General features: G+C 43.6%; 1 protein-coding gene across 2 annotated transcripts; it reads right to left on the bottom strand.

The window, feature by feature from the left end:
* Positions 1-16,111: 16,111 nt before the first annotated feature.
* Positions 16,112-63,860, bottom strand: FECH (ferrochelatase). 2 transcript variants are annotated; one of them, XM_077462956.1, is made up of 11 exons: positions 63,707-63,860; positions 59,107-59,221; positions 52,301-52,420; positions 51,185-51,333; positions 45,570-45,704; positions 43,609-43,715; positions 42,857-42,955; positions 39,105-39,212; positions 28,396-28,560; positions 25,263-25,322; positions 16,112-24,814 (listed from the first exon to the last, which is right to left on the bottom strand). In XM_077462956.1, the coding sequence occupies exons 1-11, from the start codon at positions 63,768-63,770 to the stop codon at positions 24,680-24,682; spliced, it is 1,257 nt and encodes a 418-aa protein (XP_077319082.1). In that variant the 5' UTR covers positions 63,771-63,860; the 3' UTR covers positions 16,112-24,679. The 2 variants fall into 2 exon arrangements, with proteins under 2 accessions (XP_077319082.1, XP_077319083.1); XM_077462957.1 differs by lacking the exon at positions 63,707-63,860 and adding an exon at positions 60,624-60,772.
* Between the last annotated feature and the right edge of the window lie 8,229 nt (positions 63,861-72,089).

The raw sequence follows: 72,089 nt of genomic DNA, 5'->3' as shown, positions 1-72,089 counted from the left end.
GCTGGCCTATATATGAGAAACTCCTGATCAATGCATATTTATGATATGTTTTACATTACATATTTCTGACCAAACTGTTTATTGTCTCAAAATTGATGGTTGCTATGTAGTCACTGACTATTTTATGAAGTTTTTCTTTAAGGTAGGTTGAGAAGCGTATATAATGGTAGAGATTCAGTGCTGTCCTCTTGCTTGTGGCACAGTAATTAAAACATATGGCGTGGGAACTATTAATGTGGCCACAGTCAGCACTGCTGGCTATAGCCTGTGGACACTGATGAAGCGGGGAAAATCTGACAGAGTGGTTGTAGATAAGTCAATTACTAGATCGAGTTCTGCACAACCACCCATGCATGGATCGAAATTTGACCAGTCACTGCTAAACCAGACAAATTTCAATCCATGGCTGGCTTTACAGTAGGGTACTGAAGAATATAGAGGTTGGTAAGGCTGATAAAGTGTTCCAAGTAGGATGACCACTTTCCAAACTGCCATTCAGGGACAGCCCCCCTTCCCAAAAAAAGATGATTTCAAAACCCTCGGCAAGGATGGAATCTGTCACTCCTTTCCCTCCTGCGTGGCTATCTCTATCATAGAGCGCTAAGAGGAAATGATGTAACGTTAGAGCAGCGGCCCCCAACCTTTTTGGCATGGAGAACCGGTTTTGTGGACAAAAATTTTGCGTGAAGTGTTGGGGTCGGGGTTGATGGGGAATTCGGTGGTGGGTGTTTTATCACTCCTTTCCCTCCTGCACAACTATCTCTATCATAGAGTGCTAGGAGGAAATTATGTCACTTTAGAGCAGCAGCCCCAAACCTTTTTGGCATGAGGAACTGGTTTCGTGGAAGAAACTTTTGCATGTAGTGTCGGGGTTGATGGGGAATTCGGCGGTGGGTACTTGCCACCGTCGCCTGCCACCAGATGCATCGTGTCACCCGAAACCGTCGCCTGCCACAAGATGCAGTGTCATTTGCCACGGACGCCTTCCACCAGATGCAGTGTCAATTGCCACCGACGCCTGCCACCAGATGCAGTGTGTCACTTGCCACCGTTGCCTGCCACCAGATGCAGTATGTCACTTGCCACCATTGCCTGCCACCAGATGCAGTGTGTCACTTGCTACCCTCAGCCTGCCACCACTACCACTGCCAGATGCAGTGTCACTTGCCACCCGCAGCCTACCACCACCACTAGATGCAGTGTCACTTGCCACCCGCAGCCTGCCACCACCACATGCATTGTCACTTGCCACTCGCAGCCTGTCACCACGCACCACCACCAGATGCAGGGTCACTTGCTGCCCGTAGCCTGCCACCACCACCAGATGCAGTGTCACTTGCCACCTGCAGCCTGCCACCACCACTAGATGCAGTGTGACTTGCCACCCGCAGCCTGCCACCACCACATACAGTGTCACTTGCCACCCGCAGCCTGCCACCATGCACCACCACCACATACAGTGTCACTTGCCATGGTCGCCTGCCACCAAATGCAGCTTGTCACTTGCCATCATCGCCTGCCACCAGATGCTGTGTCTCGCTTGCCATCAGATACAGCACGTCACTTGCCATCGTTGCCCACAGCCAGATGCAGTGTGTCACTTGCTACCCGAAGCCTGCCACCACCACATTCAGTGTCACTCCCCCCCCCCCCCCGCAGCCTGCCGCCACCACCACCACCAAATGCAGTGTCACGTGCCACTCGCAACCTGCTACCACCACCAGATGCAGTGTCACTTGCCACTTGCAGCCTGCAACCACCACCAGATGCAGTATCACTTGCCACCCGCAGCCTGCCACCACCACCAGATACAGTGTCACTTGCCATCTGCAGCCTGCCACCACACACCGCATGCAGTGTCACTTGCCGCCACCACCAGATGCAGTGTCACTTGCCACCGTCACCTCCTGCCAGATGCAGTGTCTCGCTTGCCATCATCTGCCGCCGCCAGATGCAGTGTGTTACTTGCCACCAGATGCAGCGTGTCACTTGCCATTGTTGCCTGCCGCCAGATGCAGTGTGTCACTTGCCTGCCACCACCACTAGATGCAGTGTCACTTGCCACCTGACTAGCTGCAGCCTGCTACCACCACTAGATGCAGTGTCACTTGCCATCTAACCCGCTGCAGCCCGCCAACACCACCAGATGCAGTGTCACTTTCCACTCACAACCTGCCACCACCACCAGATGCAGTGGCAGAAAAAAATGCCCGACACTTGTAAAACACGTTTAGGCGCGTTTACAGACGTCCAGCGCTTGGGCATTCATTTAATTGGCCAGAATAATAATTTATTCTGGCCATTGAACTAAATTAACACTTAAGCACTAGATGGCAATTTAGATGCGTTTACACACATTTAGCAATGTCAAGCACATAGGCTAACATGCACGGGCATTTAGAAGCAGGAAGAAAAAACTCCAGGTGCCTCTAGGAGCAGCTGAAAAAAACGCCCAGTGTGCGTGAGGCCTAAGGATTTGAGTGACTATGGCAAGGGCCACATTTTAATGGCTACACAACTGGGTTAGAACAACTCCAAAAATTCAGCTCTTGAAGGATGTTCCTGGCCTGCAGTGGTCAGGACCAACCAAATGTGTTCCAAGGAAGGAATGGTCATGGGTCGCTTATGCACATTGATGCATGTGGGGAGTGAAGGCTGACCCATGTGGTCTGATCCAATAGAAGAGCTACTCTATCTCGAATTGTTGAAAAGGTTAATGTTGGCTGCGGTAGAAAGGTGGCAGAACACAGTGCATCACAATTTGTTGCGTATGGGGTGTAGCTGCAGACTGGTCAGGGTGTCCATACTGACCTGTGTCCACAGCCAAAAGTGCCTACAATGGCCATGTGAGTATCAGAACTGCACCACAGAGCAATGGAAGAAGGTGGCCTGAGCTAATGAATTCAAGAATTGTCTGAGGAACACAATGAGTTTGAGGTGATGCCTTCGCCTCCAAATTCTCCAGATCTCAATCCAATGGAACATCTGTGGGATGTGCTGGAAAAACAAGTCCGGTTCATGGAGGCCCCACCTCACTACTTACAGGACTTAAAGATCTTCTACTGGCAGATTGGTGCCAGGTACCACAGTATACCTTCAGAGACTTATGCCGTGTACACACGATCGGAATTCCGGACAGAAAAAAGAAGCTATTTGCTGCTGGCTATTGAACTTCCTTTTTCTAGTCACGTCATACGTGTTGCACGTCACCGCGTTATAAATGATCGGAATTTGATGTGACCGTGTGTAGGCAAGACAGCTTGAGCCGAATTCCGTTGGAATTCCGACGGGAAAACCATCAGAGCTTTTTCCGACGAGAATTCCGATCATGTGTACGCGGCATTAGTGGAGTCTATGCCTCAGCTGGATATGTTTGGTGGTTATAATGGTATGGTTGATTGGTGTGTTAATATGCAAAATGTTTGCTTTAAAAGGTTTAAGGCCTCTGTTCAGATCCTTTGAAACTGCAGCCATATCTAGAGATCTCCATGTGTTGTCATTAATTTACTTTCAAATCTTTACTTTTATTTTGTAACTCTACTCTTCTCAATAAACTCAAAACATTTACCACGAGTAGTGGTTATCTTTATAAATGTGCCTAGCAAAACTATTCACCCCCTTGGCTTTTTACCTATTTTGTTACATTACAGCCTTTAGTTCAATGTTTCTTTAATCTGAATTATATGTGATGGATCATAACACAAATAGTCTAAGTTAGTGAAGTAAAATTAGAAAAATATACACATAAAACTATTTTTCAGAAATAAAAACATGATAATTGGCATGTGCGTATGTATTCACCCCCTTTCTTATGAAGATATTCACTGGATCAAGAATCTCTGGTATATTACCTATAAGTGTTAGTATCCAGTTATATTTTGTGCATTTAGGAATGCATCCAGCTCTTTTTTTTAACAATCTACTGAGCTGGCCAAAACTAGTTCTTGAGTAAGTCTATTCCACATTTTCACTGCTCTTACTGTAAAGAAACCCTTCCATTCTTAAAATGTAAACCTTTTCCTACATATTTAAAAAGTGCTCCCTTGTCCTCCATGATGACCTTAAAAGATGGAACATGGAAGATGGAACATGTTCCCACTGCTGCAGCTTCTCCTCAACCCGCCTCCTCTAGTGACAGTGAGCATGGAATCTTCTCCCTAACTCACTGTCACAATTTTTTTTAAAACGAGGCTGTGGGGTGCTCTACCCACCTGGCCACATCATTCATTCTGTGAACAGGAAAACTAAAAGCAAACTGCCTTTGCAGTTGTTGGCTTGTGGTTCTCAGAATTAACCATCAGGGCACTGTTGAGGGCTGTTGAGGGCTGTGTGTAGTTCACTGTAGGTAGTTCATCATTTGAGGTACGAGAAAACAGCTTACACTGACAGTCTGAAGGAGTCCTGCACCCACGATCTGCTGATTGCGGGTGCAGTGCTTTGCAGGCTCTTGTAAAAAAACAAATAAATGCACTTTTATTTTACCCCGAAAAATATTTGCATTTATTATTATTTTTTTTACAAAGGTGAACTTATCCTTAAGGCTGGCTTCACACTATCACAAATTGGATGTGTGTTTCCCCACATTCAATTCGCATAGCAGGAGATTGTGACCAGCTCTCTAGGGAGCCGGATCACACATCTCCAGAGCGGCTTCAGTGAAAATTGCGTCATGTGCGACCTGCGCGTCTGCTGGTCCATTTCAGGTCAGAATTCAGGCAAAAACTCAGGCTGAAATTGGGACCTGAACCGATGAATGGAGATGCACCGGACCCCCTGCTGTGAGTCCCTCCATGTTCTAGTGTGAACCCAACTTAAAAGTGAATAACTGTACAGCGAGTTCACTATATGGACCACTTATGTATTTGTACATGTTGATCATCATATCCCCCCCCCCCCCATAATCTCCTCTTCTCTAGAGAGAATAAATTCAGTTCCTCTAATCTTTCCTCATAGCTGAGCTCCTCCATGCCTCTTATTATTTTGTTTGCTCTTCACTCTCTCCAGTTCCCCGATATCCTTTTTGTGAACTGGAGCGCAAAACTGAACTGCAATTCCAGATGAGGTCTTACTATTGATTTTTACAGAGGCAAAATGATATCTCTCTCTGCTGTATATACCTCTTTTAATACAAGAAGGGATTTTGCTCGCTTTAGAAACCACATCTTGGCCTTTCATGCCATTATTAAGTCTATGATCAACCAGATCTTTCTCCACCATTGACCTCCTAGTATGTATAATGCATGCATGTTTTTAACATAACTTTACATTTATCAACATTAAACCTCATCTGCCACATCATTGCCCAATTAAACAGTGCATTGAGGTCACCTTGTAAGTTGGAAACATCTTCTAAGGACATATTTCCACTGCATAGTTTGGTCATCTGAAAACATTGAATTGGTATCAATAATACGAAACTCTATATCATTTATAAATATATCATAAAGTAAGGGTCCCAGTACCGACCCTTGGGGTAAACCACTTATAACCTTAGACCATTCAGAGTAAGAATCATTAACCACTACTCTCTGAATTCTGTCTTTTAGACAGTTTTCTGTCCATTTCCAAACTGATTTTTCAAAGCCAATAGATATTTAATTAAGTCCAAATATGCTATATCCACAGCCAGTACTTTGTCTAAGCCTTTATCACACAGCGGGACCACCAAGTAATTATTTTAATGAAACTGCAGATTCAAAATATTGTAAATGACTTATGAAAGGACAATAACAGTGTAGTAAAAATCTTAATGTGTGTTTTCATGGTTCCTTTAAGACTGGGAACAGGTCAGAACCCATCATTGTCTGCTCAAAGCCAACAAATGGATTTTGGGTGGACTTCAATCATAGCAGCTTCTGCTGCAACCTTATCGCAGGCCGGGCAATGACAGACACTCATCAAGCCATTAAAACAGAGTGGGACAAAGAGTTTTGCTAATGGATTGACCAGAGTAACATTTCAGGGCAGGCCTAGAAAGTAATCAATCACGGACTCTGTTTCAAACATAAAAAGTAATTTGCTGAGCCGCAGTTAATAGATAATCAAGTTAATGAAAAGCGGTAGCTTGGATATAAAAGTCAGCTTGTCGGCCAGCTTTCGACGGATAGAGCATTTGGAAAACCCAGGCGTCCTTCTACCAAGACACGAGCACTCCACAGCTCCCCCGGACCACAGTTATTTATTTTCTGGAGTAGATAATCTTTTGTAATTCATAATTGATCACCTGGAAAACAACTTCATAGATATGTCAATACCCAGCACTATTCTCCAATGCGTATAATTGTTTAGCACAATAGATAATCCATGCAATTCATAACTTAGCTAATTAAATACAGCTGTGTGCTCAATGAACGCTGCTTAGCAATTCAAACGGTAAGTCGAGTCTCCTCCAGGCCTCTAATTCTTCTAATGCACTGCTGCCGCCCAGATGCCGACTAATTCACTGCTGGACTGGAGAAGCCACAGAGCTTGTGGCCAGTAACATTAGCCCCGGTGGGAAGTTGTCATAACTCTCAAATCACAATGCCTTTCAGCAAACTGGTGTCAACTGTGTATACTTTTTACAAGCTATTTTTAACCACTTGCTTACTGGGCACTTAAACACCCTTCCTGCCCAGACCAATTTTCAGCTTTCGGTGCCCTCACACTTTGAATGACAATTACTCAGTCATGCAACACTGTACCCAAATTAATTTTTTGTCCTTTTTTTCCCCACAAATAGAGCTTTCTTTTGGTGGTATTTGATCACCTCTGGGGTTTTTATTTTTTGCGCTATAAATGAAATTCTGTGACAGAATTATGCAAATTATTAATTTTTCTTCATAAATTTTGGCCACAATTTATACTGCTACATATCTTTGGTAAAAATAACCCAAATTAGTGGATATTATTTGGTCTTTGTGAAAGTTAGAGAGTCTACAAGCTGTGGTGCGAATCGCACAAAATTGATCACATCTGATGTACTGGTGGCCTATCTCACTTCTTGTGACCCGAACAAGTCAGGAAAGTACAAATACCCCCCAAATGACCCCTTTTTGGAAAGTGGACATTCCAAGGTATTTAGTAAGAGGCATGGTGAGCTTTTTGATGTTGTCATTTTTTTCCCACAATTCTTTGCAAAATTAAGATTTTTCATTTTTTTTTCTCCACAAAATTGTCATTGTAATAGGTTATTTCTCTCACATGGCATGTGTATACCACAAATGACACCCCCCAAAAAATTCTGCTACTCCTCCTGAGTATTACAATACCACATGTGTGGGACTTTTTCACAGCCTGGCCACATAGAGAGGCCCAACATGCAGGTAGCGCCATCATGTGTTCTAGGAACATAAATTACACATCTAACTTGTTGACAATTTATTACACTTTTGAAGCACCAGGACAATGACACATGACACTTGACACTGATGACAGATGGCACTGATACGTGGCAATAATGACACTTATACATGGCACTGATGACACGTGGCACTGATGACAGATGGCACTAATATGTGGCACTGATGACAGATGGCACTTATACGTGGCACTGATGACACGTGGCACTTATACGTGGCACTGATGACACGTGGCACTAATACGTGGCACTGAAGACACATGGCACTAATACGTGGCACTGATGACAGATGGCACTAATACGTGGCACTAATACGTGCCACCGATGACAGATGGCACTAATACATGGCACCGATGACGCATGACACTGATGACAGATGGCACTGATAAGTGGCATTGATGACACATGACACTGACAACAGATGGCACGTGACACTGACAGGTGGCACTGATGACAAATGGCACTGATACGTGGCACTGATGACAGATGGCACTAATACGTGGCACTGATGACAGATGGCACTATGTGGCACTGATGACACGTGGCACTGATGACAGATGGCACTTATACGTGGCACTGATGACAGATGGCACTGGGGACAAATGGCACTGACAACAGGTGGCACTGGAGGCAGGTGGCACTGGGGGCAGGTAGAACTGGGGTGGATGGCACTGGGGCGGATGGCACTGGGGCAGGATGGCACTGCTGGGGGAGGATGGCACTTTTTTTTTAACTTTTACAAAGGAAAGCAGAACGGCTGCCGCTGCAGCCGTTCATCTCTCCCCTCTCACACACTGTCTGTGTAAGGAGGGAGAGCGGCGCTGAGAGATGATCTCATATGTTTACATATGAGATCATCTCCCATTGGACACGCCGATCGCGCTGTAAACGGCCGCTGTGATTGGCCGTTTACAGCGATCTGTGTTTGCCTGTCCCCGGGGGACACGGCGAACACAGAACTTCCGCGATGAGCGCCCGCGGCGGCGCGCATTGCGGAAGTAAACATTAGGACGTCCAGGGACGGCCTCCTGGACGAACGTGTCTGCCCTACGGCCGTCATTCGGCTATAGGGCGGGCGCGAGGTGGTTAAAAGGGGCGTATCTTTTGATAATAAAATGTTTTCTATATATTATATTCACCGTTTAAAAAAAAAAGATATGTTTTTGTTTTTTTAACACATATTTAATCATTTAAGCCCAGGACCATTTTGCTGGCCAAAGACCAGAGCACTTTTTGCAATTCCGCACTGCGTCGTTTTAACTGACAATTGCACGGTCATGCGATGTGGCTCCCAAACAAAATTGACGTCTTTTTTTCCCACAAATAGAGCTTTCTTTTGGTGGTATTTGATCACCCCTGTGGTTTTTATCTTTTGCGCTATAAACAAAAAAAAAGCGTATATTTTGAAAAAAAAACGCATTATTTTTTACATTTTGCTATAATAAATATCCCCCAAAAATATAAAAAAAAAACATTTTTTTTCATCAGTTTAGGCCGATACATATTGTTCTACATATTTTTGCTAAAATAAAAAATAAAATCACAATAAGCGTTTATTGATTGGTTTGCGCAAAAGTTATAGCATTTACAAAATAGGGGATAGCTTTATGGCATTTTTATTAATCTTTTTTTTTTACGGCGGACACATCGGACATTTTTGACACATTTTTGGGACCATTGTCATTTATACAACAAATCAGAGCTATACAAATGCACGGATTCCTGTGTAAATGACACCGGCAGTGAAGGGGTTAACCAATAGGGAGCAGGGTAAGGGTTAAGTGTGTCCTGGGGAGTGATTCTAACTGTGGGGGGGGGCGTGGTTACGTGTGACACATCACTGATCTCTGCTCCGATCACACGGGAGCAGAGATCAGTGACACTATCATTATGCAGAACGGGGAGATGCTTGTTTACATTAGCATCTCTATGTTCTTCCTCTCTGTGAGGCGATCGTGGGTATCCCTGCGGCGATCGAGTCCGTGGGACCTGCGACCCGACTCACGGAGGTCCCTGGCAGCGCGTGGGCGATGGCACGGCGGCAAATTTAAAGGGACGTACAGGTACGCCCAATTGCCCAGCCGTGCCATTCTGGCGGCGTACATCGGCGTGCAGCCTTCAAGTCATTCCACTGATTTTTCAATGGTGTTTAACCACCTCCCGCCCGCCCTATAGCCGAATGACGGCCGTAGAGCAGGCGGGTTCCTTCGCCTGGCCGTCCCTGGACGGCCTTGTGTTTACTTCTGCAATGCGCGCCGCCGGGGGCGCGCATCACGGAAGTTTTGTATTCGCCGTGTCTCCCGGAGACAGGCAAATGCAGATCGCCGTGAACGGGCAATCAAAGCGGCCGTTCACAGCGCGATCGCAGCTGCCAATGGGAGATGATCTCATATGTAATCATCTCCCATTGCCGTGTCTCTCCCTCCTCACACAGAGACAGCGTGTGAGGAGGGAGAGCGATCTGTAAGTCAGCCCCAGTGCCATCTGTCAGCCCCAGTGCCAGTGCCATCTCTCAGCCCAGTGCCATCTGTCAGCCCAGTGCCATCTGCCAGTAGTGCCAGTGCCGCCAGTGCCACCTGCCAGCGCCACCTGCCAGCGCCAGTGCCTGCCGTCAGCCCCAGTGCCGTCAGCCCCAGTGCCGCCAGCGCCAGTGCCACCTGCCAGTGCCACCTGCCAGCGCCAGTGCCACCTGCCAGCGCCGTCAGCCCCAGTGCCGTCAGCCCCAGTGCCGCCAGTGCCAGTGCCGCCAGTGCCACCTGCCAGCACCAGTGCCACCTGCCAGTGCCAGTGCCACCTGCCAGCGCCATCCGTCAGCCCCAGTGCCGTCAGTGCCAGTGCCACCTGCCAGCGCCAGTGCCATCCGTCAGCCCCAGTGCCACCTGCCAGCACCAGTGCCACCTGCCAGCACCAGTGCCACCTGCCAGTGCCAGTGCCATCCGTCAGCCCCAGTGCCACCTGCCAGTGCCACCTGCCAGCGCCAGTGCCAGCCCCAGTGCCATCCGTCAGCCCCAGTGCCGTCAGCGCCAGTGCCACCTGCCAGCGCCAGTGCCACCTGCCAGCGACATCTGCCAGCCCCATTTGCCAGAGCAATTAGCCAGAGCAAATAGCCAGCACCATCTGCCAGTGCCATCTGCCAGTGCCAGCCCCAGTGCCATCTGTCAGCGACATCTGCCAGCGACATCTGTCAGCCCCATCTGCCTCCAGTGCCATCTGTCAGTGCCACGTGGGGTCACTTTGTGGGCATTTCCATTGTCCTGGTGCTCCAGGGCCTTCAAAACTGTAATAGGTGGTTGAGAAATAAGATGTGTAATTTATGCTCCTAGAACGCCTGATGGTGCTATTTCAATATTGGGCCTCTGTATGTGGCCAGGCTGTGTAAAAGTCTCACACATTTGGTATCGTTATACTCAGGAGGAGTAGTAGAATATATTTTGGGGTGTCATTTTTGCTATGTACATGCTATGTGTTGGAAATATCTTATAAATGGACAACTTTGCGTAAAAAAAATGCGTTTTCATTTTTTTTCCACATTTTCCCAAAACTTCTGGAAAAAAAATGAACCATTCAAATGACTCATTATGCCTCATAGATTATACGTTGGGGTGTTAGCTTTCCAAAATGGGGTCACTTTGTGGGCATTTCCATTGTTCTGGTGCTCCAGGGCCTTCAAAAATGTAATAGGTGGTTGAGAAATGAAATGTGTAATTTATGCTCCTAGAACGCCTGATGGTGCTATTTCAATATTGGGCCTCTGTATGTGGCCAGGCTGTGTAAAAGTCTCACACATTTGGTATCGTAATACTCAGAAGGAGTAGCAGAACGTATTTTGGGGTGTCATTTGTGGTATACACATGCCATGTGAGAGAAATAACCTATTACATTGAAAATTTTGTGAGAAAAAAAAAAAAAAATCTTCATTTTGCAAAGAATTGTGGGAAAAAGATGACAACATCAAAAACCTCACCATGCATCTTAGTAAATACCTTGGAATGTCTACTTTCAAAAAAGGGGTCATTTGGGGGGGGGGGGGGGGGATTTGTGCTTTCCTGACTTGTTCGGGTCGCAAGAAATGAGATAGGCCACCAGTACATCAGGTGTGATCAATTTTGTGCGATTCGCACCACAGCTTTTAGACTCTCTAACTTTCACAAAGACCAAATAATATTCACTAATTTGGGTTATTTTTACCAAAGATATATAACAGTATAAATTGTGGCCAAAATTTATGAAAATTTTTTTATAATTTGCAAAATTTTATCACAGAAACAAAGAAATATGCGTTTTTTTAAAAATTTTCGGTCTTTTTTCATTTATAGTGCAAAAAATAAAAACCCCAGAGGTGATCAAATACCACCAAAAGAAAGCTCTATTTGTGGGAAAAAAAGGACACAAAATTCATTTGGGTACAGTGTTGCATGACTGAGTAATTGTCATTCAAAGTGTGAGAGCACCAAAAGCTGAAAATTGGTCTGGTCAGGAAGGGTGTTTAAGTGCCCAGTAAGCAAGTGGTTAAAGGGGAGTCCCACCCAAAAATTGAACTTTAAAGGAGGGTTCCAGCTCCCTCTTCCTCCCATGGCACCGCACTGCTGGTAGTATGTTCCCCTCTCCCCCCTCCCTCTCGGCAATCATCTGAGACGCGTCACAGGTCCCAGATGATTGCCTGACCAGTCACAGTGCACAGCGCAAATCACGCATGCACAGTGCATGCCCCGCTGTGAAGCCACAGCAGGGCGCCCACAGTGACAATGCCGGTGCTGCAGCGAGGAGGGGGAAGACGAGCGGGGCTTCATTCCCCCACATCGCTGGATCCTGGGACAGGTAAGTGTCCGATTATTAAAAGTCAGCAGCTGCAGTATTTTTTTTCAGTTGGAACTCCGCTTTAAGTCTATTATGCTCTGACTAGGTCATGCAAGGACATTCACCTTTTTCTCCTTCAACCACGGTGTGGTCATTTTTGCTGGGTGCTTTGATTCATTGTCAAGGTGGAAGATAAACCTTCTTTCCATTGACAACTTTCTGGCGGGTGGCAGCAGATTTTTCTCAAGAATTTGATGGTATTTTGCCCCATCCATTTTTCCTTCTATTATGACAAGTGCTCCAGTCTCTGTTGCAGAAAAACACCCCATAACAGGATATTACCACCTTAATGTTTTACCGTAGGCAGGGTGTTATATAGTGAGCTGTATTGGATTTCCGCAAGACATATAATTTGGTGTTGAGGCCAAATAATTCAATTTGAGTCTCATCTGACCCCCTTAAACTAACCTTGACGATTCTGAGGCCACATGGAAAAGGTGTTATGGTCAGATGAGTCTAAAATGTTATTATTTGGTTTGGCATCCTGGTATCAGCCTCTTGCAATGCCTTGTACAACAAAGCTCAGATAGGAGATGGAGAAGTTAAAGGCTTGCAACAGAATGGCCAAGGCCAAAATGTGCCCTTTCAAAGTACTCAAGTCCAAGTTCTGATTGAGGCCTCATTGTAGGAAAGTCAGGATGGGAAGCACAAAATAATTTCTAGGATTGAGGTGCCTGTGTTCATACCAGGAAAAGGATTTCCAGGTATGAGAATATGCTGTTTCTATCTGGAAGTAGCTTTTCTTGCTTTTAGCAAAGTGGAAATGACAGACTTTGGGACCTAGTTTCCTGAGTTTTAACATATACAGTTAGGTCCAGTGGCGGTGCATCCATTAAGGGCTAATAGGCTTCAAAAAAGGTGAACTGCGAGCACAGAGCATTTAGCTCATAGTTCACCCAGGTGTGTTAGTAAAGCAAATGAATATTTGCTTTGCTAACACTGAACCACCTCTCAGCCAATCAGGAGGTGCAGATCTAACAGCGCTACCCAATTGGCTGAAGGCACAGGCGCCCTGGTTGGACACCTAATGGAACAGGACGACAGAGAGCCATGGAGGACGCAGGAGCTTGTTGCCGTCACCCGCCACCAGAATAGGGTAAGTGTGTGCCGGTCAAACGGCGAGCAAAGGGTCACAGAGGCTGCACATGATGGTCACAGAGGCTGCATATGAGGGGCTCAGTGGCTTCATTTGATGAGCACAGTGGCTGTATTTCATGGGGCACCATGGCTGCATTTTATGGGCACAGTGGCTACAATTGATGGCACAGTGAGGCTGCAATTCATGTTTTTTTCCAGTATTATTCCATTTGTTTGCACCCCCCCAAAAAATTTCTATTCTTCAGGCAATTGAATGGTTTGCACCTTGTGGTAAACCCTCTGTATTTGCTCTTGTGAAGTGTTCTTTGACAATGATACACCCACCTCCCAGAGAGTGTCCTTCACTTGTCTGGATGTTGTGCATGGGTTTTTCTTTACCATAGAGAGGATAATGTGATCATCCACCACTGTTGTCTTCTGTGGACGTCCAGGCTTTATGTTGCTGAGCTCACAAGTGCGTTCTTCTTTCCTCAGAATGTGCCAAACTGTTCATTTGGTTATTCCTAATGTTGCTGCTACCTCTATAATGGATTTGTTTAGTTTTTGAAGCCTTACAATGGCCTGTATCACTTGTATGGACAGCTCCTTTGAACGCATCATGTAGGCTCACAGCAGTAGCTTCCAAATACAAATACCACACTTAGAATCATTTCCAGACCTTTTGCCTGCTTAATTGATGAAGAAATAACGAAGGCATAGCCCTCACATGGCCATGAAACAGCTTTTGATTCAATTGGCCAATTACTTTTGGTCCCTTGAAAAAGGGGGTTGGCTATTCTTAAGAGCTGTAATTCCTAAATTCTTCCTCGAATTTGGATGTACATACCCTCAAATTAAACCCACGTGTGCACTTTTATCCCATATCCATTATATAACTTTAAATATGAATTGGTAAATACCTGAAAAAAAACAAAAATTGTGCCTGTGTCCAAACTTATATGGACCCAACTGTAAATGCCTACTATATAGGATACACAAAGAGCATAAAGTAAGTAATGGAGGTATTATAACTGATACTTGCTATGGGACTACAGTAGTGAGCTATATAGCACCCTGTGGCATTGCACCCCATGCCAAGGTGAGAGTCCATGCAGGATCCAGTGCCCAAAGCAACATTACAGGATATCCTCATGACTTGGGGTCCATGTATGGCTGCCAAAGTTACACCAAGTCTGCACAGATCCGGATATACTGCTTCTATTGTAGTATTGGCGAGAATTTGATAGAAGAATCCAAAGTAAAATAATAAACTAGTTAAAGTAGAACTATAGGCAAAGCTTTTTTTTTCCATTATGGATAGCGTAAGGGAGGGTTGTAACCCCTGTAATTCCCCCCCCCCCCCCACAATGTGTCTGGAGATTTCTCTTCACTTCCTGTCCAATAGTTAAACAGGAAGCGAGAGGAAAATCCCTACGAAGGGAATTCCTTGGGGACTCCCAGATAATCAGAACTAGTGTCCCAACTGAAAAAAGTTTTCCCTCCATTACGTTTCTGGGGACAACTCAAAATTCTGGATTTTCTTTTACTTTCAATAATAATTGTCAACAGGACAAATAGAGAATGAATCTCCTTAACAGGGGCACAGACAGCAAAAAAACAAAAAAAACTGACAAGTGTTTCTATCCATAACAAAAAACTATTATTTTTTTGCCTTTAGTTATACTTTAAGCCAGGAGTCTCCAAACTTTCCAAACAAAGGGCCAGGTTGCTGTGCTTTAAGCTTTAGGGGGGCGAGACTGCAGTCAGTGGGAGAAGAAAATGTCTTGGCGTCAAACGGAGTAAATGTCCCACGATTGGTATTAGAGGGAGGATTAGTACCCCACTGTTAGTGTTAGTGACAGGAACTATGCCCCACTTTTGCTGACAGTGGGGGGTGGGGGGGGGGGGGAATAATGCAAGTAAAGGGCTCTTGGGCAGCAGTTTGGAGACCACTGCTTTAAGCGAACAGTGATTTTTTTTCATAAGGAAGACCTCTATCACTTTAGAACACTAGCAGAAAACTGAAGATACACATTCCAGAATCAAGCCTCTGTTGCCGGCTTTGGAAGAGCGCCCCCTAGGCTTCTGCTCATACCAAGGTCCTTGCTGTAGCACTCTGAAGTCTAATGACCCTTGTTTTTGTTGGGCCTAGTTTCAGTTTGCCTGGTTGTTGCCCATCTTTTTTTATTTATTGCATTGAGCCATCCTAGGGGTTAGGAGCATCAAAGCCGTGTCCTGTACTGATTGGCCAATCAGCACATGCCCCGCCCTACCACAGTATATCTGCGGTAGGCAGTCAGGAAGGGATTAAATAAAAGATTTAGAACAAATATTTTCATAGTTTATACCCAGCTTAAAAGAGAAGGTCCTGCCTCCTTCAGAAAAAAATAAAGGTCTGCAGCTGCTGACTTTTAATAGTAGAACACTTACCTGTCCAGGGATTTCATGATGTCGGCACCCCAGCTGATGTTTCCATCAGCTCTCGGGTGCTGCCGCTGCTGTTCCCATTGCTCCTGAATGGCCCGGCAGTGGGGGGCAAACTTCCGGGTGATTGCGCCATTTTTTTACTGCAAAAACAGGCACCTGCGTTCCTCCAAAAGGTGTCAAATGTGGCACCGGAGGGGGAGAGGAGTCAGATAAGCATTCCACTTTTGAGCGGAAATCCGCTTTAACTTCCCATTCAGTGGGGGACAATGGATGGTACTACCCGCAACTACCAAAACATCACCATTCTAAATGAGTCATGTGATCTTACCTAAACATAAAATTACCACAACTGAACAGGTAGAATAAAAGAACTTCATCAAGAAAAAAAAAAGGCTTCAAGACACAATGAAGTGTTAGTGCAAATTATTTTTATAGTCTTGTTCCCTGATATGGCACATTCTTAAACAGATACAGATAAATAAGAGAAACCAGAATTCTTGCATTGTAAATCATTACAACAAAATGATGTGAGCTCCTCCTGGGGCAGAGGGGATGCTATATTTGGAGTCTCCCTGTTGGGCAGTGCCAACAGTAATAGCACAATATGAAAGAGCAGTTTCAGGCATGAAGTCAAACGCTTATGCTATAACTGTGGTGTATTAAATGAGATATGTCAAACAAATTACTGTATACTGAATGGTCCAAAAGGCCAGAGTTCACACAGCTCCACGCATGCTCAGCCCATTATGAAGTCTGTGCTGTGTGAACTGATCTCTCTGAACTTACTGTATCACCCTTCAGACTCAAACATCCAAAGGCAAGTTTGAATGTGATGGAACTGGTGATTGTAGGAAGCTAACTCTGATACATCAGGTTCTCTGTACGTTAGAAGCAACCAGTATGTGTGTCACTATCCTTTCTGCATTACAAACAGGTAGGCTGATGGAGTTCCTTCCAAATCAATAAATTACTGACAAATCATGCTGAAGAGAACTGGCTGCACTACAACTATGGAGTGTACTAGCAGACACAGCTCATCTACCCTTTTATTTTCATTCCTACTGGGTACAATCTTCCTTTCATTCTGGGAACATTTCATTCCAGAGGAGACGATTCTGCAATTCAGGTGTTCCCAGCTCAATTCATGTATATCTCTACTTCATACCCACTGCAACCTACAGGAATACTGATGAGACTCCACTCTGTCTCAAAGTGGCCACATACACAGCTCTAATTTTGGAGGGATTCTGGTGAAGTGGGCAACACACTCCAAAATCTTGAGGAAAGCCTTCCCGGCCATTAAGATGGAGTTGGTTTCTATTTTGAAGCTTTAACAGCCAACTCCATACTAATGGCTGTCCAACAACCCTATATTGGTAGGATGGTAATGTGTCAACAAAGCTTTGTCTATACAGCGTAGCAGAAGCTGCATGCCACTTGCCCATCTCCTCACACCTTGTGTGAAGCAGAACACAGCAATGGAAAGCCCTTTTGCCCTTACTTTTGTAAATGCCAGGATCTCTGACCCAGGTCTTTAATATAGAATATATTACTGTATTTATTGGTGTATAGCGCTCACTTCTTCACCCTGAAAATTGGGTGCAAATGGTGTGTGCCTGTTATACACCGATACTGCAATTTTGGCTGTCTAGGAGGGAACGGGGAGGTGATGGGACGAGCGCTGTCAGATTACATACCGCAAGAATCTCCTGTTTACTCAGCGGCCTCTGTAATAGGAAGTCCCGTCTCCTGGGCTGGCCTTGGACCAGTGTTCTGTCTATCATAGAACTTTGTATTAAAGATGCTGCTGACTAGACAGATTTGTGCTGTATGTAATCGGATGGCGCTCATCCCGCCCCCATCTCTGTCCCCTCCGAGGCAGCAGTAGTCTGAGGTGAGGCTGCACATGGGCACTGATCAGGCTGCATTTATGGCAAAGGTGTGGCTGCATATGGGCATTGATCAAGCTGCAATAATGGGTAATTGTGAGGCAGCAGATGGGCATTGATGGACAATTGTGAGGCTGTAGATGGGCATTGATCAGGCTGCATTGATGGCAAAGGTGAGGCTGCATAGGGGCGTTTATCAGGCTACACCTGGTGAGGCTGCATTGATGGGCCCCGACCCTTATTTTGCTTCAAAGTTCTTAATTTAATAATTACATTTTTTTTTGCCCCTGAAACTTCCCTCCTAAAAATGACGGTGCGTGTTATAAGCCTGTGCGCGTTATATGCCGATAAATACGGTAATTCCTGCACTCGAGCTGCTGAAATTTTTTAAATCCTTTAATTAAAATGAAAAAAAAAACCTTGTTTTAAACCTTACTCCATACCCATTCTATGTACCTAGAAATGATACTTAACTGTCCTGAACAAGCTGCTGCTCTGATCGACTGGCTCCACCTGAACACCTTCAGAGGAGAAGATGTGACCCACCTCTGGAGGAAGACAGAAGCTGCATGTTTTTTTTCTCAAAGAAGAGATAAACAAGCAAGTTCTGTAGATGCATAAATTTATAGGCATGCAAAGACAGTAAAATAGTAAAAGCTAATTTTTAAATGACAGCTTCACTGCAATATGCTAGCGCCACTAAGCACTGCAATCGCTAAGCCTCAGAAGTGGGAGTAATTGGTACCCACTAGTCAGCACTTTCCCTAGATCTGGTCTTCAGCCTAGGAGATATTGTACTTGCTGCAAGCAAAATATTTTAGATTTCTTTGTGCACCATGATCAGCTTTAATAGACGTCCCTGTTTTGCTTAATGCTTGCTCATCACCTGCTTAGTAAGTAGGGCAAGTCTTTGAAAAGGCAGCTTGTTATAGAAAACAACACACTTTCTTTCAGTGCTTGCGGACACATTGGGGGTTATATAAAAAAAACATTGGAGAGTGCAAAATCTGGTGTCGCTCAGCATAGAAACCAATCAGCTTCCATGTTTTATTGTTAAAGCTTTAGGTAGGTGGAGAGTTCACATCTCTGCAGAGCGGCTCACAGCGGGGGTCCGGTGCATAACTGTTCACCGTTTCGGGTCCGATTTCTGCCCACATTTTTGGCTGAATTCGGACCTGAAATGGACCAGAAGACACACAGGACTCCTGTGCATTTCGCTCCGCAGCCGTCCCAGAGCTGTGTGCAAAACCTGCATCCAATTCACAATGTGAACCCAGCCAGAATAAACTGAAGTTAGAAGCTGATTGGCTACCAAGCTTAGGCTGAACCAGATTGTGAGCACACCAGTTTTAGTAAATCTCCCTCATATTGTCCTTATGTCTAACAAGAAGAAACAGTTTATGAGATGTGGGGACAATTTCAAAAGCTGCACTTTTAGAGCGATTTTAAAGGATCCTCGATAAGGTTTGTGACTATCCCCATTATGGGATTCTTGTTAAGCAGACTGCTGTTTGAAATGCCTAAAAAGAAAGATGATCTAAAGTTCGCAATTCCTTTAGCCACTTTAGCCCCGGAAGATTTGGCTGCTCAACGACCAGGCCATTTTTTGTGATACGGCACTGCATCAATTTAACCGACAATTGTGCGGTCGTGCAATGTTGTATCCAAACAAAATTGACGTCCTTTTTTTCCCACAAATAGAGCTTTCTTTTGGTGGTATTTGATCATCTCTGCGATTTTTATTTTTTGCGCCATAAACAAAAGAAGAGTGACAGTTTTGAAAAAAAAAAAAAAAAAAAAAAAACCCACACAATATCTTTTACTTTTTTGCAATAGTAAATATCCCAATTTAAAAAAAAATAAAAAAGGTTCCCTTAGTTTAGGCCAATATGTATTCTACATATTCTTGGTGAAAAAAAATAAATAAAAAATATTGCAATAAGCGTATATTGATTGTAGCCGCTATAACTTTTGTGCCAACCAAACCATGAGAAAGATTTATGGCATTTATATGGCGTTTTTATTATTAATTGTTTTTAATAGTAATGGTGGTGATCTGTGATTTTTAGTGGTATTGCGAGATTGCGGCGGACAGGCCGAACACTTTTGACATATTTTTGGGACCATTGACATTTACAGAGCGATCAGTGCAATAAATATGCACCGATTACTATGTAAATGTCACTGGCAGGGAACGGGTTAACACTAGGAGGGGCAATCAAGGGGTTAAATGTGGTGTGTGTGTGTTCTAACTGTGGGGGGTGGGACTAACTAGGAGAGATGACAGATCACGATCTGTCTTCTCTCCTCTGACAGCACAGGGATTTATGTGTACACGTACGTATACACACACACACACACACACACACACACAATCGCCGGCCACGCGCATCGGGTCCCCTGCTGTGCTCACGCGCCCTCTGGTGGCTCTCCTGGGCAAAGGTGTAGATGTACGGATTTTGCCCAGGAGAGCCATTCTGCCATAATAAAGCTTACCTGTAGGTTAAATGAATATCTCCTAAACATGCACCATTTAGGAGATATTCTAGTGAGCAGCAGCCGGTGACATCACCGGTGTATGCGGTCTGAAGGAACGGCATACCTGCATCATCGTGGCTCGGCCAGTCAGGTGGCCACAACCCACGAACCCAGGAGGAAGACCGGGTGAAGAAGGAAGCCTCTGCAGTGGTGACAGCTCACCCCTGGAGGGCTTCGTTTCAAGACAAGGCTTTCGTGATGCAATGTATACTAGCACATTATGCCTTTACCTTCCGGGGGAATCTTCCCCCCCCCCCCTTTTTTAAGTTTACTACCGCTTTAAAGTAAACCTGTCAATATAATAAAAAAAATAGTAAAGAGGTCAGACTTGAAATCCGAAAGCCGCCGATGCCTGCACATACCTTTTATCTTAAGGGGGTAAGTTCACCTTTGTACACTTTTTTTTTTTTTGTCAATTCCAGCTCCCCTATGGACCAATATAGCATTCGTGTACTTTTTTGCAAAAATATCAAAGCTGTGCATTTTGCAGCATTTGCCCCTCATTTTTTCAAAAGGCGAAATTTGTGTTTGCTTCACCTTTAACAATTAATGGCACTGAAAGCGCAACTAGTAATTAAAGAATAAATAAAAATTATTTGTTTCTATTGTCTTTTTGACCCCAGATCTCATATTTAAGAGGTAAAATAAATAAGAAAAAAACATTTTTTTTAAAACGACGAGCTCATCTGCAGAAGCGAACGCATACCTGAGTAGCGCCCACATATGAAAATGGTTTTCAAACCACACATGTGAGGTATCGCCGCGATTGGTAGAGCGAGAGCAATAATTCTAGACCTCATCTGCAACTCAAAACTTGCCACCTGTAGAATTTAAATGTCGCCAATGGAGATTTTTAAGGGTAAATGTTTGTCGCCATTCCACGAGCGGGCGCAATTTTGAAGCGTGACATGCTGAGTATCAGTTTACTCGGTGCAACATTATCTTTCACAATATAAAGAAAATTGGGATAACTTTCCTGTTGTCTTATTTAATTAAAAAAAGTGTATTCCCTCCCCCCCCCGAAAAATGCGCTTGTAAGACCGCTGCTCAAATACGTTGTGACAGAAAGTATTGCAACGACCGCCATTTTATTCTCTAGGGTGTTAGAAAAAAAAATGTATACTGTTTGGGGGTTCTAAGCAATTTAGAAGTTAAAAACTTTTTTTTTTTTGCTAGAAAACAAATCTCAGAAAGGGGCTCGGTCCTTAAGTGGTTAACAAGAGTGCTATGCGCGAAACCCAGGAATCTCACTATGTAAATATATTTGGTGAGAATAATTGGTGGCAAAGTGAACCTCTGCTGAGGGATACAGGATGTTGGGGGAAGGCAGAAGCCCAACTTTAGAACTTCAAATGGTAGATATGTTAAGCATCCAGAGGGGCCCCAGATCCCTCTGGAAGACAACAAGAGGCTCCAAGTGGCTACTTTTAAATCTGACCCACAGGAATTATTTGTATTGCATACTTACATTGGTCCAGCTTGGCACAAATGTAAGTATGCATATCTCATACTTGATGGGCTGCAGGGGAAGCTAAAAATCACTTGGCACTACTACAGCAATGGTTTTGATTTTCGGAGAACTGCTCAGGTTCCATATGAGTGGCTTCCCATTTGTATCCCTGACCAAGAGGAACGCTAGCTTGGCACCCCCACCATTCAGAGATAGACTTGCATTTAGTGAAAAAAAAAAAAAATACAAAATCTTCTACGAATAGCAGCAGTGGCGAGCAATTGATCCCCTGTGGTCCGTGTGCAGAGGGGAAGCTGCCACACTGAACCTGAGCAGGACTCAGAAAATCTCCATTATCATTGCAGCAGCACCAACTACTACAGAGACTTCCCCAGCAGGTATAAGAGATGTATACTTATATTGTGCCAAGCTGGACCAATGGAAGCATGCAATATAAATAATTCCTGGAGCTTTAGGCTTTAATTACCTTTTATTTATTTTTATTTTTAAGAATGACAGGTTTTCTGTAATTAAACCATTTTCTTTTTGTTTTATAACCTTTTTAAAGTGGTATTTTATTATTATCCACTCAATGGAAGAGCAGAGGTGACAATGGAGCACATGTATGAAAAGACTGGGCTTTATTCACAGGACTTTGCACAGAAACAGATAACAGATGCATATGTTCATATACATCTGCTTCACTGCATTGTTCCATTATGGCAGCCAAGTTACATAGTTAGGTTGAAAAAAGACGCAAGTCCATCTAGTTCAACCATAAAAAAAAAACAAAAAAATAAACGTAGTACTTAGGAAACATCAGATGACATTTACCCCAATGCTGCAGCAAGTGTAAAAGACTTCTGCAAAACATTCATATAAGTGAGTGCAAGACTAGTCCTTCCAACCCTTCGCTGGGTAACAGCAGTACAGAAATCTGCCCCACTCATTTTGGAAGCACCAACTTAATGTACAATAATTTTCCAAAAACAATAGTACTTAGGCAACGAGTCAGAGAATACATATGTTTTCTCAGCACAATCAGGCTCCAATATTCCTGCTGTCATTAAAGCGGAACTAAACTCCCTCTAGCAATTTTAACTATATTTATTCCTTATGTTGCGAACATTAGTAAATTAGATAATTTAGGTAAAATTATATTTACTGGTTTTAAACTTTTATTTATTTTTTAACATTTATTCAGTTGCTTCCTGGCCTAGGCCAAAATTATGCCATACATCCAACAAGTATTTTTGTGAATTTTTCTTCTTTTTTTTTTTTCCTTCTTTCATCTGGGGGGGGGGGGGGGCTCTCTCAGCTAAACACACCATCTTGTCGGTGTTCTGTTAGAATAGGTGACCCATCAGATTAGGTAACAGAACTGACGTTCCGTAAGCTGAATACTTACTGGGTATGTGCAGGTTTGCGAATCTGACAGAACATCTGCAGGCATAAGGTGCCAGCGGACATCTTACTACACCCAGCTACATCTTTCATTTCACTGTCATTTACCAAATAACGTGAGCGTATATAAATCAATATAGTAGATTGAGATCTGTCATGATGTTACATTTTCAAAGCCTAATGCTGCGTACACACGATCTAAATTCTCATCGGAAAAAGCTCTGATGGTTTTCCCAACGGAATTCCGCTCAAGCTGTCTTGCCTACACACGGTCGCACCAAATTCCAATAGTTTAGAACGTGGTGATATACAACAGATATGACGGGACTAGAAAAAGGAAGTTCAATAGTCAACAGCCAATAGCTTCCGTCTCGTAGTTGAATCTGAGCATGCGTGATTTCTGGCGTGTTGGAATTGCATACACACGATCGGAATTTCCGATAGAACGTTTTTCCGTCGGGAAAATTGAGAACATGCTATCAATTTTTGGCTGGCGGGAATTCGGATAGCTAAATTCCGATGGAGCATACACACGGTCGCAGTTTCAATATACTATATGTGATACTACTTACTATATGTGGCGCTTGCGCAATGAGCAATGACTGGAGGTCCCAGGAGTAGGAATCCATTGCGTGGATCGTGGACTCACGTATAAACATAGGCTCAACTAGACCTGCAGGGGGTCTTTATCTGAGGTGAGAGGCCGGGGCAAACCACTGGCGCACTACGAATGGTGGCAGCATATACAATTTGGATTTATTGGATTCTGCTCATTTTGCACAATCACTTTTATTTATGAACTTTTGGACTGGGCACGTTAATATATTTATTCACTGCACTGTCACTTTAAACACGGTGGCACCTTTATGGTGAGTGAAGAAAACGTTACATTTTTATTGTGTGTGAAGCAATGTCATTTATCATCAATTTTTGCACTGCCACTTTGGAATTTTGCACTTTATTGTATTTAAAGATTTATCACATCATTCATTGCTTACGGAGTAAGCGCCACGTAAAGTAGTATCAAATTAGCACTGTGTGGGAACACCTTTTCATGTTGGCAGACACTCAGCTATATTACTTATTTTGGTTTGCATATTAGTATTTCACTTATAATATACTATGTGTATTTATATCTGCTCAGTTTATTGCTAAAAATGACAGTGAAATTCAAGACTTAACTGGGTGTAGTAACATGTCCGCTGCCACCTTCTGGCTCAGGTGTTCCGTCACATTAGCAAACCTGCTACGCATAGGCAGTAAATATTCAGCTGACGGAACGTCACTTCAATTACCTAATCTGACGGATCGCCCATTCTGATGGAACACCTGCATGCCTGAGCTAAGGGCAGACGGATCCCGGGAAATAAAATGGTACATGAATCATCTGCCCTTACTCAAGATGGCCGCAGATAGAAATGCTAGTGGGTGTCAGTGATTTCTCAACAAAATAAGGCATGGAGCCACGGGTGGATGGATGCATTTTCAGTTTGTGCTACTCAAGTACAGTTTAGTTCCGCTTTAGACCCTCCTAAAGTGAGCCTTGCCTTAAAAAAAAAAAAAAAAAAAAAACACAAACCAAGCATAGGTTGTAAATATAAAAGTAATGCATATCTTGTGCGCCTTAGCGCTCCATGGAAATTAAATTAAGAACTCAAAGTTTGTGCCTCTTTCTACACATGTAACCCAAGTTCCAGCTCACGGCTTCTGATTCGCAAAGAACGACTTGGCTGCTCCACAGACTGGATTGACGCACATCGGACATCTCAGAGTTAACTGTTTTGAACAGGTCTCTTTGGACTTGAGATGCGAAAGGACTAAATCGGCCAGAGCCTGGAGAAAAAGTATAAAAACAATAAATAAATAACAAAAAAAAGGAAAAAGGCCAAATTGGTCAAAAGAAAACCAATAAAATGTAAACATTGTTGCACACTAAGAAGATATTGGCGACGATCAAGCATAAAGCAAAACTAAGGCAAACGTCTAACTTTTTCCCAATCGATTCCTCCGTGCTGTTTTCCATCTCTCAATCCACCAGCACCCCTGGGAAGACGGACTCTACAAAAGGAAACCTTGCGACTTTAAACCCAACAGGCTGCCTCCTTCAATTCTTCAAGGTATGTATAGTCTCCATGCAAAGTCTAGCAATGTTTATCCTGGCTAGACTTTTCCCCACTTAAAAAGAATGGATTTTTCACACTGTTGCCGCAGTTAGAACCAAGAACCAATAATCACCGTCCTGCAGTCAATAGCATTAAAGCTGGTTTAACAATACTGATACCTTGGAGAACAATGGATTTCCATTAAGGGATTCCGATCGTCTGATGTTCTCAACTCCACACTGAAACAGAGGAAGAGAGAGAAGAATGACTGTGGCTCCCGCCGATCGTTGCGCACACGGCAGAACACAAGGCTTATTAAATGGATTATTTATTATGTAAAAATGCTGTAACAATGCAAGGAAATGTATAGCTAATTTTCAGACCCTGTCGATGTGCCCTGGCTTCTCTGTGGGGGATTTCTCTTTGACAACAAAGAAGTTGTTTGAAAGTTTCCAAGAACTGATTAAGTATCGCGGCTTACCTCCATAGAAAAAAAAAAAAAAAAAAAAAAAAAAAAAAAAAAGTACAGCGTGCTTCAATTACTTCTGCACAGAACTGTACTGGAACCTAGAAAATGGTATTAAAAATGCACTGGAACTGCATGTGGTGTGCACTGTAAGCAAAAACGTATTCCAAAGGCTCTAGCTCACACCAGTGCAGTCGGTTCCGGTTAGTTTCCGGTGAAGAAACTGACCGGAACTGACTGCATTGGTGTGAACTGGAGCCATTGGAATCCATGGAACACACTGTGCATGCATTTTTAGTGAAGAAAAAAAGCGCACGGAACTGCATCTGGTGTGAACTGGCCCCAATATCATGTACACACGGTTGGACATTCCAACGACAAAATCCATCAGATTTTTTTCCCCGACGGATTTTGGCCCAAACTTGTCTTGCATACACACGGTCGCACAAAGTGGACGGAAAATCCAATTGTTCAGAACGAGGTGACATGCGACGGGACTATAAACGGGCCAGTAGCCAATAGCTTTCGTCTCGTCATTTATTCTGAGCGTGCGTGGCACTTTGTCCTTCGGAATTGTCTACACACAATCGGAATTTAAATGATCGGATTTTGTTGTCGGAAAAATTTTAGATCCTGCTCTCAAACTTTTTGAGTGTCGGACGTTCCGACTGAAAAAGTCAGATGGAGCCCACACACGACCGGATTTTCCGACAACAAGATCCGATCGCACATTTTCCCTCGGAAAGTCCGACTGTGTGTACAGGGCATAAGATCCCTTTCACACTAGGGCGCTTTGCAAGCGATACAGCGCTAAGAAGAGCACCTGCAAAGCGCCCTGAAAGAACCGTTTCTGCGTCTCCAATGTGAAAGCCCCGAGTGCTTTTGCACTGGAGCGGTGCAGTCCTGCTCGCAGCATCTTTGGAGCGGTGAAGGAGCGGTGTGTATACCGCTCCTGCCCATTGAAATCAATGGGCAGCAAGGCTATACCGCTTTGCAGGTGGTTTTAACCCTCTCGGCCACTAGAGGGGATGTAAAAGTGCCCCGCTAGTGGCCGAATAGCGCCACGTGAAATTGAAGGTAAAAACGCTGCTAAAAATAGTGGTGCTTTACCGCCAACGCACCCACCGCCCCAGTGTGAAAAGGGGCCTTAGTAAATCAACCCCTGTGTCATTATGAGGAGACTTCCATGCACATGTGTAGGATTAATGCCATTGCAGTGCAGCAAAAAAAAGTCTAAACCCAGAAAGAAAGACCAGGAGAAGATGGAAGGGCTTGTCACAAGCAGAAGCACCAACAGCGCACAGCTGGAGGGGATCATTCGACAGGCAAGTCTGTCAAAATGTGCAAGCTCCTGAGAGCCCATTTACAAAAAAAAAATGCAGGGTTTAATTCTGCTTCAAGTCAATGGTGGGATAGCAGTACATAGATTTGAAGCAAATATTACAAGCCTGCCCTACACAGTGAGGCCTGGGTACAGTCCCTTAGGTAGACACAAAGTGTTACCAATCCTGAAGCAAAAAAAGTGCACATTTTCTTTTGCATTTGAGCCTGCGAATCATTCCAACTGCAAACAGTAGAATACGAGTGCAATGCTATGACTCTCGTAGACTATCCCAACACACAGTTCCATATGGACCTTCAACTACAGAGCTGGAGGAAATATCAATGAAGTACAAGTGCACTGATGTCATTACATGTGTGTTCTATTGAGAAATGCAGTCCCTTTGCTTTGTTGGAAGATGGGACTTGTAGTTTTTTCATTCACAACTCTCTAAATGATGCTATTGTGCCGGTGGATCAACAAACAGCCATGTAAAATTCAAATTTGCCAGGAGGCGGTAGGAAGAACCACCCTTTATTCTGTAAGTGGGCAGAATTTTTTTTTTGCCTCATGTTACACCCAAAGTATGGCTGTAACATGAAACATTGGGATGGTTTTACTAAAACATGGAGAGTGCAAAATCTATTGCAGCTGTGTATGGTAGCCAATCAGCTTCTAAGAGCCCTTTCGCCACGGGCCACGTTAGTGATAAAGCGCTGCTTTACCGTCGTTATAGCAGCGATATTCAGCCGCTAGCAGGGCGCTTTTATCCCCCGCTAATAGCTGAAGAAAGGGTCAAAAGCTCCTCTAAAAAAAGCGTTGTTGCCGAAACGCTTTGCAAGCGCTTCGGCAGCGGTGCCCATTCATCTCAATGGGCAGGGGTGGTGGAGGAGCTTTTTATACACCCCCCCTCTCCACTGCCCCAAAGATGCTGCTTGCAGGACTTTTTTTTTTTTTTACTTCCTGCCAGCGCAACACCCCAGCATGAAAGTGCTCAGGCTTTCACACTGGGGCTCCAGGGAAGTCATTTTTCAGGTGCTATTTTTAGCCCTTTTGCGCTTGAAAAACACCTCCAGTGTGAAAGGGGTCTAACTTCAGCTTGTTCAAATAAGCTTTGACCATAAAACCTGGAAGCTGATTGGTTTCTATGTAGAGCTGAACCAGATTTTGCACTCTCTAGCCTTAGTAAATCAACCCCTATGTCAGAAAAGTGGAGTCAGGTTTTAAGCAATACCCCTACCACCGGACTGTGAATGAACAGTGAAAAAACAGCAACAGACCAGCAAGATAATCTCTGTGCTCTCTCCTACTGTCAGTGTGTTCTTTCTGAGCAAAAAAGCACACAGGACACCTGAATGGCCTCTCCTCCTTCCATTTTAAATACTAAATTTACAGAAACATACAAGTCAAATGTAGGTATTTGTTAGTTTCATTTAAAATTGTTTTTTAATCTAATACACATACATATATACACACACACACAAATAACTACAGCATCCCCTAGTATCATTTGAGATGATCATACCTCCTGTGCAAGATGTTGGGCATACTCTATATCCAGTTCATACAGTGTTTCGATGTGATCACTTGTGAAGGCGATAGGGACTAAGAGAATGTTCTTCTTTCCTCTTTGGCAGAGGCCTTTAATAGTTTCATCAGTATGAGGTCCCAACCATGGCATGGGACCAACCTGAAAAAGAAAACAAGACATAATAGAGATGACATAGCAGATCAGTTAGTCAACTGCGACAAGAAGAGCACTTCAATTACATAGCCTAATAAAAACACAAATTAGGAATTTAATAACCTCTAAATAATTAACTTTGAGTAAGGTTCAAAGAATAAAAGCTCTTCCATATCTAGAATGCACAGTTCCATCACATCTCTATGGCAGTACAGTCTTTGGAGAGTCTTGGGCTTGATAGATCACAATGGTAGAAGAAGATGTCTCCAATGTCTGCCTCTTGGGGCCTCAGTTGATGAGCTCTGGACTTGTTAATGTGCTTATTCCAACTGCTTTTGACATTTGAGGTCATTCAGAATTCTTTGCAGGGGCATCTGCCTGACCTGCTGCTGACTTACTGTAAGACAATTTTGCATTCCCAGAGACTTTAGGAGGAGAACTGTTTGTCCTTTACTTTGTTTCCTTCACATTTGTCACTTAAAGATGCCATTCCTCAACAAAGCAACACGGTCAGCCTATCGGACATTACCACTTCTAATCTCTGTACCCTTTTTAAACAATAATATTTTAGAGACTTTAACTCCTTTTCTCCTTTAATCTCCTCCCTTTAAGTGGGCTTTAAAGTGATATTAATGGCAAGTTTTTTTTATTTAAAAAAAAACAAAAACAAACAAACAAACATGTTATACTTACCTGCTCCATGCAGTGGTTTTGCACAGGGCAGCCCCAACCCACCTTTTCTCAGGTCACCCGCTGGCACTCCTGGCCCTTCCCTCCTGCCCCCAGAGCATACAGCTTGTTATGGGGGCGCCCAAAGAATTAAATTCAAAATACTAACAATTACATACAAAGCCATCCACAACTCTGCCCCCAGCTACATCACTAGCTTAGTCTCTAAATACCAACCTTCTCGTCCTCTTCGTTCCTCTCAAGACCTCCTGCTCTCTAGCTCCCTCATCACCTCCTCCCATACTCCCCTCCAGGACTTTTCCAAAGCCTCTCCAATCCTATGGAATGCCTTACCCCAATCTGTCCGCCTATCTCCTACTTTATTAGCTTTTAGACGATCCCTGAAAACACTTCTCTTCAGAGAAGCCTACCCCACCCACACCTAATTGTATTTTCATTTTCTCAATCAGCTCATCCCCCAGTTATTACCTTTTGTTTCAACTTGACCCTCCCTTCTAGATTGTAAGCTCTAACGAGCAGGGCCCTCTGATCCCTCCTGTATTGATTTGTATTGTAAGTGTACTGTCTGCCCTCATATTGTAAAGCGCTGCGCAAACTGTTGGCGCTATATAAATCCTGAATAATAATAATAATAATGTCCATTCACACACAGAGCCGCAGCTCGGCCCTGCCCCCCTCTCTCGCTCTCTCCTCATTGGCTCACTGGCTGTCTAGGCCAGTGACCTGGGAGAATCGAGAATTGCACACAGAAGTAATTTTTCCCTTAATGGATAGAATTCAGCAGCATAACTTCTGTTATGTGACTTCTGTGATTGGCCCCCACAGCAGTCATGATGATCGGAAGCCCGTCCTGCAGACTCCTGATCAAGAGCCCTGACTGAGGACTGTCAGTGACAGCTTAGCCAGCATAATGGGAACACGGTTCATAAGAGAATAAAAATAGATGGGGGGGGGGGTGGTGCATGCAAACATTTGATGTAATGCTCCCCAAAACAGATTACAATACTGCTAACCAAATGGTGTGACAGCTTCAAATAACAGATTCCCCACCAACACCACAATGGGGTGCATGGAATGGTGGCCATCAGAAATCGGAAATGATGACATGTAAATCTGTGTATGGCCCCAGGGTATGAGAGCAGGCAGGTGATCATGTCTATCACTGGAGGGATGAGAAACTGGGGATCCCTCAGTTACCAATAGGAGGGAAATGTGCACAATGCGGTCACATTGCGGCAAGAAGGAATGTGAATCCTCTAGTTCAGGTGAACTGAAATTGCAGGCTTGGATAACGAACCCACGTTGGTAACAAAAGTGCCGATAGACCTAGGAGCATTAAATCTTGCAATGATCAACATGTTGCCTGTTACTTCCTATGGGCTATGTTGTGATGGTAAAGTATACCGTCCCTGAAAAGATTTAAAATGACACACAGCTACACTTGAATGAGATAAGGCAAGCAGCAATATTTTTGCTGAAAATGTTCACTGTTGCTACTATGCTTACGTTGTGCAATATGTCTACTGAAAAATGGAGGGTATATTCCAACAGGCTGGAGTGCATAAGGCCTCAGCCGTAGACCCGCGTTGAGTGTCTCATTTACTTGTGCTCAGATAGCATTAGGTAGGCTTAATCACACATCTGGGTGGATGTACTGGTAGAGCGTACATTACCGCTGCTGTTGACCAGGCACCCCTTGCCTTTGATACAATGTCAGACTGCTGTTGGCAAAGGAATAGGGAGGATCACCTTGTCCATAGCTCAGCGAGGCAGCTACCACCGCCTTGTCACAGCTCCTGTTCACGGAAACGGCAGGGCTTGCCAAGGGTGGTATCATGTGATTAAGATGACGCCAATGAGTTTCGCTAAGGAAAGTAGCGTTGCTTCGTCTGGACGGTCAGACGAAGCTGTGCTACTTTCCTTAGCGAAATGCATGGGAGGCACTCTGCTGGATAAATGGTCTATGTCTTTGCTTTTACAATATAATCAGCATTTAGAATTCCACGATTCAATGCACTTTAAAAAAAAGTTGGTCTGAGTCAAGCTAACTTCCCAAACAAACATTTTCATTACTAAACATCACAGTTGCTGTGTGTGTGCGGTAATATACTGGAGTAACATTATCTACAAATAATAAGCAAAGTGGTGTACTGGCAGCAGTACGAGCAACTTCCAGTTGGCTGACCGAAAAAAAAAAAAAAAAAGTTGGGCTGAGTACTTCTCCACCAGGCTTTATCAATGAATACAAGGCTTCCTGATTGGCCAAGGGTCATCTGCCCCCCACTCCACCTTGGTCAAACAGAGGAAGCCTTCTATTCATTGATGGAAAAAAATAAAATAAAAAATGTAAAGTTGATTGAAACCTGGAATTCAACTTTAAAAGTGATTGTAAAGTCTCATTTAAAAAAAAAAAAAAAAAAAAAAAAAAAAAAAACAGACGTCATACTTACCGCCTCTGTGCAGTTGGTTTTGCACAGAGCAGCCCGGATCCTCCTCTTCTCGGGTCCATCTGCTGCTCTTGGCCACTGGGGCTCGGTGTCTAAACTGACACACGGAGCTGACTCGATTGCCCCCACAGCCAGCAGCTTTCTACAAGGGGCACCCGAGTCAGCTCCATGTGTCAGTTTAGACACCGAGCCCCAACTCCTCTCTCCCTCAATTGGCTAACTGACTTTGATTGACAGCCACAGGAGCCAATGTCACTGCTGCTGTGTCTCAGCCAATCCGCAGGAGAGTCCAGGAATGGCTAAGATATCGCTAGACAGAGATGGGGCTCAGGTAAGTGATTAAGGGGGTGTTGGGGAAGCTGCTACACACAAGTTTTTTTTTTTATCTTGGTGCATAGAATGCATCAAGATAAAAACAAAAAAAACTTCTGCCTTTACAGGCAAACTTTTTTTTTTATTTAAGATTAGGGTATATAGTAGTGAGGGGACAGAAACCTTTAAGGTTTTGATTGCTGTCCGTGTGTCCTTTAGGGAGATTCACTCTCTCCACATGTGCGCATCACTGATGTGCAGTGAAAGGGAGCATAAATCCAAAATTTTAAGTTACCACCAGTACAATACAGGGGAGATCTTCCAATGGGGGCACACACAATGTTTCCGTGAAAACAGTCTGGGGGTGGGGGGGGATTTCCTTCCCATTGAAAGATTTTCTCATTTCCTGTTGAGTTTATAGGACAGGAAGTGATAGAAAATCTCCCTAACGGGACACAGATATAGACAGTGCATAGATGAGGGGGGAGGGGAACTCTTAACTTCTCCAAAAACTATCTACAACCCAACTCCAACAAAAACGTATTTGGTTTTGGACAGACTAAGGAAGTGCGTTAGAGCCCGTCAGGGTTTTTATTGCCATGTCTCTGTTGGGGAGATTTTCACCTCCAAGTCAGAATACACAGAGGAAAATTAAAACACATTGAGATAAAGCTAGACTTTAAAGCACCACGATTGGGAAATGGACTGTACACTGATAACTGTATGCAGTTAATATATCTAACAACAATATTCGGAATAGTAATTTTTTCCTCACTTGCCTTAAAGAGACACAAGGGTTGACCTACTAAAACTGGAGTATGCAAAATCTGGTGCAGTTGTGTATGGTAGCCAATGAACTTCTAACTTCAGCTTGTTCAATTAAGCTTTGGAAATAAAACTTAGAAGCCGATTGGTTTCTATGCAGAGCTGCACCAGGTTTGTCACTCTCTAGTTTTAGTAAATCAGCCTCACCATCACCTTGCCCTTGCAAACAAAGTGACAGTTTCTCTGCAAGCTACTCACCCGCTTATCCTCAGTGAACCTGCACTCTCACAGATACTTGCTCCAGCTATGGAAAGAATATCCGCCACTTCCAGGTATGGGTGAGCAAGTGCCTGTACTTGGGCACAGTAGCCAATTACTAGGCCCAAGCACCATCATATGATCTCAGGTTCCCAACATAATCCATTTCAGCACTGGCTGAGAAGGACCAAGGAGCTGGAAAGAAATGCAGGTTAGGTGTATATGGGAAAGAGGGAGGGGGGATAAGGCCATAACAGAGACTCTATACTTTGTCCGGCATAGGAAAGTGACCCCACACAATTAAAAAAAAAAAATAACTACTCTACCTCTAAACTTCTCTCCTTGAACATTTATCAAATCAAGCGTCAGGCCATTTAAAGTGATAAAGGCTTGTTTTTTTTCTCTTATAAAAATAACAAACATGTTATATGTACCTGCTCTGTGTAGTTGGTTTTGCACAGAACAGCCCGGATCCTCCTCTTCCCGTGTCCCTCTTCAGTGCTCCTGGCCCCTCCCTCCTGTTCAGTGCTCCTACAGCAAGCAGCTTGCTATGGGGGCACCTGAGCCAAGTCACAGCTCCCTGTGTCCATTCAGACACGGCCTGGCCCTGTCCCTCTCTCCCCTGATTGGCTAGCTGACTGACAGCAGCGAGAGACACTTCGCTGGACAGAGAGGGACCTCAGGTAAGTATTAGGGGAGCGGCTGCACACAGAAGGCTTTTTATCCTAATGCATAGAATGCATTACGATAAAAAAAAAAAGAAAAAAAAAAAAAAAAGCCTTCTGCCTTTATAAACCAATTTAAATCAGAAAGGTGAAAAGAACACCTAAGAGTAGAGAGTTTGTAGCGCGCTGACTGGGTCATATTGGGTGGCCCGCTAAATTTATATGAATCTTCTCCTTTACATGCAGAGCAAGTTGTCCAGCAGTGGCAGTGACAGGGATAAACTAATGCCGGTAAAAAGTAATTACTTCGGTTTAGATTTCCCATTAAAAAATAAATAAAAAGTTTCTGAAACCACGTCAGCACTGCAGGCAGCCTTAAAGTTTGTCCCAGCCATTGTCACGTTGCTGGTCAGCTTGGTCTGTAAGAAAATGTTTGCAACATATAAAAAAGGCACACACACACACACACACACACACACACACACGTTATCAGAAAACATTATTTATAGTAATAGCTGTCCTCTAACTATTCTCCACAAAACGCGTTTTTTTGCAACAGCAATTTTATTAAAACGATTGAAAAGAAGAATCTGGTTTCTAAAAAGGAACATTCTCCAAGGATTTAAGTTGCATGTAGTGGTGTCCAACTTAATGAATATGGGGGCTTCAAGTGTGGCTCCCTCACAATGGTTTAGCCTACATAAAATTGTGTGGTGTTGCGCAGAAAAACATATGCCTTACTGCAGGTTACTAAAATGCATGGTAGCCTGCATATATTGTAAAAAATATATTAAAATATTTTTACAGAAATGTGAGGGATATTTTTAATTATCTATATCTATCTATCTACCTACACACACATATGCTTTTCTGTAAAGGTGAAACATGTAAAATAGGATTATTAATATTTTTAACAAATTGCTTTGATCCTCTCCCCATTTTGTTCTAGGGTCACACCAGATATGTCAGATGCTCTTGATGACATTTGCGTTTATTACATAAAAAGTGCAATGTCCTTCTGAATTTCAGTGAATTTTTTTACTTTTTCTTGCAAAAGATATAAATACAGTTTACAAAATAGAGTGATGTTCATTATCAGTTATAAAGGGAATTGCAAAAAAAAGCGCAAGGTAATGAAAACAGTTGGTCCAGTAGAAACCAAAGGTCACCTTTACAGAAAAGCATGTACAACACACACGTACATACATGCATATACACATACGTACGTGTGTGTACATATATATGCTTTTCTGTAAAGGTGAACTTTGGTTTCTACTGGACCAACTGTTTTCATTACCTTGCGCTTTTTTTTGCAATTCCCTTTATAACTGATAATGAACATCACTCTATTTTGTAAACTGTATTTATATCTTTTGCAAGAAAAAGTAAAAAAAAAAAAAAAAAAAAAAAAAAAAAAATCACTGAAATTCAGAAGGACATTGCACTTTTTATGTAATAAACGCAAATGTCATCAAGAGCATCTGACATATCTGGTGTGACCCTAGAACAAAATGGGGAGAGGATCAAAGCAATTTGTTAAAAATATTAATAATCCTATTTTACATGTTTTTCTTCATGGGGGGCACAGAATCTGCTCTGTGAAGAACCGATTCAGACCTACTATGCAGCAACAGATCACCTCTCAGTGATCTACTGCTGACTGCAATCAGCCTCCAATAGATCATTACAGCAATGATCTACTGCTGTGGGAGAGACATGACACAGAGCTGCAACCACACTGCCCAAATCTCCATTCTAACAGGAAGTGTTGTGATGTAATTTCACTTCTAATGTGTGCATTACCCGCTGCCAGGGCTCCTACGGAGTGTTCGGCATTAGGAGCAGAAGCTCAGGATTGATTTAGATCATAGGCTTAGTGCCCGCTGGTGGTTCTGGCACCAAAGGCAGCTGAAGCCATTATCACTCAGTGTGCAGCTCACCGTGCTCCAAGCCTGATTAGAGGTCTGAAGCACAGCAAACCACACGTGAGGTGCATGTGGCCCAAAGGCACTTGTTGGGTACCATGGGTCATAGATATAGGACATAGAAAGAATAAAATGTGTTGTATGAGCATAGGCTTTGTTCTTTGTCCATTTGGAGGCTTTAAAAACAGATTTATTTCCTTTGTGAGAGATCTGAGCAGCTTTGCAAATCACCCTTAATCTTAAGCACATGGTGTGCCACTATAGACCACCACTGTATAGTCTCTACTGCTCTCAATATACAGTACTGCATAAAACACCAGTATAGACTGCTTGGGTGCTGGGTTTGTGCCCAACTAAAGATCTGCATGGAGTATATACCAGACGTGTACAAGTGTCCTCCAACCCCTCCCACATTCCAAATATCACATCATTAGGCCTACTGAACTAAGTAGGACTTTGTACAAGCCTTGCTTGCTACTATAGGCGCAACACTTCATCAGATCCAAACTGCCCTTCTAGAATAGTTATTTTGCTTAAAGGACGTCTCCTGCCCACTTCCCATTGCTGGCTTGACTGTCTTTGCAGTGCAGGATGGGAATTTCAGTTCAAAGAAAACGTAAAGTGCAAGTTCAGCCTAAAACTTACATTTTTAAATCTACTTTTCAGCCACAATGTAAGACTAACCTATCTAGCCCTGGAAAGCAAAAATCACTATACATACCTTTTCTGAAGCTGCTCTCCAGCGGCAGATGCTGTGTGCAGGAGACAGCCGACAAAGGCTGGGAAATGCTTGGGAAGCAACGTCGCCCATAGACTTACTATCGGGCTTCTGTTGTCGGCTGCCTCCTCTTCTCCCGCCGCCGCTGACAGCTCAGTGTGGGACTGGACCGGAGCGTCTTTAGAAAAAGGTATGTATAGCGATTTCTTCTTCACAGGGCTAGATATGTTGGTCTTAGATTGTGGCTGCAAGTAGATTTAGAGATTTCAGCTCACATTCACATCTATGCGGGTTTCCTTTTGAGTTTTTTTGCAGTGCTTTTTGTGTTTTTATGCTTTTTTTTGGAAAATTGTTGTTGGCCAGATTAAACTCTTCCCACCAGCTGGCCATCAAATGATGGCTGGGTGGCACGGCCCACCAGAACAACCACTCTTGCGCGCCCCCAGCATGGCCACGCCATGTTGCTAGGACATGGCGTGACCCCGATCTGTGTAAAGAGCTGCGTCCCTTTAGCCATGTGATTGGCTGTGTCCAATCACAGCTGGTCATATGTAAACACAGAAATGCTAGTAATCGGCACTCCTTGCCTCACACTGACAGAGTGAGAGGAGAGATGCTCGGGGGGGATCTCCTCACAGAGGACATCTAGGATGTAAACAGGGCACTGATCATCAGTGCCTTGATTACAATTAAGTGGCAGCAATGCCACTGCCAGAAATCAGTGCCCACAAGTGCCCCCAATTAGTGCACACAAGTGCCATGCCAGAAGTGGCCAGTGATGCCAGTCAGTGCTGCCCATCAATGCTACCCATCAATGCCCAGTACCACCCACCAGTGCGGCATATTTGTGCCTCATCAGTGCCACCTAATCAGTGCCCATAGGTGCCGCCTCATCAGCGCCCATCAGGGAAGGAGACAAATTACTTAATTTACAAAATTTACTGACAAACAAAGAACATTTTTTTTTTTTAAATGCAAAAAAGTTCCATAAGAACCCAGGTTATAAATGATGTCCTGCGTTTCTGCAAAAAGCATTAACAAAATGCATTGGTGTGAATAAAGCCTTAGGCTGGATTCACACTTATGCAGTTTTAGTGCTTTTTGCATTTTGTAGATTTGCACTACAGTCCATTTACCATGGTTTCCTATGGAACACGTTCTGTAGTGCAAATCTGCAAAATGCACTAAAAATGCCTAGGTGTGAATCCGGCCTTAGGCTAAACTACTTTAAAGAGGAGGTCCAGCTTGGGTGAAAAAAAAATAAATAAATTGAAAAAAGTCAGAAGCTACAAATATTAATTTGGATATAATTAATATTAGGGCACTTACCTGTCCAGGGAGCCCATGATGTCGGCACCCCAGCTGATCTTCGGATAGACTCCCGGGTGGTGCCGCTGCCATTCCTGGTAAGAGAACCAGGCAGTAAAGACTTTCGGCTTCACTTCACTACTGTGCATGCGCTAAGCGCGCTGTGCTTTCTAATTGGCCCGGCGGCGGGGGAAGGAGGAGGGGGGGGCTTAACTTCCGGGAGATCGAGCCGGGGCCCTTGAATTTTTTTAGTTACTCCCTGGTTTCCAGGTCTAGGCAAATGGTGTCATACATCCCAAGAGTCTTCAGGAGGGGCTTTCTCAGCTAAGCGCACCCTCCTGCCTGCCTGAACTAATGGCTAACAGGGCAGCACAGTGGTGTAGTGGTTAGCACTTTCACCTAGCAGCAATAGGGTTGCTGGTTCAAATCCTGACCACGACACTATCTGCCTGGAGTTTGCATGTTCTTCCTGTGCCTGCGTGGGTTTCCTCCGGGTTCTCCGGTTTCCTCCCACACTCCAAAGACATGCTGGTAAGTTAATTAGACCCTGTCCAAAAAAAAATGGCCATAATAGGCGTATGTGTATGTCAATGTTGTAAGTGTGTCAGGACTCTACAGGTTAAAGGACCGCATAAATAGCTGCAGATGGACACCGGTGGCAAGAAAAGCGCCCTGAGGCGATTCAGTTCGTATAGGTAGCGCTATGCAAGTCATTCATTAATTCAATGGCAGAGAGAGTCCAGGAAATAGATGCTACATAAATCATCTGCCCTTACTCAAGATGTCCACAGCCAGATATGCTGGGGGGGGGGGGGGGGGTTTAAAGTGATTTCTAAGAAAAATAAAGCATTGAGACATGGATGGATGGATGGATGGATGGATGGGGGGAGCTTGCTTTGAACATCAAAAATGAATTTAACAGCATTTTTTCTTTGTGGTGCTCAAATGCAGTGTAGTTGTGATTTAATAAGATGTGTCCTTTTTATATGTACCTACATGGAGTTTGCTTGTTCTTGTATGGGTTTCCTTCGGCTACTCCGGTTTCCTCCCTCACTCCAGAGACATGCTGGTAGGTTAATTGGCGCGTCTCTAAATTGGCCCCAGTATGTGTATAAATGCATCTTAGACAGGGACCTTAGATTGTAAGCTCTATAAAGACTGGGACTGATGTGAATGTACAATATATGTAAGAAGCTGCAATAAAATGGTCAGCGATATAAAATACCTGTAATAAATAAAAACCTTGTATTTTGCATAGACATAGGATTTGCTTTTTGTTTTAAAATTATGGACTACCTAAAGATCCTTGTATAAAGTAACAGTTTAGCGTGCTGAAATTAAAGTCCCATTTTGGAGTTGCTGTAGATAAAAGCTTTTTTTTGCTGCAATAAAAACAAAATGACCAAAAGTGCAGAGTACTGCGGCTCACAGTGACTGCTCTCCAATTATACACCAGACCTACCTTGGATTGCCAGACCAGTCTGTAGGGGTTGGAAAAATTCAGTTTCTCCATGACTTTCTGCACAGTGGCTCCCACTTCTTGGGGGTACGGATCTCCTCGATTTACAACCTGCAAACAGAGAGAAAGGAAAAGGCAGACTGTGTAAAGTGGCAGATGAAATATCCTTCTGGATGGATGAGGCTGGGCGACACCATCTTTGTTCAGGAATCATGTAATTCCTGGAATGAGATACCGGTGCAGAGATGGCACAGTCCTGTAAATCCTGGTGCTTGTGTAGTTCTTGGTTGTGTTTACAAATGTCTAACACAGATCAGCCCCAGATACAGCCTTGATGTAAAGTTAAGCCCCATACACACCATCAGATTTTCTGCTGATTTTTTTCCCCTTCCGATTTACCAAAACCAAAATTTGTATGCAATCAGGCAGGCCCTTGCACTAAATGGTTTTGGTAAATCTGAAGGAAAAAAAAAAAAAAAAAAAAAAAAAAAATCAGCAGAAAATCTGATAGCGTGTATAGGGCTTTACACTCATCATTTAGGGAAATGAGACAGAGGACATTCTTCCTCCTGCCTGCAGCAGACTGATGACATCATCTCAGCCTAAGCAAAAGACCCTGATTGAAGTTCAAAGACTGCCTTTTAAAAAAAAAAAAATTTAAAAAAAAAATATTAAAAGGCAGTTTTTTTTTTAAAGCGGGAATCCGCCGTTTTTTTTTTTTTTTTTTTTTTTTTTTTAAAGCCAGCAGCTACAAATACAGCAGCTGCTGACTTTTAAAATAAGGACACTTACCCGCCCAGTGCACCCGAAGCCGATCTCTCGATCGTCACTCGGGCGCTGCCGCCGCCATCTTGGGTATGGGAATCAGGAAGTGGAGCCTTTCGGCTTCATTTCCCGGTTCCCTAGTGCATATGCGGGAATCGCGCTGCGCAATAAGGATGGACCCGCTGCCTCTGGGATCTTTGTGTTTCCCAGCAGGCAGCGGGGGACTTTCGGAAAGGGGCGTAGATCTACGCCCCTTTCCGCAGAGAGCTATCCCGGAAGTGGGTGCAGTTACCTGGATTATCCAGGTATCTGCACCCCCCCCCCCCCCCCTGAAAGGTGCCGATCGTGGGAGGATTCCAATGAGCGGAAGGTCCACTTTAGGGTGGACCTCTGCTTTAACAAACATTTTATACTTACCTGCTCTGTGCAGTGGTTTTGCATAGAGCAGCCCAGAGCCTCCTATTTTTGGGTTCTCCGCTGGTGCTCCTGGCCACTCCCTCCTGCCAAGTGTCTCCATAGCAAATAGCTTGCAATGGGGGGCTCCTGAGCCGCTGCTCTGCGTGTCTATTCAGACACAGAGCCACGGTGAGCAAGAAATGTTTTAATACATGGGAACACAAAAATATGGAGGGGGTTGTCAAATTTGTCTGCAAAGGTCGAAATACACTTTAAGACACTTCGATAGGTGGAGATATGTACGCGCTGAAATCTCTCATAAAAAAAATAAAATAAAATAAAAAAAAGTGACCACGGGGTGGCAGTATAACAAAGCATCATTACTAAACAATGTCTAATACAGTAAAACCTTGGATTGAGATAGTTTTGAAAGATAAGCAACATTTTTAAATAAATTTTGACTTGATAAACAAGGGATATCTGATATACAAGTAGCGTCATGTCACAACTGTGTATAAAAGAGAAGAGAGGCACCTCTAAGTGTAGCAATATGGTTACATTTAATAGTTACATAGTAGGTGAGATTGAAAAAAAAAAAAAAAAAAAAAAAAAACACACACAAGTCCAACCTATGTGTGTGATTATATGTCAGTATTACATTGTATATACCTGTATGTTGCGGTTGTTCAGGTGCTTATCTAATAGTTTCTTGATGAAGTTACAACATTTAGCAACTCACATGATTGATAATTAAAAGAGGCACATCTAAGTATGCAGTCATCCGGGGTAAAGCTGTCCACATAGACCGTCCTCCGTACATCGACATCATCCCTTCAAGCCTCGCTTTCAGATCGCTCTACTGCAGGGTAGTCTTCCCGGGCACGATTGCAGACTGACAGCGGTGAGAGCCGGTGGTGCGGAGGATGGTCTATGTGGACAGCTTTACCCCCAGATGCCTGCATATAGATAGATGTGCCCGTTTTAATCATCGTCAACCATGTGAGTTGCTAAAGGTTATACCTTCATTATATGTAATCATATTGGCGCCTCTAAGCGTAGCCTCTCTTCTCTTTTATACTCTGGAGCTCCTGCTGGATTCTGCTTCTAATCCTCTGGTTGAGGCTTCCATTTGTGGATGGACATTTTATGGTTACACAACCTATCACATTGCTATAATCTTTGTATATGGACTATCAACTGAAGGACCTATGAATAAAATGGTTGTGGAACACATCATCTGTCTTTCCATTATTTCTTATGGGGAAATTTGCTTTGATATACAAGTACGTTGGATTACAAGCATGTTTCTGGAACTAATTATGTAGTTTGTTATAGAACTATTAAAATTATGATCATCAGGCAGTACCCACACTCCCTGAGCACAAAATACAAGTCCTTCAAAAAGTAAAAAAAAAAAAAAAAAAAAAGTGGTTGTAAACCTTTACATATACCCAATGAAGTGACTGGCCTCTGGTGTTACTCAGATGAACCAAATCCTCCTGTTCACCACTCTTCTCTACATTCAAAAGGCATACATTTATAAAGCTTGTTTGAGCGTTCAGAAAAACGGGGTGGAGAGCTGAGGTTTCTCCCTGCAGTTCTCAGTGGTGAGAGCTCTGAGAGCTGATTGGAGGGAGGGAGGGACAAACCCGCCCCCCAAAGCACACAGAAACAAAGCTGGGGCTGTCAGTCACAGGCTGTGTGCTGGAGCTCCCTTTCCCTGCCACCATTTTTCTCTTGGTGTCAGGAAAACTTGTCAGAAGGGATTCATGCTGACAGGAGAGGAACGATGCAGAAGAGAGAAATGACACTCAGTGCCCTTACTTGAGACAAGTGTACACACACACACACACACACACACACACACACTACAGAGGAATATGCTTTGTTCATATTTCATGTGTGAGGTTTACAACCACTTTAAAGTGTATGTTCATTCAGCGTCACAAAAAAATAAATAAAGGAACTATCCTGTCCAACATAAGCATAGCAGCACAAAGTTATAGACCTACCCAACAGCAGCCAGGGCTCCCTGTTTTAAGCAATGCAAGCTGAAAAATTAGTTTCCAATAACCTTCTGCAGCCAGCTATGACTCTGTCTCAAGTTATTTTAGAGGCCAAACAGCCATTGGGCTGCACATGTGCAATGTGTACTCGTTCCATATGATGAGCTGCAACAATGCTACAGGCCAGCACTCCCTCCCATGGCACAAGGGGCGCTGGTCTTAATGGCTGCTCCATCCTTTCAAAAACTTTGGACGGAGCCAACACTGGCTGCAAAGGATTTTAGGATTTTTGACTTCACCGTTTAAAAAGAAAGGGAGCCCTGGCTGGTAGGTAGGTTTAGCACGCTATGCTATTTTACATACCCACATGGGCAGCACAGTGTGCTTTTTGGTAAAGCTGAACATATAATATATTATTTGGGGGGGGGGGGGGGGGGGGTGTAGAAGCAGGTCTAGCACATATCACACCCTGGTTGTAATGTGCAACACAACATGCTTCAGACCGTGATCTTACCATTTAAGATACTGTATATAATATGGGAATATTGAAAAATAAAGTAATAAAAGATAGCAACTGAGATGCCTTACTGTCATTGGCAAAGAATGAGCAGAAAAGAGAATGACCACGTCTCCTCTCTTGTCTTCCGGAAACATATTCAGCTCTTTCTGGATATGGTCAGCAAAACACTGAAATGAGAAGCAGGGTGTTAATTTTCTGATGACGTGTGTGTGTATGCATGTATGTGAAAATGTCAGCTCCCTCGGCGTAGACCGGGATGCGATGCAGGGACCTCATTTCAAGGTAAGTATGTCAGAGAAAAAAAAATAAAGAAATGTAAAACCACTAAAAATTTATATATATATAAATATATATATAAACACATAGAAAATAAGTCGGTTGGTGCTTGTAAGCATCCAATATAAAGCGTCAGTAAACTTCCAGTGGGTTCCCCGCCTACTGCTTGTTTAGTCAGGAAGATAATGAAGAGGATGCTATACTTCCCTTATTACTCGCTTCCGCAAACTTACTTGGTCCTGTGCGATTGATCGCCTGAGCCCCCTCCCCAGTCTTTCAATGCCAGACCAGTCACAGCAGTTCTGCAATGCACAACAGTACACCAAGGGCTCACCCACATTCCGGAGCATTGGGAAGTGCAGGGAGCACAAGCTGCTGGGGGAGCGAGGAATGCGGTATTAGTATTTTATTTGTCATCCTCTAGATAAAAACGCACATTTAACTCCTGCAGTGGGGAGGAGGACCCAGTGGAAGTGTAAATATCTTCTCTATGGGGTTCAGTTTTAAGCTAGAAGGTCAGATCAGCTTTGAAGCTGCCGCGTACCTGTACGAGGAGAGGGTGTGTTGGCCATCTATCGATTACGCTCCACTTCATTGTGGGTTGAACTCCCTTGGAATTATAGTACCGATAAATGGCATTCAAACTGCTACCTATGTGGGGAATATTCAATTAAAAAAAAACAGTGAAAAACATAAAAAAAAAAAACTTCACATAGCTCAAGTCACAAAGCCAGCACTCCAGGATAAGGATCTTTGTTTTCAGTTAATTTCAGCTCAATCCAATGAGGTTGGGCTATCACTACAGTGACTACTACATTGTTTTTGCATCACAGCACACTAAAAACGAGTTACAATGACCAACTGAAGTGTTTGAAAGGATTGCAAGCTGAAATATTGCCTTTCAATGCATGAGAAAAAGCGCACTAAAAAACGCATGTCAGTGCACATGCAGTTTCAATGTGTTTTTATGTGTGCTGTGGTGTGAATGAGCCTTTACACTAACTTACAGAACAATGTGTTCTCTGGGAATGCCAGTAGGTATCAAATAGCCCCATGATAGCCAATTAAAAAGAAACCTGTGTTAATTCCGGTCAATCCCGCTGTTCACTGTCCCTTCCTCCTTGTCTGTGTCCCCGCTGCAGGCCTGAGATTATGGAGACAGGCCCGTTGCCACATCTACTGAGCATGCTCCAGTTTTAGTTCCCTTCTAAGCTGATCATTTCCTCCTTTTTCTCATCAGTGCAGCCCACATGACTATAGAATCACACATGTGGGTGTATACACAGGGATAAACAATAGCCCACTACCTCCATTCTCCTCTATGCCCATTAAACAGCCCCCACAATGGCGGCGGGATATTACTTGAGGGAGGTTTCACCTCCCTGTAATTCTAAGCACATACATACAACAGGCACAGGGTGGAGGGGCATGAAACAGGCTGTGATTGGTAGAACCTCCCTCTAGATAGCCCATACCATGACTGGATTCCAAAGGCTGTTTTTCTTATTTTTTTGCATGTGACTGGCCTTGGAGGACTGGAAGCTCCTCCTGCCACTGTTTCCCTACAGAAAGGCTGGTAAAGAGCTGGGTCAGATGACAGCTGTATGTCGATTTAAACATTTTTTTTAATTAAATTAAAATAAATAAAAAGTGCCATCATCCATATACATAAAGAGAAGGGATGATGTAAATTAAACCATGTGTATTTAGTATTCATTTAAAGACATTGTGATATTAGCATAACTTCTCCCAAAAGCCAGCCCACTGCCTACATTAGGGCCGAGGGCTTTTGATCAACATGGTGGCAGGGTGCTGTGATTTTTCAGGAAGCCATGTACAGCACCCTGCTAGCCCCTGCCACCAGCCATTATCTGCCTGCATAGCACAGAGAAGCACATGGATCCAGTGACATCATTGCCAAGTCTTACAAAAGAAGGCTTGTAATTAAGAAAGACAAATGTTATGGGAAAATTCTAATAACATGGGGGGGCCAAAATATAAGAGGATTAAACTTCAGCTTTAAGTTGACAAACTGATTGTGAAGTTTGGAATTCAGTAAAGCTCTAGAACTCCTTACAGAACCAAGACTAAATAATGTATTAAACTGCACCAAAGAGAAACTCGTGTTTACATTAACGGAAGCCTACATATGTTGAATCGAAAAATGTGATCATCCAGTCCTTTTGCTATTCTGCTGAAATAAAAATACATATTTAAAAAAATAAAAAAATAAAAATTAAATTAACCCTGTATGGGCATTCTTCCAGTTACCCGAATGACTTTCACAATACAGTAGGGAAATTACTAAAACTGGTGCACACAGAATCTGGTGTAGCCATGCATGGTAACCAATCAGCATCTAACTTCAGCTTGTTCAATTAAGCCTAGACAATAAAACCTGGAAGCCGATTGGCTACTATGTACATCTGCACCACATTCTTGTGCTACCATATTAGGTTTAAGTGACAAAACTCCAGCTGTGCCAAAGGGTCGCTGAACACTTACCGGTGGTTGAACAGCTGTACTGAGGATACTGCGTGAAGGCGATCGCCCGCTCTACTCCATCGCTCTCCATTTCTTGTATCGCGGCTTCAGTTAGTGGGTCAACATATCGGAAACCAATGTAATATTTATGAGGTGCTGTTAGATGATAGACAAAATGTGTTACAGGAGAAAACAAGGATACAAATCAATGAACTGACAGTGCCATACAGGAGACTGTGTACCTTTGCTTAACCACTTGTTATCCAGGCCAATTGTGAGACTTCACTCCTACATGTAAATTTCATTTTTTTTATTTTTATAGAAAATTACTCAGAACCCCCAAACATTATAAATGTTTTTTTTTTTTTTAGCAGAGACCCTAGAGAATACAATGGGGTTTGCTGCAACTTTTTATCTTGCACGGTATTTGCGCAGTCATTTTTCAAATGCTTTTTTTTGGTGGGGGGGGGCTGACTTATGCATAAAAAAACAAAAACACAGTAGTTAGCCCAATTTTTGGGAATAAATGTGAAAGATTATGTTATACCGAGTAAATAGATACCCAACATGTCACACTATGAAATTCAAACTTTGGTACTTAAATCCCCCAAGGTGATGCTTTAAATTTTTACAGGTTACCTGTTTAGACTAAAGCCCCATACACACCATCAGTATTTCTGCTGAGTTTTTCCTTCAGATTTACCAAAACCATATAATATGAGGTCAAACCTTAGGAGTTTCAATGTGTATGCAATCAGGGAGGCCCTTGTACTACATGGTTTTGGTAAATCTGAAGGAAAAAAATCAGCAGAAAATCTGATAGTGTGTATGGGGTTTTAGAGTTAGAGGAGGTCTTGTGCTAGAATTTTTGCTCTCGTGCCAACATTGGCAGCGATACCTCACGTGTGTGGTTTGAATGTCGTTTACATATGTGGGCACAACCTACGCATGCGTTCGCTTCTGCATTCTATTTTACTTTTTTTTTTCTATTTTGACACTTTTTTTTTTTTTTTACTCCTATTACAAGGAAAGCAAACATCCCTTGTAATAGGAATAGTGCGCGACAGGTCCTCTTTACAGCGAGATCTGGGGTCAATAAGTCCCCACATCTCGCCTCTAGGCTGGGAAGCCTGCAAAAAAAAAAAAAAAAAAAAAAATCCCACACGATCCTGGCTTCCCAGCCGTGGCGGTGGCATTTTTTTCAAATGCAGAGGCCAGGCGCGATGTCATAGCATCACACCTGGCCTCCGAAAGATCATAGAGATGTCCAGGGGCCATCTGGCCTGCCATATTCTCTACGGTAAACTTCCGGCATGGACCGATTTCTCCTCCCTCTTGCCGATGATACAGGTGAGCCGGGAGAAGCACCGGAGGGCGTCCCCTCCTGCTGCCTGCAAGAACGATGAAGCCGCTGAACAGCCGCTACAATTGTTCTTACGGTGCAGGGAATCGCCGGCTCTAAAGGAAGATGTCTGAATGATGCTTGCAGCTGCACCCATCATTCAGATATCCCCACTCAAAGTCGAAAGAGAGAGAGACGCAAAGACCTCATATGACGTCGTTGGGAAGTGGTTGAAGCAGAAATAAGCCCTGAAAATAAAAATAAAAATTTCCAGCAGATAGGTTCGTTTGGTAGAAGAGAATTTCTGAACTTCTGTCAGAAAATACGTACTACCTGCTAATATAAATTTTCTTTTAATCTGTTCACCAACTATGGTGCCTGCGCAGTCCTGGCATCTGCTGCTGGGAAAGGAGTCGGTTACCAAGATAAGGCAAGTCCAGCGTGAATGTATGGGAGTTACATCATCAGTACCTGACCAACAGGCAAAGCAAGAGAACAGTGCACCTAGAAAAGAAGCACAAGGTACCAGCAGGGACAAAGTGGAAGCGGGGAGGTCAGAGGACGGCACACCCGGATGTAAAGTGTGCCAATATGTGCAAGTATGCCGGCCAATCCACCACAATTTACTTCAACTACTTTAGCCCCTTTATGACCACCTAACACATATTTGCAATGAGAAAAAGGTGGACTTTAAGCCTATGTGTGATAAGCATCATTGTGCTGAGAGCACGCTCACTGCTCACTCCAAGCACAAAGACTTAGCTGTCAAAGACAGCTCTCAGCCCAGACTAAAGATTGGTAGCCGGTGTGGTTGGATTTCAATAATGTGAGCACTGCGACACCAATGTTGATGTCATGTGATGTAGCCGCCTCCCCCCCCCCCAAATGCAGAAAACTGCATACACATTGCAGATTCTTCCATAGAAAAAATAAAATAAAAATCAGAACAGGACACACAGAGGTCCATTATTTTCTTTGAGCCCTAGCAGAACACGTGCAGAAAAAACGATGTCTCTGCACCATGGTGCGAACAAAAGCATCCGCTGACAAGTCATCAGTTAAGGAAGCAGTGGCTGGCTTCCAGGCCTGCTCCTTAACAATATCTAGTTGAAGTAGTTAAAGATTTGCATCTGAAATCGCAGCTGCTTTGGAAATTCATAGTGAAAGCAGACCTGAAATTCTCAATGCACAACCTAGCTTTAATTCAAATAAGTGAGGGTTATAACCACCCCATGAGGTCTTTTTGCAATCCATGTCCAATTGGGGAGATATCCTTTCATTTCCTGTCCTATAGCCACAACAGGAAGTGAGAGAAAATGCCTCCAGAAAGTGAGAGAATCCCTTGTTGTCACCAGAACTAGCATCCCAATTAGAAGATTTCCTGTTCTGGTGACAACCCAAAATGTGGGATTTTGTTTCACTGCCAGTAATAATGGTAAACAGGACAAATAGAGCAGGTGAGTCTCCCTAATGGGGGCACAGACAGCAATCCAAACCCGACAGGTGTTAATAAGAGGGGGAGAGGGGTGGTGTCTGCATTATTTTTGTTCCCCTTTGGGTTCTACATAAAGTTGATCATTGTAAGCACCCCTGTCAGCAATAAATGGTTTGTCTCATATCTGTAAATTCTGCTGGAGAGCTTGTTCTTCTAAAAAAAAAAAAAAAAAAAAAAAAAAAAAGTCTTTTCTTGCTTGATCTCTAGATGAAAATCAGAAGAAAGAAAGCCTAAAAGGGTAAAAAAAAACGAATGCAGCCATCACATCTATGAACTGGTTAGCTGCAATATAATTAAAAGGTTTGCTTTTGGGTTGAATACTATGTTAATATTTTAAAATGTTGTCTACACAAGACTTTTATGGATTCCAGAAACACACACGTCATGAGCAGACCATGTGCTGCATGGAATGCCATAATCAGCAAAAATACATGAAAGTAAATTAGCAAGGACGATTTGGTGAATGGCTATCTTATCATCACAGGAGGTGTATGGAGGGTCCCTCCCTGTGACTACATACCATCCAGCCCACTTTGCAATATCTCTTCCCACAGCTTTGAACTCTGCTATCTCAATACACAGTTCTACATGTAATGGGTGTCCCTTCTGTAATATGCCAACGGGTTCACTATTCAAAATGACTCAGTACAGCCAGCAGACCCATCTAACCAAAAGATGTCTGCCCACTTCAAAACCAGCAGCATACCCATGCATCGCTGGATTTCAAGTGGTTATACCAGGATTATGTGTGCAGCTGCAGGCATCACCCTGGTACTGTTTTTTTTTTTTTTTTTTAGTGCCAGCGGTCAGCTTTGTATAAGCCATCTTAGCAGCTAAATAGCCTTTGGACATCCCCCTCTTCCGCTGCCGCCTTCTGCAGCTTGCTTGGGCTTTCCCGACCCACCAGGTATCCTGAGCGACCAGCTGATGTGCCTGCTGGCTGGTTGGACAGTCAAAAAAAGCCAGGGTCGGCTTTGAGCAGCTCCTTGCTATGGCAACCCAGAAGCGATGACCTGGCATCACTTCCAGTTTACTCGGATGTCAATAACGACATTTCTTTAAAAAAAATAAAAATAAATCAAAAGCACCGATCTTGGTGTGATTGCATGCTTTTAAAGGGCAAAAGAGGGATTTGGGGTCTTATAGACCCAAGATCTCTTCATGTGACAGCAATAAAAAAATAAAAAAGGAAACAGAAAAAAAGTAGAACATACAATTTGGTCCTGCACACGTTAACAGCGATCGTCCTACACATGTGAGGCATCACAGCAAACATCAGATCATGGGCAGCAATTCTAGCACCAGACCTCCTCTGTACATGTAAAGTGGTAACCTGTAAATACTCTTAAAGAGGAAGTAAACCCAGATGGGTTTACTTCCTCTTTGTCTCCCTGCAAAGGTAAAGCATAATGGGCTACTATGCATCGCATAGTAGCCCATTACCTGACACAGGAGCCAGCGATATCACCGCTGTCCCCTGTAGCACGAAGCATCCATCTTCTTCCGGGTATCTCTGCTCCGGCGCTGTGAGTGGCGCATGTGCACGGGAGCCGCCACTAACTGCATATCGCCGTTAGCAGAGGTATGCTCAGTTCACCTTCGTGACGCTGTCTACGGCGCATGCGGTGCCTGTCTTTTTGCAATAACTCCTAAACCGTGTAGGTTTAGGAGATATTTCTTGGACCTACAGGTAAGCCTTAATCTAGGCTTACCTGTAGATCAAAGTGGTCTCTAAGGGTTTACAACCACTTTAAAGAGTCACCTATGGATAGTAAAATGTATATCGTTTGTCACCATTGCACAGGCATGTGCAATTTTAAAATGTGACATGTTTGCAATTTATACGGTGTAACATCATCTTTTATATTTTACAAAAATAAAAGTTACGTATTGTGTTTTTTTACCTTGCATTCAAAAAGTGTATTTCTTCCCCCAAAAAATTGCTTTGAAAAATACAAATACCATGCGACCAAAAAAATAAATAAAAACAAAAAACACACAACTAGCAAAAACCCACCAATTTATTCTCTAGGGCCTCTACTTAAAAAATAAATAATAATAATATTATTATTATTATTATTATTATTATTATTAATTTTGGGGTAAAGTAATTTTCAAAAAAAAATAAAAAAAATTTACACCACAATGCTCAATTCCCTGACATACAGCAAGGCTATGTATAATTCCCTGGCTAGCTACATCTCTATCGGTAGAACCGTCTTCGCACTGCAGTGAAAAATCACATGCGATGTCAGTGCAATGCAATTTAAGCCATACAAATAGTATGGCTGAATTTGCATTGTATTCGGACCAAACTCGCACAGGACACTTTAGGTCCGCACCAGAATCAGATCCTATGAGTGTTCACAGCCATGCGATCCGATTCATGTCCAATCTGACAGTTCGCACTGCAATATGCAAAATTTGGGGGGCATCAATAACTTTCTACTGACACTCCCAGCAGTTTCCATAGTTCAGTGTGAACAGTCTTGTGAGTCAGGTGCGATGCGGGAACCTGCAGTGGATTTGCAGGGTTCCCGCATCGCAGTAATGTGAACTGAGCCTAAAGGTAATTTTATACCCCTACGAGTATCAAAAAAATGGATATTTAACACCACTACTCTCTAGGGCAAAAAACACATGTAAACTCTGAAAGGTGGTGGGCATGCATAAATGGATGGACGTCAGACCCATTATGCTTTAGAATTTAAAGAGTTACAGGAAAGACATTAGGGTTTCTATGGAGGAAAAAAAAAAAAGGAAGGGGGGGGGTTCAAAGCATGTGTAAATGGATCATACCTGTAGCTGGGGACAGTTCATTCAGCAGTTTCACCATTCCTTCTCCTTGCTGGACTGTCCACTTCTTAATAGGAGAGCCACCTCCAATTTTTCTGTATTGTTCTTGAATTTTTGGCGTCCGCCGTTTGGCAATAAATGGCCCAAGTTTACTGAAAAAAAATAAAAAAAATAAAAGAAGGATGTAAACACTTTAGTATATTAATTTTTTTGAAAAGTATAATTATCAGTCCAATGCTTTTCCTGTGTCAAACTTAACAGAATCAACCTGACAACCAAAATAATTATTCCCAGGGTAGGGTGCCTATGTTACATACACATACCAGGACCAATTTAGACAGCAGTCAATTATCCTACCAGCATGTCTTTTGTAGTGTAGGAGGAAACCCGAGCACCCGGAGGAAACCCAGGGAGAACCCGCAAGCTCCATTCAGATACTGTTTAACCAGGATTTGAACCAAGAACCCCAGTGTTCTAATCACTAAGGCCAGCCATACACATGTGCAGTTCCGAATAATTTCTCATTTGAAAAATCTGACCTTCAAATAATTGTTCGATTTTTGACCATTAGTGGGCCGCACAATGGCCAATTTTCATGCGGCCATCGAATTTGAGTGATTGGGCATGTTTGAATTTTTTAGAAAAACGAATGAATTGCTAATCACTAATGGGAGAATATAAAATCATAAAAGAAATGCGCATGGGCTGTGACCTGGAAAGAAAAGACCACTCATTTTTCTTTCCGTAACAGGTGAAATTGAAGGCTTGGTTGGCCAAATTTCGAAATCAATGGTGGTGCCATCGGATTAAAGAAACGTACAAATCATTCAGAATCCGACCCTTGTATGGCCTGAATAAGCCACTGACTGTGCCGTCCCTTTAGGCTGCATTCACACCTGAGCATTTTGTAGCTCAAAACGCTCAGACACAAAAAAGATGCTCAATGCTGTAACGATGTGCAAAAAGATAAAGAAAAAAAAATTGCAGAGCTCAGGTGTGAAAGGAGCCTTAGGTATGATAAATGGAAATGAAACGAATGATCTTCTCAGTATGTATTCCTACCCAATCACATGATGGCAAATTTCATGCAGAGGTAAACCATCTCATAGCATTACGTACCTTTGGACTGGAAGTGTCATGAGATCTTTGTCTAAAAACAACCTGAGGAGGAAATCATGGACATCATCCACAGTCTCAGGACCGCCCATGTTCAGCATAAGGATTCCAGTTTTGGGTTTGCTGGAGAGTCAGAAAATAGAGAGTCAAAACATCACATATAAAAAAAGAGCCACTTCTACCCACAATGGAGCACTGTATTTCAGCTGCTATACAATAGTTAATTATTCATTATAGCTCCCTTGTTACCTCACCTCATGCTTGCCTTCAGGAATTCCCCAGAGCCTCTCCCATCCTCTGGAACTCCCTGCCCTGCTATATCCGATCGGTCCATAACCTGTCCACCTTTAGAAGATCCCTGAAAACTCACTTATTTAGGGAAGCCTATCCCACCTCCACCTAACTATCCCTGAGCCACCCTCATCAAATCATCCCCCGCATCTATTACTTTTCGTACCACCAACCCCTCCCTTTAGAATGTAAGCTCTACGAGCAGGGCCCTCCTGTACCTTCTGTATTAAACTGTACTGTAATTGTACCCCCCCCCCATCTCTATATTGTAAAGCGCTGCGCAAACCGTTGGCGCTATATAGTGAATAATAAAATTATGACCCCATTCAACATATAGGTCAAAGACTCAATGTACTGAGACCAGGTGCCCATATGACAGCCAGGCAATGATCTTCTTCATATTTACCAAGCCTATATAGTATGAGGAGAAATCTAAACAATCCATTCAATAGCAAATCCAATAAGCCCCTACACTACATTGCTAATATTATATCTAAAAAGGAAATTGTACATGTATGTATAGTCTATGGTTATGTGGGAGAACCCTGACGAGAATAGAGAGCCAACCTCTTATTACCATATTTTGAATACAGACGGCTATATTCTCCAACAGTAGGTTGCTTGACCCTACGATGGGCACCTAGGTTTGTTGCACCGAAATTTCAGCCAATCAAATTATCAGCTGAAAATGGGGTTATCAGTGTTTTGGCAAAAAAAAGAAATAAAAAAAAAAAAGCCATTTTACCACGCTTGTGGTGTGTTTTTTTTTTTTTTTTTATAAGTCATGTGACTCAAACACATCATTTGATACGTTCTTGTAAAGTTTAATGCATTTCAATAGGGAGGTGTGTTTTTGATGAGTTTTACTGACCAAAATATGCACCACAAATGCAGCAAGCATTTTTTTTTAACACCACAACAGACCAGCGTGAAGACATACATAGAATTTTTTCTAGCGCTTTTTTTTTTTTTTAAAACTGTTTACTTTTGCAATAAACATGAATTTGTCGCCCATTATCGGCATTTTTTCAGCCTACTGGCCTCGATTAGTACAAGAACACTTTTTACAAAAAAGAAGGAAGGATACTTATTGAGGTACTCGCAGTGAAAGCAATCATCCTTATGCACCAAAGTACACGCACCTATTATGCCGCGTACACACGACCGGACTTTTCAACATCAAAGGTCCGACGGAACAATTCCGGCAGACTATTCGATCGTGTGTGGGCTGCAGCGGACTTTTGATTTGCAAAAGTCTGACAGACTTTAGAAATAGAACATGTTTCAAATTTTTCCACCAGAACTCCGCCGGACCCAGTTCCTACCGAGAAATCCGCTCGTGTGTGTGCTAGTCCGACGTACAAAAACCGATGCGAGGGCAGCTATTGGCTACTGGCTATGAACTTCCTTATTCTAGTCTGGTCATACGTCATCACATTCGAATCCGTCGGACTTTGGTGTGATTGTGTGTGGCCAAGTCCGTTCATTCGGAAAGTCCATCAGAACTCTGTCAGAACTCCGTCGAAAGTCTGTCGGACCCAAGTCTGGTCGTGTGTACGCGGCATTAGAGAGAGCGACAACCCCGGTGCTCATAAAAGACCTTCACATAAGGAAATATCCGGTTAACAACTGCACAAAGCCATTGTGTTACAGGAGGGGGGGAGGGTTGGGCTGCATCCACCTAACTGCTATATGTTTCCAAGCCAAAAACAAGGATTCATACAACAGCGTTCTAAGAGGACGAGTCCATAACTCTTCGTCTAATAAGCCCAAAAGACACACCTCCGGTGTGAGCACTACCAGTGTAGAGAGGAGTTTAGACAATAAAGTCCTGACCTGGGTCCAGGAAACTGCAATCAATGGCCACAACCACATCAGATGGTTAAAATCTGCTCCCAACTGTCTACAACATTGGCAAGCGGAGGTAGGGAGGCGTCCTATTGCATGGAGTCACAATGGAATAAAGGTACCTTTGGTCCTTTGGTGTACGATATCCAACTGTAGGAGTTTATTAGTAGCTGTGGGAGAGGCGGCTGGGTGAGATGCACATGCCTCCTCCCAGTCTTCCTCATCTAAATCCAAACATATCTCCTGCCAGCACGCCCTGGCGGGAAGGGGCCCTACACAGATTTTGAGATTCAGTAGATGAGTGTAAACTAGAGATTAATCCCTTCGGGCCTTGTGAACATAATATCCCAATCAGAGGATAAGTAGAAATGGAGGAGTTTTTGGAGCCAAATTGAGCATAATAGGCATGCCTAAGCCGTAGGTAATGATAAAAGGCATTATGGGCTATATCAAAATGTCAAAGGATTGTATGGTACCATTGTCATAAACATCAATGTGGAAACTCAAATTCTCTTCCATCCTGGTTTGTCCTCCAATGCTGTAAGATGTGGGAACATCAAGTTGTCCCATAGGAGGTAACTCCAGGGGGTATCAGTGTACAGAGTCGGCTTCTTTGCCTCCCGCCATACAGATCTAGCTAGATTTAGAATAGGTAGTTTGGTTTTAAACAAATTGGACATAGGCGCTTCCAAGCCCACTAAAAGTTTGGTTGTTTTTAGCACAGATAAGATAGGAGCAGCAGCTCCTATAGGCAGGTCTATAGGTACCCAGGGGTTGGATGTGTTTTTTTAGTTGGCCTGCTAGGTAGCATAAGAAGATGTCTGGCAGAGCCACGCTGGCCCTACTCTTAGGTCTTTGTAGGGTAGTTAGCTTTAACTTACATCTGGAGTTTGCCCAAATAAAATGTATTGAATAGGGAATTCCTCTCTCGGCCCGGAGGCCACAGGTGCCGGCAATTGCCAATAGCAATAAACGGAAGTAGACTCTGGACTGCCACACTCTTGAGAAAAAACACCTTTCTTTATTTTAAAATCACAAAAAACAAAACACAGCAGACAAAAGAGCTGGAGTGCATAAGTACATATAAGCACTTAGGCAAGAGCACCAATTTAATGAGGTTGATCAGGCCAACTACCGACAATGGAAGTTTGGTCCATATTATCAACATTGGCCTTCAGAGCAGTAGTAAGGATAACCGTAATAGTTATTCCTCTGTATTTCAAAGCGTTTACCACCTTAAGTGGTGAAGGCAGGAAATCAGAGCCAGGCAGGTAAGGACAGGTACCATATCCAACAATGATGTGCATAGCAGTGTCCAAAGAAGCTGTGTTATCTGGCATATAAAGGGTGAAGTTATCAGCATATAAACCAAGCTTTTTGGTGACATCACCGATAGTGATGCCGGAAAACAAGGGGTATGGTCTATACCAGGGATATGCAATTAGCGGACCTCCAGCTGTTGCAAAATTACAAGTCCCATCATGCCTCTGCCTCTGGGTGTCATGCTTGTGGCTGTCAAAGTCTTGCTTTGCCTCATGGGACTTGTAGTTCTACAACAGCTGGAGGTCCACTAATTGCATATCCCTGGTCTAAACTTTAAGGCCAAGGGGTTCCATTGCAATGGCAAATAAAAGCGGGGACAACAGACACCCCTGCCCTGTACCACGATGTAAAGTCAACATAAGGGATAGAGTACCATTTACTAACAACTGTTATGTGGGATGAGCATATAAAATGGATACGCTGAAGTGGCAGTTGCAAAAAAGGCCATTCAATGGAATTGAACGTCCTCACCAGGCACTATTCTGTTGGCAGGAAGTCAGTCAGCTGTGCCATTATCTGAGTCCTCAGAATATTAAATGGGTGTGGACTTGTCCGGCATAAATCCGGGTGTATGACAGACAAAGAAAATAAATAATCACATCCAAATTCATATTTAAGGGTATGATACTAAATTAAAAAGTTAATATATAATCTTTTCAATAATAAAAAATATTGAAAGTGTGATATTGAGAATATATATCTATATCTATATCTCACACACACACAGCCTTTCAATATTTTTTATTATCGAAAAGATTGCAATGTATACATAGGAAAAGCTGGTCATGTACCGAGGATTCACAAAGTATGCATAGATCATCAAAACGTATATATAAAAACACAGATGAAAAAAAAAACACAGAACAATGCTGTGGTGCGATAGTACAAACATTGGGTATAATGAGAATGGAGGGTCAAGCCCTATGAAAAAACATGTTGCTTAACCACTTGGGATCCGCGCTATTGCCAAATGACGGCATTAGCGCGGACCTACTTTTCCGGGACTACGACGTCGTCCCGTGCACGAGCGGTCGGCGAGTCCATGAGACTCGCCTGATCACCGATCCGTGCAAGGGGTCGATCCCGACCCCTTATCACGCGATCAGCTGTCAGCCAATGACAGCTGATCATGTGATAGAACGGAGCCGGTAATCGGCTATTATTCCAGTAATGTAAGCGCTCCCCTGCCCCCTGCCAGTGCCCACCTGCCCCCTGCAGTGCCAATTTAATAAAAGTTAGTGCCCCCCGTCAGTGCCACCCAGCAGTGCCCACAGTGCCACCCAGCAGTGCCCACAATCTGCCTCAAAGGTGCTGCACCCCAGTGCCGCCCAGCAGTGCCACCTATCAGAGCCACCTATCAGTGCCACCTATCAGAGCCACCTATCAGAGCCACCTATCAGAGCCCATCAGTCCCATCTATCAGTGGTACCCATCCGTGCCGCCTTATCTGTGCCGCCTTATCTGTGCCGCCTTATCTGTGCCGCCTTATCTGTGCCGCCTTATCTGTGCCGCCTTATCTGTGCCGCCTTAACTATGCCCATCAGTGCCCACCAATGCAGCCCATCAGTGCCCACCAATGCAGCCCATCAGTGCCCACCAATGCAGCCCATCAGTGCCCACCAATGCAGCCCATCAGTGCCGCCTAATCAGCGCACTTCAATGAAGGAGAAAAATTACCCGTTTGCAAAATTTTAGAACAAACTATTAAAACATGATTTATTTATTCTTATTTTTTTGCATCTTTTTTTGTTTGTTTAGCAAAAAATAAAACTCTGAGCTGTGATTAAATACCACCAAAAGAAAGCTCTATTTGTGGGAAAAAATGATAAAAATTTCATTTGGGTACAGTGTTGTATGCCCGCGCAATTGTTATTCAAAGTGCATCAGCGCTGAAAGCTGAAAATTGGTCTGGGACTGAGGGGGGTTTAAGTGCCCAGTAAGCAAGTGGTTAAAGTGGAAGTAAACCCATTGATTTAAATAGTTAAAAAAATAAATAAATAAAAAGGCTTGCCGGGAATGCTAACTGCACATTGGCTGTGCTCTCAGCCAAACTATCAAACCATCCAATGGCTGGTGTCATAACGAATCACATGTGCAGCACCATAGCAGTTGAAGATTAAACAGAGGCAAAGATGGCAGCTTCCTTGGCTGAAAATGATAGGAGAGTTTACTTCCACATTAAGTCCATGTAACTGGAGACAGAGGGCTATTTACTAAAAGAAAATCCACTTTGCACTTGGAAGTAAAGTCGCTGTAGATCTGAAGGGGACATGCAAGAAAAAAAAAAAAAAAAAAAAAAAAACAACAGTATTTTAACTTGCACATGATTGGATGATAAAATCAGCAGAGCTTCCCCTCATTTCAGATCTACCCCTTAGATTTAGAGTGACTGCACTTCCAAGTGCACTTTAAGTGAAAAGTGGATTTGCCTTTTGTAAATAACCCCCTTAAAAGTCATGGAGGTAATACAACATGTGAAATTATACAATATATATATATATATATATATATATATTTAATATCTGTCAGTTTTGGTTTTGGCCCAAGTACATCTTGAATTTTCTGTTTCGGTACACCACTAGTATCTAGCAACCTTACAAATGTGAGGATGTTTTCATACACAATTTTCTTTGCTCCTACAGATTCCTACATATTTATCACTAGACTTACAGCTGAGCTCCAGAAATGCAGCCATCACTATACTCCCAACAATCTGACAGCAGACACTGCATTCATTCTCACACAACAGAAGCCCTGCCTGCACCTTTCCTCCACTATCTATTCACAGAAGGCCTTGCATTTTGTGAACGGGTTCACATAATAGAAAAACCCTCTGTGATTGGGCAGGAGGAGCAGAGGGGTGGGCAAAGGGGCTGTATATGTGGGTGAGAAAAGACCCCGCACCCGCATTTAATGGATCTGGCAGCACACAGTAAAGAACAGTACAATGGGGGTTATTTACTAAAGGCAAATCCACTTTGCACTGCAAGTGCAGTCGCTGTATAAATCCGAGGGGGACATGCAAGGAAAATTTTAAAAAAGCATTTTAGCTTGCACATGATTGGATGATAAAATCAGCAGAGCTTCCCCTCATTTCAGATCTACCCATTAGATTTAGAGCAACTGCACTTCCAATTGCACTTTCAGTGTAATTTTAAGTGCACTTTGCACTTGTAGTGCAAAGTGGATTTGCCTTTCGCAAATAACCTCTAATGTGCCATATAAGACAGTAAGCACAAGCAGAACACACAATCTTCATACAACATGAACAGAGGAGCCCTACAATATCTCTACTATGAAGAGACCTTAAATCTCTTGGCTCTGGGCTCACAGAAGGGGGGAAGTACCTCTTATCAGGCTGGACACGCGTCTTTGCTTCAGGCCTCTGAGATGTTGCAGCAGCTGCCGCTGTCGAGCTCCATCGAGGCATCACCACAGTAGCTGTACCCTCTGCCTTCATGTCTGTAAGAAAAAAATATAATATAATATAATATAATATAATATAATATATATATATATATATATATATATATAAAAATGCACAAGTATAGTCCACTGTCTTCATTATAAGGAATCCTGTTCTGAAAAATGTTGTGCAATCTTTGCTGAGCGTGCATGCAGACATGAAGTTGTTGCAAAGAGCATGGAGGAGATCAGCAGCATTGAGATGCAATAGAGAAGAGAGGCAGAAATGTACAATGTAAAACAATTAGAAAAGAAGCAAAAAAAAAAAAAAGAAGAACACACAATTTTTATACATTTATATTGCAGATCATTCCTACAGCATCTGCTATGGAGACAGGGAGAGGGGCTTTGCTCTGTAGGGAGCAGAAGGTTTTTGCATGCATATTAAAGACATACAAAATTCCTTGCACTAGCAAATAAAATATAAATAAGGACTGCTGCATCCACTACACAATCTAGATACTAGACATGGAAAAAAAAAAAGAAGAAGAAGAAGAAGAAGCTATTTCAACAAAGGTGGACGCACTGTCCCTTTAAGTTTCAAAAGAGCTACTGTGCATACAATAAAGTTCTTTCATATACTATTAGAAAGAGAAACCCATCCACATGGGTGGAAAAAAAAAAAAAAGAGTTTCCAAGGGCTTTGAGGCAGCAAAGGATACAAAAATACTTTTCTTTTATATATAAATATTTGACTAATTTTGTATCATTTGCTGTCAAAAAGATTGAGAAATCTATTGCACTTTTTCCATCTAACCATAGAAAATCTGCAGATAATCTATAGGTGTATGGCCACACTGCCAAAGAATCTTCTAGATGCAGGTGTTCTAAAGCCCCATACACACTATCAGATTGTCTGCTGATTTTTGTCATCAGATTTACCAAAACCATGTAGTAGAAGGGCCTGCCTCGTTGCATACAAATTGAAACTCCTAATGTTTGACCTCATATTATATGGTTTTGGTAAATCTGAAGGGAAAAACTCAGCAGAAAATCTGATAGTGTGTATGGGGCTTAAATGACAGCAATTGATTCCCCACCAGTGAATGTTAGGTGAAAGCCACAATTACTGCTTTATAATGGAGATCCTTAGTGTTATACAAGGAGCCCGAGGATGATGTAAGAGAGAATCTATAGCAAGGAATGAATCCGGCATCAGCTGCCAAGACTGAGAACCAAACACACCTCTACAGGTGAAGGTCACAGAGCACAAAGCAATTCCCCCCCCCCAAATCTTATGACTACTGGGGGCTCAGATCACACATTGGTGGGCATGGGTGAGTATACAACACACAGACACACACAATACCACACAACATGCAGACGATACCCCCCCCTGCTGGATACAATATAACAGCACCAAACAGATAAAACAATGAAATACGTGGCGCCGCTTTACCTGCCACAGGGTTTGTATTTCTGTCCATCAGTCCTGAGAACTATACAGCTCCGCCACAGAGCAGAGGCGGCCTGGTGACCGGACTTGTTATTTCTGCTCCAGGTTACACCTGTACAGTCAGGTCACCTGTGACTGGAGTGTGAAGGAGCAGCAGGAGCCCGATGAGCTCACCTCTCTGCTCTCTCTTCCTTTCAGCATGTTCCCTGTCATCACACAAATACAACAAACTCAGTGGATCCCCAGTCATGCCCCTCCCTTTTCCAGTCTGAGTGCTGCTGTATATGGATAACAAGTCAAATGCAGATTACACTAGCTGCATGTATAGTAGGGGAGGTTGAAAAAAAAAAAAAAAAGACCATCAAGTCCAACCTATGCGTGTGATTACATGTCAGTATTACATTGTATATCTCTGTATGTTGCGGTCATTCAGGTGCTTATCTAATAGTTTATTGAAACTATCAATGCTCCCCGCTGAGACCACCGCCTGTGGAAGGGAATTCCACATCCTTGCCGCTCTTACGGTAAAGAACTCTCTATGTAGTTTAAGGTTAAACCTCTTTTCTTCTCATTTTAAATGAGTGGCCACGAGTCTTGTTAAACTCCCTTTTGCGGAAAAGTTTTATCCCTATTGTGGGGTCACCAGTACGGTATTTGTATATTGAAATCATATCCCCCTCAAGCGTCTCTTCTCCAGAGAGAATAAGTTCAGTGCTCACAACCTTTCCTCATAAATAATATCCTCCAGACCCTTTATTAGCTTTGTTGCCCTTCTTTGTAGTCACTCCATTTCCAGTACATCCTTCCTGAGGACTGGTGCTCAGAACTGGACAGTATACTCTAGGTGCGGCCGGACCAGAGTCTTGTAGAGCGGGAGAATTATCGTTTTATCTCTGGAGTTGATCCCCTTTTTAATGGCAATATTCTGTTTGCTTTGTTAGCAACATGCCATTGCCGAGCCTATCATCTACTAGGACCCCCAGGTCCTTTTCCATCCAAGATTCCCCCAGAGGTCCCCCCCCCCCCCAGTGTATAGATTGCATTCAGATTTTCCCCTCAGCTTCACCCCTTTGGAGCTCTACCCATAAGGATCCCACCTCCTCCCTTAGTGATGCCATCTCTCACATTCACTTGTACATTATTCTTGATATTCAGGCATACCCCTCCCCCTTTTTACCCTCTATATCCCTGCGAGAGATAGAGATAGATATACACACACACCTATATTAAAAAAACATGTTTCATTGTTTTCTCTAAATACATCACTGCATTAATTGGAGGGGGGGGGGGATATAGTGGAGCTCAGTGTACACACAGGGGGGATATAGTGGAGCTCAGTGTACACACAGGGGGGGGGAATATAGTGGAGCTCAGTGTACACACAGGGGGGGGAATATAGTGGAGCTCAGTGTACACACAGGGGGGGGGGGGGGATATAGTGGAGCTCAGTGTACACACAGGGGGGGGATATAGTAGAGCTCAGTGTACACACAGGGGGGAGGATATAGTGGAGCTCAGTGTACACACAGGGGGGGGGGGAATATAGTGGAGCTCAGTGTACACACAGGGGGGGGGGATATAGTGGTGCTCAGTGTACACATGGGGGGGGGATATAGTGGAGCTCAGTGTACACACGGGGGGGGGGGATATAGTGGAGCTCAGTGTACACACAGGGGGGGAATATAGTGGAGCTCAGTGTACACACGGGGGGGGGGGAATATAGTGGAGCTCAGTGTACACACAGGGGGGGGGGATATAGTGGAGCTCAGTGTACACACAGGGGGGGGGGGGGGAATATAGTGGAGCTCAGTGTACACACAGGGGGGGGGGATATAGTGGAGCTCAGTGTACACACAGGGGGGGGGGGAATATAGTGGAGCTCAGTGTACACACAGGGGGAATATAGTGGAGCTCAGTGTAAACACAGGGGGGGGGATATAGTGGAGCTCAGTGTACACACAGGGGGGGGGATATAGTGGAGCTCAGTGTACACACAGGGGGGGGGGGAATATAGTGGAGCTCAGTGTACACACGGGGGGGGGGATATAGTGGAGCTCAGTGTACACACAGGGGGGGGGGGGAATATAGTGGAGCTCAGTGTACACACAGGGGGGAATATAGTGGAGCTCAGTGTACACACAGGGGGAATATAGTGGAGCTCAGTGTACACACAGGGGGGGGGGGGGATATAGTGGAGCTCAGTGTACACACAGGGGGGGGGGATATAGTGGAGCTCAGTGTAAACACAGGGGGGGGGATATAGTGGAGCTCAGTGTACACACAGGGGGGGGGGGAATATAGTGGAGCTCAGTGTACACACGGGGGGGGGGATATAGTGGAGCTCAGTGTACACACAGGGGGGGGGGGGAATATAGTGGAGCTCAGTGTACACACAGGGGGGAATATAGTGGAGCTCAGTGTACACACAGGGGGAATATAGTGGAGCTCAGTGTACACACAGGGGGGGGGGGGGATATAGTGGAGCTCAGTGTACACACAGGGGGGGGGGATATAGTGGAGCTCAGTGTACACACAGGGGGGAATATAGTGGAGCTCAGTGTACACACAGGGGGAATATAGTGGAGCTCAGTGTACACACAGGGGGGGGGGGGGGATATAGTGGAGCTCAGTGTACACACAGGGGGGAATATAGTGGAGCTCAGTGTACACACAGGGGGGGGGGGGATATAGTGGAGCTCAGTGTACACACAGGGGGGGGGGGGGGATATAGTGGAGCTCAGTGTACACACAGGGGGGGGGGGGGATATAGTGGAGCTCAGTGTACACACAGGGGGAATATAGTGGAGCTCAGTGTACACACAGGGGGGGGGGGATATAGTGGAGCTCAGTGTACACACAGGGGGGGGGGGGGGATATAGTGGAGCTCAGTGTACACACAGGGGGGGGGGGGGATATAGTGGAGCTCAGTGTACACACAGGGGGGGGGGATATAGTGGAGCTCAGTGTACACACAGGGGGGAATATAGTGGAGCTCAGTGTACACATGGGGGGGGGATATAGTGCAGCTCAGTGTACACACAGGGGGGGTGTTGTCATGGTGACCCCGGTCAGTACATTGCACTCACAGTGAGGTAGTAGGAGGCGGTGCAGGGCTCTGTAGGCGGCGGCCATGTTCCGGGCTCTCAGCATTCCCTCAGTGTCCGGACAGACTGCAGGTTACACAAGCTCCCCTCACATGTCACTCCATAGGAGGCCGGGGCACCGCCCACCTTGCACCCAATCCAGCCCCCTACACCGACGTCATGTTGTATCTCCTGCCAATAGGGGAAAGTTCTTGCACGTGGTCAGAGGAGGGGCGTGGCTCTGAGTGACATTGTGTGTGTATGAATGGTGTGTAGATGAGCAGGAGGGAGCTAACCTCACACCACCCCTCATAGGACGAGCACTGCATGACGTCACACCCATCTTCTCCTATGTACTATTTCTGATCTTCTCAATATTCCATTGGAAGCCATGTGTGCAATGTGTTCTGTGTGTGCAATGTGTTCTGTGTGTGCAATGTGTTCTGTGTGTGCAATGTGTTCTATGTGTGTGCAATGTGTTCTATGTGTGTGCAATGTGTTCTGTATGTGTTCTGTGTGTGCGCAATGTGTTATGTGTGTGCGCAATGTGTTCTGTGTGTGCGCAATGTGTTCTGTGTGTGCGCAATGTGTTCTGTGTGTGTGCAATGTGTCCTATGTGTGCAATGTGTCCTATGTGTGTGCAATGTGTTCTATGTGTGTGCAATGTGTTCTATGTGTGTGCAATGTGTTATGTGTGTGCAATGTGTTATGTGTGTGCAATGTATTCTATGTGTGTGCAATGTGTTATGTGTGTGCAATGTATTCTATGTGTGTGCAATGTGTTCTATGTGTGCAATGTGTTCTATGTGTGTGCAATGTGTTCTATGTGTGCAATGTGTTCTATGTGTGTGCAATGTGTCCTATGTGTGCAATGTGTTCTATGTGTGCAATGTGTTCTATGTGTGTGCAATGTGTCCTATGTGTGCAATGTGTTCTATGTGTGCAATGTGTTCTATGTGTGCGCAATGTGTCCTATGTGTGCAATGTGTTCTATGTGTGTGCAATGTGTTCTATGTGTGTGCAATGTGTTCTATGTGTGTGCAATGTGTTATGTGTGTGCAATGTATTCTATGTGTGTGCAATGTGTTCTATGTGTGCAATGTGTTCTATGTGTGTGCAATGTGTCCTATGTGTGCAATGTGTTCTATGTGTGTGCAATGTGTTATGTGTGTGCAATGTGTTCTATGTGTGTGCAATGTGTTCTGTGTGTGTGCAATGTTTTCTATGTGTGTGTAGCACTAACCCCTGAAGGAGCTGCTGGTTATTTTTGGGATTACCGTTACCTTCTGTTCTCCTTGTGACACATCTAGGGGATGTCCCGTGGTAGATGGCCCAGTAACTTGAGACTGACAATAGATCCAGTTGAATGGATTTTATTTGCAAAACTCAAACCATTGAACAGTCTTTCAACTTGGGATCAGAGGGTTGGGAAGGAGGTTCAGGTACTCTCAATGTCAAAGTCCAAAAATGTTGAAGAACTTGCTTACTTTGACTCCATCCAGAGAATAGCCACTCACAGCTGGATGAGCACTCGGGTTGGACAGTCCCTCTCTCACAAGGCCTAGCAGCCAACAAGGTGCTTACTCAGGAGCAAAGTCTTTATCACCGACGTTGTTGCAGAACACATAGGGAAACTAAGCTGTAGAACACTTGTAGGATACCTGGATCTTTCAGCCTGCTTGGCGATATCCACAAGACCGGATTCTTTCTGTTACTTCAGCCCTTCCAGGCTCTTGTTAAGAAAACCAACTCGTACGTGGTGTTCTTCTAAAGAGTCCTCCCCTGGAATGTTCGAAGTTCAATGGGTCTCTCCCGAACCGGAGACAGCACCCATCCAACTCAGAATCCTCCTTTAGTTTCCTTGCCTTGGGCTAGCCAGCCCGGAGACATTAAAGTCGGGTGGATCCGCACCCTAGGCCATAGCCTTCCTGGGGGCTGGACAGGAGGACCAGGTAATCAGAACTTCATACTGCACCGGAAGCCCTGAACCACGTGACGTCCGCATCTTAAATACCCTCTCCCAGAGGGCACAGCGAGAGGGCCGCTCCCACTGACCTGGCTCCAAAAGAAGAGTAATTTAAGCACCTGACCAGACCATAGTTCCACGCCTGCCAGAAGAGACAGCGCTCCCTGTGGCCAGGCTGAACATTTCACAGTCCAGTCAGACTGTTGCTGAAGTCCAATTTAGACAAATATACCCAAACCAAACTGCAGTTTAGGCAACTTTCATTTTAGAAAAACGCATAGCGCTTGCTCTTCAGGAGCCCGCCGCTACACGTGCAACGTGTTCTATGTGTACAATGTGTTCTATGTGTGTGTGCAATCATGTGTTCTATGTGTGTGCAATGTGTTCTGTGTGTGCAATGTGTTCTGTGTGTGCAATGTGTTCTATGCAGGACATTCCCTGATCATCCGGCTAGCAATCCTCAGCTGTCCTCTGCACTCTGCAGGCTTTTCTTAGAGGGGACCTCCTCCCCCTCATTCCTTCCTTCCCAAGAAGTGTACAACTCTGAATAAAGGGGAACACATGTGCAGGCACGCCCTATTACTGGCAGGACCCCACCACATTTCTGCACATGCGCATGCACAACACAGGATCTCTGCTGTATGAGGCTCCATTCACACATGTGAATAGGTCCATTAGCAATTGGATGCAGGAGGCTCAGCGAGGCCTCCAGATGATCAGCTGCAGGCAGAAGCCCTATAATTGGTAGAAATGTGAGGCTGACGGCTCCTGCACCTCTTACACTCATGGTGCAACTACTGGGCAACGATCGACCCTGGATTCAGACTGTCTGCACCCAGGACCGATCATTCGGAAGTGAACACTACATTTTCAGTTGACAAAGTCTGCTGTTTTAGTGTTTTTTGATCTTTTTGTCAGGTGTTACTATGGTGTACTGAAGTATAATTACAAGCATTTCATAAGTTGTCAAAGGCTTTTATTGACAATTACATTACATTTATGCAGAGAGCCAATATTTGCAGTGTTGATCCTTCTTTTTCATGACCTCTGCAATTCTCCTTGGCATGCCATCAATTACCTTCTGGGCCACATCCTGACTCATGGCAGCCCATTCTTATATAATCAATGCTTGGAGTTTGTCAGAATTTGTGGAGGTTTTTTGTTCACCCACCTCGAGGATTGAGCACAAGTTCTCATTGGGATTAAAGTCTGGGGAGTCTCCTGGCCAAAAGCTTCCATGTTTTGTTCCCCAAGCCACTTAGTTATCACTTTTGCCCAATATAAAGGTGCTCCATCATGCTGGAAAAGGCATTGATACTCACCAAACTGTTCTTGGATGGTTGGGAGAAGTTCCTCTCGGAGGATGTTTTTGTACCATTCTTTATTCATGGTGGTGTTCTTGGGCAGAATTGTAAGTGAGCCCACTCCCTTGACTGAGAAGGAACCCCACACATGAATGGTCTCAGGGTGCTTTACTGTTGGCATGACACAAGTCTGTTGGTAGCGCTCACCTTTTCTTCTCTGGACAAGGTTTTTTCTGGATGCCCCAAACAATTGGAAACAGGATTAGTCAGAGAAGATGACTTTACCCCAGTCCTAAGCAGCAGTCCAGCTGCGAGCACAAGCAACTGTGACAGTTATCATTCATGGCATGCTTGAATATAAGTGGTTTAGGAAAGAGTTGAACCAATAGGTTTTTTTCCACTTTAAGGGGGAGGGTGTATGGGGGATAGTTAAAATGGAATGTGTATACCCCATCCCCCCCAAACGCAAGTCTAAATGAGCCTTTAAAGTGGACTTAAATTCCGCTATGATACACTGAGCAGGCATGCCTTTTATTGCTTCAACAAAACTGCTCAAATCTTGCCAAATGTTTTGAAAAAGCTTAGCAGAAGGTATGCTGTATACTGTTATTATTGTAATGTATATATCATTATATCCTAATTCACATAAGTAACATGCAAATATTGAAATGGTGTTTGCAACTTTTACCCAATGATATGTGAACAACATCTTATGCCCCCTACACACGAGCAGAAATTCGGCCAGCAAAAGCCCGATGAGAGCTTTTGGTCGGAAATTCCGACCGTGTGTATGCTCCATCGGACTTTTGCTGGCAGCCAAAGGTTGAGAGCGGGTTCTCTATTTTTCCATCGGAAAAAGTTCCTATCGGAAATTCCGTTCGTCTGTATGCAATTCCGTCACGCAAAAAAAAAAAACACACATGCTCGTAAACAATTCGACGCACGTTTGGAAGCATTGAACCCCATTTTCTCGGCCCATCATAGTGTTGTATGTCACCTCGTTCTTGACGGTCGAAAGTTCAGAGACCGTGTGTATGCAAGCCAAGCTTGAGCGGAATTCCATTGGAAAAACCATCCAAGATTTTTCCGACGGAAATTCCGCTCATGTGTACGGGGCATAGACCTATTTTCAATTTCGTAGGCTGGATTCACACCTATGCATTTTTAGTGCTTTTTGCATTTTGCACATTTGCACTACTCCCATGGTTTCCTATGGAACACGTTCTGTAGTGCAAATTTGCAAAATGGGAGACCTCTTAGGCTACCTGTGGCTCCACATTTCATTGGAAAACCCTTATGAATGTTTTTTTTTAGAGAGTAAATTTTTAGTGTAGTTTTAAAGTGGTTGTAAAAGTAAAACGAAAAGGTTTTTTAACTTTTTAACTGCATAAATGAACGTAGAAAAAAAACAAAACAAAACACACTTTGACAATTGTGCAGTCATGCAACATTGTACCCAAATAGAGTTTTCTTTCAGCTGTTTTTTTTTCATTTAAAAACAAAAAAATGACAAAAAATATTGAAAAAAAAAAAAGCTTTTCTTAGTTTTTGTTAGAAAATGTTGTAACTTAGTAGTTATGCTCCTTCACTGATGTGTACTGATAAGGCTGTACTGATGAGATGGCACTGATAGACAAACCTGATATGCAGCACTGATGGGCAGCATGGATAGGTACCACCAGTGGCAGCTCGCGCTAAAAAATTTTGGGGGGTGCAAACAAACTGAAAAATTCTGAAAAAAAAACCATCAATTGCAGCCTCACTGTACCATCAATCGCAGGCACTGTGCCATCAAACACAGCCACTGTGCCCATCAATTGTCGCCACTGTGTCATCAAACGCAGCCACTGTGCCATCAAAGGCAACCACTGTGCCATCAAATGCAGCCACTGTTCCATATCAAATGCTCCCATTGTGCCATCAAATGCAGCCACTGTGCCCATCAATTGTCGCCACTGTACCATCAAACGCAGCCACTGTGCCATCAAACGCAGCCACTGTGCCCATCAATTGCCACCACTGTGCCCTTCAAACTCAGCCAGTGTGCCATCAAATGCAGCCACTGTGTCATATCAAATGCTCCCATTGTGCTGTCAAATGCAGCCACTGTGCCCATCAATTACCACCACTGTACCATCAAATGCAGCCACTGTGCCCATCAATTGCCACCACTGTACCATCAAACACAGCCATTATTATTAAATGCTCTCACTGTGCCATCAAATGCAGCCATTGTGCAGCATCGAATACAGCCACTGTGCCCATCACATGCAGCCTATCTGTGTCCCATCATATGCCGCCTCACTGTGTCCCATCATATGCCGCCTCGCTGTGTCCCATCATATGCCGCCTCGATGTGTCCCATCATATGCAGCCTTGCTGTGTCCCATCATATGCAGCCTCGCTGTGCCCCATCATATACAGCCTTGCTGTGTCCCATTATATGCAGCCTCACTGTGCTCCATCAAATGCAACCTCACTTACCTTACAGGCAGCTCCGCTCGGGCCGTGCATTCCATGGAGCTGCCAATGTCACTACTGGCTTCCCTCTGGAACAAGGAAACCGATAGTAACCCTGATGGGCAATTGTCCTGATGGGCAATGATAGGCAGCACAGATGGGCACAGAAAGGCAGCACTGACTTGCATCACAGATGTGCACAGATTGGCCTCACTGATGGACACAAATAGGCATCACTGCTGGTCACCGTTGGGGCTGCACTGACTATCTGTACAGGTCTCCCCTGTGAGGAGATGCCGCTGATCAGCTCAGCTCTCCTCACACTCGGTCAGTATGAGGCAAGGAAAGCCAATAACCAACATTTCCTTGTTTACATGTGATCAGCTGTGATTGGACACAGCTGATCACATGGGTAAATAGCAACATCATCGGCTCTTTGCCAAGATCGGGGTCGGGCCGTGTACCAGTGACAGCGTTCCCGTGATCACCACACTGCGAGTCATATGACGCTGTCCCAGAACAACAGAGCATCCCGCCTGCCGTTATTTGTCTTTATGGAGGGCGAGAGGTAGTTAAAGTGGAATTTTAGTCCTGCTAGATCACTTCCGGCTGGCCCCATTTTGCAGATATAGCTATGGTAAACATATTTTAGGTGTCTATAGTACTGTTTAAAATCCAGTAATACACTGTCTCACCCTGCTCTGTACATGCTGAGTTGCTCTCCATTTTTAGGCACTGCTGAATTTGTAGAGGCCAATCTGCTGACAGCCTTAAAGCAGAATTAAATCCTCCTATACTTTACAGTCAAGGAAGCTGCTTCTGTTTTATCTGCAACTGCCATGGTGCTGCACATCTGATCAGTTATGACACCAGACATTTGATGGTTTGGTTGAGGACTGGGTTCCTAAATCCTGCCGTCCAATGTACCTGTTCTATTTCATTTGGGCTTGTGAGTGATTTACCCAGGAGCAAGTTAAATATCTTTGTGACCATGGTCCATAAATCTTCATCTCCTGCGACTTCTGGCAATCCTAGCCATATGTTATTCCTGTGATGGCGATCCTCATGGTCATCCAATTGTAGCCACAGTCCCTTTATATATGAGTGTTGCATCCCGACTATATCTCGGAGCTGTTGCACTGCCATATTTAAAGAATTGACTGTGGATTCAGTGTCAGTGTTTATTTTAACTTATAACAATAATGGAATCTTTAATATCACTCAAAGGTTTTACAAGAATCTAAACCTACATCTATAATTTTCCAAAGGCACCATAAAAAATACAACATGACATTTCAAAAATACAGTATAATGTTTGACCTGTTCTAGCGCAGTCTAAATTACTTAGGGAATAAACAATAAATGTCTGTGCCACTCAACAATACCTGCATTGTTATATTCCTTCATTGCATTCATGTTCCCAATGTGACAGAAAAATACAAATTTCTTATGTTTAGTCTCTTGTGCCTCCAACTAATAAAAAAAAAAAAAAAACATTATGAAGAAAATTGGGAATGCCGCAATGTGATGAAGCTCTGGGAAAAAAGACAGAAAAAAGACCAAGAAATGATCAGGTGATCCATATGGAGGAAAGAGCCAAGAGAGACAGGATGAAGGAAGGAAAAGGATGAGAGAGGAGGGTGTCCAGCTGAGGACAATAGAAGGCCTTACGATATATCATCATTTTACAAAAACAGGTCTGAAGCTTATGGCCCCTACACACAATATGAAAATCGTACAAAAAAATCCATATGAGAAAAAATCAGCCAATTATCTGATCATTAGTAAAGTGCTTACGACAGCCCATCCTGACTTTTTGGACAACAAAAACTGAGGGTGAAAGCTAGAAATTTGTTATCGTAAGCGAACATCTGATTTTCATTTCATGTGTACAGTAATCGTATGGAAATAACTGAATAGAAAAAAAAAAAGCATGATCGGAAGCAAAGAACGACTCTACACTTCTACTACCTCTTCTACTATGCCAGTATGTTGCTGCAAATGGGCTCTGGGACTTTAAATGAGGTGCAATCAATTACCACTATATGCCTTATATCATTTAGTAGTGACACTGGTGTGTGGCTCTGCACATATTCTCTGGATTATTTATTAATTTTTATATTTAATATTTTCTTCCTTTGTGACACCGAGGATTCATATTATAGTGTAATATATTCACCTATTGTCCGTTATAATTAGGGACATCAGTAATTATTTAATTCAACACGTATTTATCAATTTTTTATATATGTATTTATGCTGGGGTTTGGATGTGGATTGACCCCCCAAAATATATAGATATTTTTTTTATATCATATTTCTTATAGATTATATTTTTACTTTATTTATTTATAATATTTTTATAATTAATTTCTAATCAAGGGATTTTTTTTTCCACCTGTTTAGCACCTTTTAATTAGCACATTGCACTTGGATGCTGTTCTGTCCTCTTCTTCTCGGGTCCCTCTTCCCACTCCTGGCTCCTCCTTCCTGTTCAGTGCCCCCACAGCAAGCAGCTTGCTACGGGGACACCCAATCCTTTCAGACACAGAGCCCCAAACTCAGCCCAGTCTCCTCTGTCTCCTGATTGGCTAGCTGACTTTGATTGACAGCAGCGTGAGCCATTGGCAACACTCTTGGCCATCACTGGACAGAG

This window comes from Lithobates pipiens, unplaced genomic scaffold (assembly GCF_037356315.1).
Source record: "Lithobates pipiens isolate NorthernLeopardFrog02 unplaced genomic scaffold, aLitPip1_a1.2 Scaffold_3, whole genome shotgun sequence".
Classification (NCBI taxonomy): Eukaryota; Metazoa; Chordata; class Amphibia; order Anura; family Ranidae; genus Lithobates; species Lithobates pipiens.
Note: the sequence above shows the minus strand (reverse complement) of the source record. Positions and strands in the feature narration are given on the sequence as shown.

Coding starts and splice junctions, on each gene's coding strand:
- FECH (XM_077462956.1), bottom strand. CDS start 63,770: ATGCTGAGAGCCCGGAACATGGCCGCCGCCTACAGAGCCCTGCACCGC. Junction 51,334..52,300: donor ATGACACTTCCAGTCCAAAG/GTACGTAATGCT, acceptor ATTTTTTTTCAG/TAAACTTGGGCCATTTATTG. Junction 45,705..51,184: donor TGAACTGTCCCCAGCTACAG/GTATGATCCATT, acceptor ATCATCTAACAG/CACCTCATAAATATTACATT.